A 72089-nucleotide genomic window follows, 5' to 3' on the forward strand; every position below is an offset into this window, starting at 1 on the left:
AGTTTTAAGGTTTTTCTTTTGGGGTTGATTCCTAGGAAGTCAGCAGGGAATTTCATTTGATTAACCACTAATATTATATCAAGGTGAATTCTGTGTATATGATTTTATTTTGAGAGATGACACAAAAGTCAGTTATGTATCTTTGGATAAAGCAGTGCAGGAAGAGGCAAGCTTTGTAGGAGGTGTATATCCCCTACTAAATGATACAAAAATCTCTAATTTCAGCTCATTTACAATGAAAAAACCTTTGTTTGCAACAAAGCTGAAGTGAAATAATTATTCCATTTTTTTTGCCTAAAATATTTTATTGAAAGTTTTGAAAATGATTACAAAATATAACAAGATTTGAAATGTGATATAATATATGAATAAAATAAATCATGTTTTAAAGAAAGAATTAAATTATAACAAGTTACAATATATACAGTAATCCTAAGACCAAAGTATTAATAAATAAATCAAGACAAACATAAGAAAGCATAATAACAATCTAAAATGAATAAATTGATGACGAAACTGATTCAATAAGGGCCAAAACCTTCAACTAAGGATTGTTATTTAATATGTTAGGATAAATTCTACTATCTTTTATACTGCAGTTTCTCTAATTGCTATGTCCTTTTAAAGGATAAGAAAGCCTTCAAATTTTGATTCTGAATAAATTTTCCAGTTTCTTGTGAAAGTCTATCTGGCCATGGAAAGTATTGTCCAGGTTAGATATATCATTCCATTTATGTTTTTGTGACAAACGCATTTTATTGAATTTGTGCAATTGAGGTTTGGGAACAAACCAATTTGTCCAGGGACATCTTTGGGTGAGAGTAAGGTAGGAATAATAATGGGAGTTAAGATGGTAGTGGAAGAAAGTTATTGTGTGGGGATGAAAGGGGGAAATCGAGAAAGTAGGTGGATTGGGAGGAAATGATGTAAGTGCAAGGAGGGGCATGACTGGTTTTGTGTGAATCTTACTGGGTAAAGAATCAGATTTTGGTGTGAACTTGCAGAGACAAGTATTATGTCCAAGGCAAGCTGTAGATATTTCAGAGAGCAGGTGGGCCTTGGATTATAGTGGAGCATGGAGGTGCTGGTTGAGTGATTCAATGTGTTTTTTTTTTTGCTCTCCATCTTCCACTTTCTTTTCATTGACTGAGTGGTTGCAGTTATTATTAGTTGTTTTCAACTGAATCCTGGGTATTAGGAGACTGATGTTTGAGTTATTCTTCCTTATTTGTTGGGAAGTTGGGAGGTTGCCTCATGGTCAGGCTGAGTGGGTGATTTCGCAATTGAGGTGCATGTTGTTGACTGAGTATGGTCTGAGACAACAGGCATGGTAGGAAAGGGGAGAAAAAAAGCAAAAGGAAACAATACAAGGCAGATTCTTACTTGAAGTGGCAGGCAGGGCTGGAAGTCCTGTATGTACAGTTATGTTCTGCCCATACCTCTCGATTGTACAGATTTTCATACAATGTCCAGATTATTGACTCATACTTGTGGTCTGTTTTTGATGAAGCAGTGATTTTCTGGCAGATCCTTGGCAAATCTTTGGAGACTAGTGTCAGAGGGTGGTGACAGAAATTTAAGTTTCAGAGTTTATGCCCTTAGGAGGATCCACGCTAATGCAAAGTCTGCCATTCCATTAACTTTTTAAGAGGGAGAGCAATTTTGAAAATTGTCCCCGATTTTGGTTCTTTGACCCCGATTGTTTATGGCTTTGTCCAGATGCTCATGCCCAGTCTTTACAGGGTGCAGCAATGGGAAGGGGGAGAGTAGTATTGTTCTTTCTGCCACATGGTGCAATTACCCAGTACTTGTTTAAGTGTGGAGCTTAATTGTGTAGGCTTGAGGGTGGTGGTATGTGTTTTCTTTTGCTAGTATGCTTGCCACTGAGCCACAAGTGTGAGGAACCCAAAGTAACAGCCGCTTGACATGTGTGGTGAAGTGCTTAAGCATTATGGGGATGGGGGATCAATTACAAGTGCGGATGAGTCAGTTTGCTGTGGCAGCCTGCTCTGCCTGGCCAAGGAGGATCTGATAAGGTCACGGGAAAGAAAAAAAAAATGAAACAAGAATAAATACCAAGCAAGGGAGATCCAAGCTCAGTGGTGAGTGGGTGGTGCACATTAGGTCCCTCACCATACCTCTGATTTGCACAGATCTTCACAGAATGTTCAGATTTTGACTTCATTATTGTGGTCTGTTTTTCTAAAATTGTGTTTTGGCAAATTAGTGACAAATCATTCCACACTGAAGTATTGAAGATGTAATAGAGTATTTGTTTCTGAGCTCAGAATCATGGACCTGATGGGCACTGTAGTTTAAGTATCAAAACTTAGGGAATAAGAAAAAAGGCAGATCACATAGAAGGATTTAAAAAGACTTACTAACCACAGTTGTCCCTAACTTTATTCATACTTAATGCCCTTCAAAAAATTTACACAAATGCAAAACCTGTTATTCTATCATCTAGTTGTCCTGGTACCTGTTGTAGGAGAGGGTGGTGAAGTGCAGTTAGGGCATGAGGTTAAGAGTGGAGTTGGGGTTTTGGTTACTTTTATTTAAGTTTCAGTTCTGTCCCTTTTTGTTCACAGGTTCATAGGTTCATAGGATGATACTAGGCTATTGACACGGAGCCGCTAATTAGCCTTGCCAAGAATTTCGCCCACGTTCTATCAAAGACAGCACCTGTTTCCCCTGTCCAGCAGGTGCATAGGTGGGATTCCAGGAGTATATTTTCTCTTTCCCATCCAGTCATCAAGGTTTCCTCTTAAAGAGGGCTAGAGAGGTACTCTGCGTGACATGGAGAGGGAGTCTATTCCACAGAAGGGGGGAGTCTTTGGGACACAAATCTGTTCTGCCAACAAGTTCTATTAATGTCACAGACCAGGTTAAGGCCTTGCGTATGGGTTGCATGAGTGGAATTTGTCTTACAGATATTCAGCAACTCCATCAAGGACGGGTCTAAAATTGTCTTATATGCCAGACACAGGTCACCTCTGAGCAGTTTATATGAGACTGAGTAGGGAGACGACAGGGCTTTTAGCCTATCATTATAGGGTAGGTGTTTGAGACCCTGGATTTTCCTGGTCAGGAACCTCTGTGATCTCTCCAACTGCTGCATGTGCTTGGCAAGGTACATGCTGAAGGGGGCAATGTACTCAATAATGGGTCTGACAAGGGATGAGTACAGGGATGTTATGATCTCCTTGTTCCTGGATGAAATATCCTTATTTATGAGGTGACCCATGTAGAAAGCCTTCCATACAACTGAGGCAATCTGGTGGTCAAAAGTCAAGTTGCTATCAACCTGGGTGCCCAAGTCCCTCATGACGGATTGCATGCTTGGTACATAGTTATTAAAGTGATAATTAGTGGGTGATGACATTTTCCCCAAAGGGGATAATGATGCATTTCTTGACATTCAGTTTGAGATATGCTTCTGGCACCAGTCATTAGTTTGGGTAAGGCCCTTTTGGAGGATGTTCACATCACTAGGGGAATTTAAGACAGCACCCAGCTTGCAGTCATCTGCAAACTTGGTCAGCCACAGACCACTGCTTTTAGCTTGCACATTAGAAAAGTATAACCCAAACAGTAGAGGCCCCAACACCGATCTTTGGGGTACACCACTCTTTATGGGTCTACTACTAGAAGTAGCTTCCCCTACTTTGACTGAGTGGGTTCTATCAGTGAGCCAGTTAGCTACCCATCTGGTAACATATGGGTTGATGCCTAGCTGGGGAAGTTTATCTATTATGCCCGAGTGAGGAATAGCGTCAAAGGCTTTGGCTAGGTCAAGGTAGTCTTCCCATCTTCCCCTCATCCATGGCTTTGCTGACTGTTTCAAAGAAGTCAACCAAGTTTAACGGGCATGATCTCCCTTTGACAAAACCAAACTGTATGGGGTCAAGTGTTTGGAGTTTGCCAATGTCCTTGTTTATAAGGTCCATAATAATGCATTTCATGGCCTTGCAGATCAGGCTAGATGGGCTGATGGGCCTACAATTGCCTGGGTTAGTGGAAGCTCCATCTTTGGGTAGAGGGATAACAGTGTCTGTCCTCCATTCAGCTGGGATGAAGCTGGTGCTCAGGCTTTGGTTAAATAGGGTGTCTAACAGACCTGAGAGCTCATGCCTGAGTTCATGTAGGATATAGCCAGGGATGTTATCTGGTCCCATGGAGACTGTATTTTTTGTCTTTGTGAGGTCATTAAGGACCTACTCCCTTGTGATGAGGGGATGGGGGCAGGTGCTGGGGATTTCCTGGTTTACTGATTGGGGAATGGAGGGGTGAAGTTTTCACTGAATCTGTCTGCCAGCAGGTTGACTATATCTGTGGCATTTGTGTATGTGGTGGTATTGACCAGAAATTCAGAGCAGATTTGGGTGTTGCCTTTGAGATTGTGGACATATGTAAAGAAGGCCGTGTGATTGTCCTTGGTGGATGTGGCCAATTTGGACTCAAAGTTAGCCTTAGAGGATTTCACCAGTGACCTTATTTGCTTGTTCAGACAAAGGAGAGATTGCTTCCAACTTGGCACCTGCTCCTTCTTTGCCCTGCACAGCAATTGTTTCCTTCTATTACAGAGTTTGTTTATTGCTGCTGTCCACCAGATATGTTTATTCTTCCTTGAGGAAGATGATTTGGTCCTGTCAGGTATTGCTAAATCCATACAGCTATGTAGGTGCTCATATAGTTTTTTGGTATAGGCTTGGACACTAGTGATAGTTCCAACTGAAGGGACGCTGGCTGCGAAGCTGCTTATACCTGCTCTGAGGAGATTGTAGTCAGTATTGTGAATGTTTTTTCATTTGACCCTGACAAAGGGGGGGGGGGGTTCAGGGGAGATGTCAACTTCAAAAGTGATCACTTTATGGTCGGATCTTACCAAGGAGGATGACACTGTAGGAGTGCTACAGTTGCTACTCATGTTGGTTAGGACCATGTCCAGGATATTTTCACCTCTCATAGAGGTATCAACCAGCTGATCCAATGCACTGGCATTAATAAAGTCGCAGAATCTCTGGGCATTCATGTTTGGGCTAGAATAGGTCTTTCACTCTATGGCTGGGTAGTTAAAGTCACCCAGGATCAGAGTAGAGGGTTGAAGTTTGATGGATTCAAGTAAGTCCGGATAGGTGAAGTGGGCATCCTGAATCATGGTTGGAGGTCTGTAGCTAGCTATGATTTGAATAGGTGTTTAGTCAACAGTTAACTGCACTTGGAGTGTCTCCTGTGCATCATACCATTAGGCCAGCCTGGAGGTGTGTATGTCTTTGATAAATATTGAAACTCCACCTCCTTTGGCTTTGTAGCTCTCCATTTGGGGTCTGAAAGTATGGCAGGATGAGTAACCTGGTAAGGTTGGGGTGCTCTCTACAGCTTTGAATCTGGTTTCAGTGACTGCATCCTGCAGGGCAAGGAATTCTTGCAATTAGGGCAGTTTCATGCTACCTTACAACTGTAACTGCTGTAGACAAGGGTGAGGTATATGTACTAGAACAGAGTAGATCAGTGGGTATTCTTTTATTCGGTCCAGGTTTCCCATTAATAGTACCAATATATAGCAGGTATTCCTAACAGGCTCTGCCTATTTTTTGTGGGGGGAATCTTGTGTCCCTGATTTTGTTGAGATTGGTGAAGAGCTCTGGACTATGGTGCCCTTGGCTGAGTAATGGTTAGCAATACAGTGCATTTATACAGGTCATTTGCAGTCTACAGTGGGTTGCTCTCAGGTGCAGGCCCTTACCTCGAACTGTCAAAGAAGTTAGTGTGGCATAGTTCTCAACAGTACAGGTTTTGCAGTATGTACAACTTAGGTTTTCTATTTGTGGGTTGGTGGGTGTCTGGTCCCACTTAGTTATGGGTGGTCTGTTCAACTCTCTCTCTCGCTTTTTTTTTTTTTTGTGTGTTTACCTCTTTTCAGAGGATTTACAGTTGTTTTTTTTTTTATTTTGCAGATAGTGGAAGCACAGAATTTGCATCAGCCAGTGGCCCTAAGGAAATTGAGTTGACAGGTGATGGATTATGCTGTGATGTATGTTTCAGCCACTGTAGTGGTACGCAATGTGGTCATAGTTAATGATACATTTGTTAGGTGCTTATTTAGGCATGTCAGAGTTGGTGCATTTGGGAGTAGTGTGGGAACAGGTGAGGATGAGGTATGGTCTGGGGCAAGGTGAAGCAGGTGAATAGGTTTGATTCTGAGGGGTTGGTAATGCCCACATGTGTGGCAAAGTTACAACGGCATGAGGTTGGTTTGTAGTTTGGGATCTGGCCAGTGATTGGTTATCTAAGCAGGCCCTTGGAAAAGTGGGGTCTTTTGACCCCTCACCTGCTTTTAGTTAAAGGAAAAGATCTGGAAGGGGGAGTTTGTCAATACTTTGAATTAATTGATGTGGATGGGGTTCAACATCTGATAGAATCAGAAATCACACACAGTAAAGGCTTTGGTCACTTTGGGGCAGAGGAGGATAAGTAGACTGTGACTAAAGACATGGGACAACTGACAACTGGGTGCTCGGCTTCATTTATTACATGGCAGTTTGGTGGGAGAAGGATACTGCCTTTGCGTTACCACTCTTGGTTTATTTTCCCACGATCTGTGAAGCACAGCATATGTGGTGATTTCAGGATAGTTGGGGCAGGGAGAATTTCTGGGGCAAAGAAGAGGGTTGTCCATTCATGGGCAAAGGGAAAACCAGGAGATGCATTTTCTCTTTAATATAGAGGTATTGGTTATTGGGTCCATTTGATATGCTTCTCTTTCATAGTTTTAAGTTTTTTCTGTTGGGGTTGTTTCCTAGGAAGTCAGCAGGGAATTTCATTTGATTCACCACTGATATCATCTCAAGGTGAATTCTGCAGCATGATTTTATTTTGGGAGATGACACAAAGGTCAGTTATGTATCTTTAGATGATGCAGTGCAGGTCTTTTGGGAGTATATGGACCTAGGGTTGGTGAATGTAGATATTTTTTCCATTTTTCATTTATTATTGGTTTGAGAGGAATTATGGCCACTGTAGGGCAAGGTAGTTGGGTTTAAGTGTTACTTTGACAAGGCTATGCTGATGGGATGATCGCTGGCCTGTGCTGCTTTGAGAGGTTTAGCACTGCTCTACATTGGATTTACCAGTAATGGGTGGGCTTTCATGGGGCAATACATTATCCGGATGACTTCTTAAGAGTAGGTGAAGGGTTTGACAAAGCATTGTGAAGTATGTGGGTGTGTTTTGGGAATGTGTGAGGAATTGGGTGTTTCGTTATATAGGCAGAAGTTAGAAGGCTCAAATAAGGCAGTGTTTTCTGATGATTGCTAATGGATGTAGGCTATAGTTTGTTTTGTTTACCAGATGTGAAGGTAATATGTTTGAAAGAAAAGATTCTGTGGGGAAATCCAAGAATAAGATGCGGATTAAGGATGACATGGAGCTGTCCGGGCTCCTAAAGTTTGCACGTTGGGCACCTGGGTTGTTCCTTTGTGGGTTCATGGCCTTTTTTGTTGAACAAGAGAAAAAAACAAACATTATTGGTATTAGGGTTAATAAGTTAGTGTGTGCTGATTTAGCACTGTGGTTGTCTTTTTGGAGGACTTTAATGGTATGGCTTTTTTGCAGGTGGATTAGGTTGGTTCAAGGGGATTTGCAACTGTTTATAGCTGTGGCAGGTAGTATTGGAATGGCAACATATTTTGGGGGGGGTTTGTGGCTCGTTGTCGGAAAGATGGAAGGATGATTGTGAAGGGATGCTGACTGTTTGGAGTTAGTTCCAATTTGGCTGGCATGAAAGGTCTAGTAGGAGAAATTGCAGGGGAAAAGGGTTAATTTTCATTTGAACAATATGGCAGTGGTATGAGCTGCTGGTGTTACTAGATGAGGTGTGTCAGGTTGGGTTGGAAGTATCAGATGCTTGGTACAGGAATCCCGAGCAGCTTTTAAAAGGAAGGTGTATGGTAGGGCATTACAAGATTTTATTAAATTTGTGTTGTAGCTACTTAAGGAAGAAGGAGTTTGGTGGAAAGGATTGTTGTTGAGATATTTAGTTCATGCTTGGGAACAAGGTACAGCAGTTCAGTTGGTCAAGGAGGACTTAGCTCTTAGCTGCCATTGGTATAGTTGCACAGGTGGCAGGGTTACATGACTTTACTAAATCTTGGACTGTGGTTCGTATGTTGAAGGGTTGAGGTAGGGTTGATAGTGTGAAGACTGACAGACAATGACCATTGACAAGACAGGTTTTGAAAGGTTTTCTGTTGAGATTAGTCTTGGTAAATGGAGATTTATTGGACTATAGTTTACTTCTGACATTCTTTTTATGGGTGTATTAAGGAGCTCTTAGGGTGTCAGAATTCTTTTAGTTGCTAGTTTAGCAGGATGTTTCAGTGTTTTTGCTTCTGTGTGTATTTGTTTGTCTAGATCTGAAATGGATCAGTTGGGGAAGGGCAGACAGATAGTATGGGGAAAGGTCAGGAATGATTGGTTGTGTCCGGTGGGTTAAGCTAAGAGGTTGTTGTAGTCTCATGGTGGGAGTTTTCAGGACTTTATTTTGATTGTCGGGGGGGCAAGGAGATGATGTGTAATCAGTTTGTATATATGATGAGAACAGCTTCCACGTGCTGGTTTTCTGGTAGTGAGGTTTTCCACTCATTTTTTGCACATTGGAAGGGTATTGGATTTAGTAAGGGAAGGCAGATTAAATTGCAGTCATTAAGAGGGTGGGTTGTTGGTCATCAAATGTTTGCTTGTCTTATATTTGGTAATTAGATATGGGGACTGGCTTTGTATTAAATGTAATTTTCTAGGAAAAAAATGTCATTTTGGTCATTCTTATATCCATGGGTGGCAAAAGGAGACTGCAGTTTGGCTGAATGGCACTCAATTGGGTTGGCATTGTTTCGGGAGGCATTGGGCTCATTAGAGTCCTGGTGGTACATTTGGCAGATAATAATGTGGGAATAAGTTTGAATCTACAGTTGGTAGTTAGGATAAGTGAGGATCTATTTATTTTAAGGAAGTTATATCCAGGTATGTGTATTGTGTGGTCAAAGGTAGTACCATGGTTATTTAGGCTTTGGACAGGGCTCATTGGTTTATTAATTTTAGGCTAGTTAGGCAATGGGTTGCTTTGGGCATTTATATGATAGAGCATTGGATTGTTGATGACAGGGATCCAGTTTGGTTCAGAGAACACGGAATACACCTAAATGATTTTGGTGGGACCTCTTTAATGTACACTTAGGTTTGTTTTGGAGGGTTTGCTGAAGGTTTTGGAGTGAATGAGAGGAAACAGTCTGTGTCAGGCTGGTTGGTGGAGAAGAGGGACAGGTTTGTCCCTTTTCATTTCCCTCTCTGTTGTCAGATGTTTAATTCAGTGAGTTGGGGAATGAAAGTGAATGATGGGACACTGCTTGATTAGTAAAAGTAAGTGAGTGAAGGTGAGAACGCTGCTTGATAAGTAAAAGTAAGCGAGTGGAGGTGAGGACACTGTTTGATAAGTAAAAGTAAGCCAGCAGAGGTGAGGACGCTGCTTATTTGCTTGGAGTGAGTGAGGTTACACTGCAATAGTAAATGGTTATATGGATGTTCATGCTGTGATCAATAAATTAGAAGATTGTTTAATAAAGTTATATTTATGAACATTTAATAAAGGTCATTGAATGTCATGTGGTATGGTGTGTTTATTGAAGGGGACTGGGACAACTGTATTTAGCAAAAATGTTTTGCACTGAAACTGTCCTTTTCCATACTAAAAATTAAACAAGTATACTTTTCCCAGAAATGGATAAATACAGTAACAGTCGTGCAGTACAATAACTACTGTAATGACGGAAGGGAATTCAAAACAGAACCTCAACACTTATGAAAAGAAAACTAAACTCTACCAAAATCTGCAATATTATAACAGCTAAGAGAAACAAAAGTAAAGCTCTAGCAAAGTCTGTAAGAGTATAGCAAGCAGTGAACAAGAGATCAGATGAGCCATGCAGCCCTTGCAAACAATTCTCTTTAGTATATTTTATATATCTATATCTATCTATCTATATATATATATATATATATATATATATATATATTTTTTTTTTTTTTTGTTATGATAAATCTTCTATGTATGTAAAGGCAAAAATGTATCTCACAATATTAGTGCAAAGCATCAAATGGTAACTAAATAAAATAGAAGATAATTGCCCTTCTTTTCTACTAACTTTGGTCAGCATCTTTGTATTGTTGGGACAATATATGTTACTGCAAACAATATGTCAATCCTAAAAATAAAAAGCCTTTGTCTTCAGCTAAGCTGGCTTAATTATTTCATACGTCATTTTTTAAATGGCAACATAAGTACAATTTGCAAACATAATAAACATGAATCATTTCAGTTTCAGTATGCTTTTTATTTTGGGTCACATAGCTAAATAATTATTGTACTATTCAAAAGTAGCCAAATAGTTTTGATTAACAAGCAGTACACTTAAAATAGCCTCAGACAACCTTCCACTCCCTTTTGAAAATTACTTATTACATCATTGCACTGTTTTCTATAAAACACAGAGAAATGATCACTGCCTCAGTCTGTGAGCACCACTGAAAGGTAAGACAGCTTTCTTCAGTTTCTATATAACATCTAGTGAAACTTAAAGCAATATTATATTTACATTTCTGTCTGATGTTCATATATTTGCTACTGCCCACTTAATATAAGAGAGTATATAACTAGTTTTATAATTATTATTCTATAGCAACAAAACAGTAGGAACAGCAATGCTACTTGTTATTGTTTACTTAGAAAAAATGCTTAATATTAAGTTATGTGTAAATGCTATAGCATGTCTAACATATTTTTACATTTAGATATTTAATTAAGTGCTATGCCCTGAATCTGTAGCTGCATAAATTCAAAGACTGTAATTTATGCACCAACAGAAGCAGAGGACAAAGAATGCAAAGGTTACATGATAGGATGTCCTCATGTGTCACGCCCAGCAGCATGGTTCACTAAGTAAGTGCATGCCTTAGGCGTTTTAAGAACTTTTTAAAGTCTGTGAGAAACTAGCTGTGTAAGTAGATACAGTTGGTGTTCCCAAAATTCCCAACACAAATTATTAAATAAAATGTTTGCATTCAATCAGGAGCATTTGAAAAACATAGGAAATGTTTTAAGACCAAACAGATAATCTTAGATAAACCAAAGAATAATGAAAAATGTGCAAATTGAAATATGTTTTCGGAAGGAAATCCTTGGAAGTATGGCATGCTGCACTCACAACAAATATAGTAATATTATTATACAGGATTATGATAGTTCTAACACTGGGAACTAATGAGGCAATGCTGGTCAATATCTGTTTTCTATAAGTCTGAACTAAGGGGTAATGTAGATGACAAGTGACCAAAGCAAAAATAAAATTCAAGACAGCAAGTGTTATACAGTATCAGATTATCGGACTCATGATGATACCAGTACCACAGGAGTAAAACTTCTAAGATGCCGGATGGTATGGAACTGAACTATGCTGTCCTTCCCAGTTAACATTATGCAGGTGGAAACCTGGCACTAGTAAGGAAAAATACTGTATTTGATGCATTTAGTTAATACTTAATTTATAGAGAATTTGGTGTTAGATATCTACTCTGTCTAGTTCGATACCCACACAATGAGGAGAACTGAGTGAGTGTAGCTGTTGAAACATAACATGTAGTAGTTTAATACCACATGTAGTTTATGCATCGTGTATGCTTGCAGTGAGGGCTGGTAACATATATTATCTGTTCATATGATATTCAAGTGAGTATTCAGCTATGGATTTTACAGTTTTACAGCTAAGTGGTTTGGAGATATATTTGCCTATATAATAGATCTTCATTTGTTTGCTCTAAAAAGCCTTGACTTTTGGTTTTGTTCTGAATGTTTGCTTCATATTTTAAGCAGAACTGTACCATGTTAACAAATGCAAACATTTTCAAATATTAGAGTACACTGATTTCTTTGATACGCTAAGACCACTATCAGTAAGAACATCTAGTAAATGTCTTAGCTATAGAATAAATCTATCAGATAAGAGAAAATGTACTACAAGATTTACAAGAGAAAGTAAATTAACAGCTATAAAAACATTGTAATTACTTTTTTTAAACATTTGTTTAAGAATAGTTAGAAAGTAAAAGTCATGGAGAGCATTGCATTTTTTTTTTCATTTTTATGTACATTTTGTATATGAAACAAATGCAAACATTTTGCCTGTTGTGTAAAGGTAGCATCCGTGCCTGTGAATGATACTAAAAGAAAACAATGATTGAAAATAGCCAATTAGAAGGCAGGATTTGATCTGTGTCTAGACATATAGGGTCTCTATACATGCAATGTTTCTAAATGCATTGTGTGAGTACAATTTTCCATGAGATGTTGGTCTATTATAAGTGGCTGCATTTTTAAATGTTTAACTTTATGTCAAGTATTGTAATTTTAGGTGTATCTGTTGTAATTGCTAATTACAGAACTCACATATTGTATGTTTATGAATGTTAGATTGGTACTATGTTACACTTTAGATTTTATGAAGGTGATTGTCACTGCTAAACTTCCCTTTTCAAAAATTGCAATTGACCTCATAGCTGATAAAATGAATCAGAGAAAGCAGGGGCTCAGTTCAACACAGGGGCCATGGGGCTTTAAAATGAGATTGCAACATTTGGAAAACGCCATGTTACTTCATAATTTTATAGTAGAATGAAATGTAACCTTTGGGAATGCAAATCTGTGACATAACAGCATGTGGAGATATAAAAATGATTGGGTTTCAAGACAAACCTGAACCTAGTAGAGTTGCTTACTGATTGTGAGGAAAAGAAAGATGTGTATCATAGATAAGCTTTTGGGCTTATTTTATAATATAACAAGAACTTAAAAGGCAATGCTGCAACAAATGTTTAGAAATTTCTGAGTACCCCCTAAACCCATTATGACAGTATTATGGACAAAAAGATATGACTTGCGTAAAATAGAAAAAATATTTATGGTCTTGATCTAGTACACTAGATGTGACTGTAAAAAGGGAAGTTGATTTAATGCTAATAGTATTAATGATAAGCATTCCTTATATAAAGGTATGTCATATGTAAGCACTGACAGGTGTATTGTGAAATTATTTCATTAGACAAAATAAAGCCTTTGTGGCTGACCTCATCCTAGGGAGATGGATAGCATGACTGTTAGGACATTACTGATTGTAATGCCTTGGATGACAGAAAACTCAAGATAACAATCTGAGTAAATCTTGTAGAAGAACATTACAAATGCAATGTTAAAATAAGAGTGAGGATAAACAAAAATAAAGAAGAAGAAGCATGTACTAAGTTGCAAAAGGAGAAGATCAGAAATCTAAACTGGAAACAAAGATGCAAACTTGCAAACAAGTCTTAAATAAATAACCCTGCATGAAGATAGTGAAAGTGATGTTAGCAATGAAGAGGAAATTCAAAAAGCTACAGTCAGGAATCAGTTACAGAGATGATAAAATAGACTAAAGCAAGAAAAAAAAGCAACCATAATGTTTACTGGAGGACAAAGGATTGTGTTTTCTAACTCTGAAAGTGGAATTGATAGAAAGATAGTGCACGATGCAGCACTAATTACTACCTGCAGCAAAGGTGCGGGGGATTCAAAAAAATGCTGAAACATGTCATCTTACTTGTGAGTCACATCATGCAACATTCACCTCAAATATTAGCACTGTACAAGCACAGCCTAAATGTTAATAGTGCAAAATGGCAGGACTGAAGACTGGCTGTAAACAAGCATAAAAAGAGATAGCTTTGAAATATACTAGATGCATTAGTAAACAAAGTAAAAGTGTGTGTTTGTGTGTGTGTGTGTGTGTGTGTGTGTGTGTGTGTGTGTGTGTGTGTGTGTGTGTGTGTGTGTGTGTGTGTGTGTGTGTGCATGCATGTGTGTGTTTGTGTGTACGTGCGTGCGTGCGTGAGTGTGGGTGGTTGTGTGTGTGTTTTTTTAAGGGGGAACTTGTAGGGTAAAGTAAAAATATGTAATTGTTATTGTCCCTGAAAGAATACATACAAATATGAAAATGTGAAGCTTAAGAAAGTTGTCTCATCATAGCTTAGACCTCTTCTTTGCTTTCATGATGGTATAATAAAGGATGAGGACTAGACAAAGATCAATGGTAAAACTGAGGCTCAAACCAGATACCATATAATGTCTATACTGAGAGCAAATAAAGATATTTTGATAATAGATGGATTATTTCACTTAGTAATAAACCTTGCTTAAAAAGGGATATAATGTAATAGCAACTGATTACATATTTGAAAAAAATGTAAACATAGTTATAACAATGAACAAAGAAGAAAAAATGAAAGACAGAAACAATGAAGGAAGCAAAGAAAGAAAAGATAAAAAAGAAGCAAAAGAGAATCAGTAACCACATATGTATTTTAACTTATTTTGACAACTAATTAGTGTTTAATATATTTGTATGGTTCCATGTACTTGATGGATTTTATTGTAGTAACTAATATTGGTTGCTTGTTCCAGCTGCCATACCATATATGTTTTTGATATTAATACTGAATCGAAACTGAAGTATGAAGGGTTAGTTCTGTAAGGCAGACTTACAAAAAGGAATTAAATAGGCCACATGAGCTGAACATCAAAATGTTCAAATCACAATTCCCTGGTAGTAAGTCCCTGAAACTGACAACTCTAATGCACAAACATACTGTACATACATATTTGAGCCTGTACAGTTTAGTTTATAGCCCAATGTTACATATGCTGAATCAAGGCATTCTTTGTTATGGTTAAGCCTCATTCACCTAACTCATGGGGGCTTTACTCTCCGCACCTCATTTCTTTATTATCCTTACTCTAAGGTTGTTGCACCTTGGAGAATGAGCGATGATAAACATATACTGCCATCTCTAGCAGAACTAATTTATTACATAAACCTCCTCTGGAGAACTTATTAAACTTTCCCTATAATGCTATAGTTTCCTAAATGTTTCTTATCACCTTACCCTGCTTATTGCACTTGTACTTCTATTAGTAAACATAATGCCATATCACCATTGATATTATAATTTATTTTTTTATTTATTTATGGTACTAAAATATTTAATCACAGGCATTGAACATACAAGTTGTAAGATGAATGAATGCTAGCAGCTCAGGAAAGCCAGTACCTCTGCTATTTTATGTTCCTGAGTCTGAGCCCTGATTTTTAAATTAATTTTCATGTAATGTCAACAGTTATCTCACATACTATTTACTCTTACCTAGTATTGTAACACTTTCTGCATGTATCAGCATTAGGAGAAAGGACACTGATTCTCTTAACAGTGCCCTCTATACTGTTTGCTGTGATATCCGTATTAAGCCCCACACTTGAAAAGAACCAATCTATATTATTTTTTTTTTAATTTTTATTTCTGCAACGCATGATTTACCATATAAAAAGTCATTGACTTACTATACACATTTTAAAATTACTCACTATTGCTCCCCAGTACAATTTTAATACCCCATTGACTGCTGATCCTTGTTATCAGTTTTGTTATCTTTATTGATCATTCCACCCCACCTCTGTTGTTTTTCAAATAAACTGCATTTTCCTTTAACATAATCCTTCAGCTGCGTAGGCTGAGTATGAAATTGTTCATATCATAATTATTTGAGCTTTACTACTCAAGTGATAAGCTGTTTATGTTCTGTTGCTTGCTACATATTGGAGTCAAAAATTGTTACTCCAAATGTAAAGCATATGAAGCTGATATTTTCTTACTACTTGGAAATGTGGACAAGAAATAATACAGATTTAATTTTCTGGTTTGTTTGGCTTAAGGCTGATTCAATAAGAAGTATTATATTATCGAAGAAGCAGAAGTCTGTAATGATTCAGTCACTGATGTGTCTAGCTTCCTTGTTGTTCACTGTACACTGCCCGATAAATAGGAACAATAAATTTGAAGACGTTTTGAAAGTTAAATCACTTTAACATTAGAAAACATGAAAGAATAATAACAAAGGGTCTATATTACCTTGTTGAAAAGCATTTTTATCGAATGCCTTTTCGTCGACACATAAACAGCAAACTCTCAAAACTCCGATCAGCCATTTCAGTGAATTTTTTTCCCAGGGGAAAAATGCTTGACTGTTGTCAGGAATATGCCCCTTTCTCCACTGTAGTGTGATCTCAGAGTTGGTATATTTACTTAGGGGTGTGTGGAGACTGAAGTCCCCCATTCATAGGGTCTGGAAGCTTGTTTGGTTGTTGGTTGGCCAAGTGATTTTTTCCCCCTGGGAAACAAATTGGTGAAGTGGTCATTTGGAGTTTTGGGAGTTTGCTATTTATGTGTCAATAAAAAGGCGTTCAATGAAAATGCCTTTCGACAAGGTAATATAGACCTATAACAAAAGTAAGAATGCATTGTACATAATAATATCTAATATTTTAAACAAGTTAAAGAAAAACTGACATAGATGATGGAATGCATGAAGTGTAGTAAGAGGGGACTTAAATGCAAAAATATGAATAAGAAAAAAAATGCCATATTTAATCAGAAAACGGTCATATGACTTTCTTTGCAACCTAAAAAAAAAAAGAAAGAAAATGTCAGCATAGGTAAAAATGAAATAATAAGGTTATGGCAGTGAGACTCATTAATGTGAAAGTCTGTTAGGGAACATTTTTTTAAAAAACTCTAAAAGAATTATGGCATCGTCACACATGATGAGAAATTATTTTAAGAATCCTTATTTCAGAAAAAAAGTTTTGCAGATATACTGTATGAGATGAGTCAGAAAAGGAATAACAAATCAGATTTTTTTCAAAATCAAGTTCATTTGTCTGTTTGATACTAAGTACTGTATGTTAGAACAGACAGGTAAGATGATGAATTGTTACCTGTAATAGAACAAATAACAAATGGTGCTATAACTCTTACCAAGATAATAACACAGCCTTCAAAATGTTATGGATAGACTCTTAGGAGTTTATTCCCAACATTGCTCTTCCATAATATATACTATTTATGTGTAATGCAAACTGTTAATCTAAATACAACCACTTTTCCAAAATAAATTAATAAATAATTGAATAAATAAATGAAACAATAATTATGCACAGTGTGTCTCATAGTCACTTGAAGAAAGCCGGAATACCATCTAAATCATTGTTTTATCTTTATTATCAACAGTTCCTATAAAATCCATAATCAAAACTTGATCGGGAAAATGAAATTCCTGTTTTTAGCAACATTATTTTTCTCCTACATTGTACCAGGTAAAGTATACCATACTTTAATTATTTTTAGTACAGTCATAAACAGCATAGCTTTCATCTGAAAAACATATTATCATGAATCATAGAAAGCTTTTTCATTTGGTTAAATTAATAGGTGCATAATCATAGGCAAGTACAATCTGATCTACTAATACAACTATAGTAGTAAAGGAGCAAACCAAGACTGAAAGTTCTCAAAAACATATAAATTCATTGCACACAAGTGTCGAATACAAAAGCAGTCGAAGCGGAGATAAAAAATCCAATTTATTCATGAACTGGTAAGCGCTTTCAGCCCTTCAGGCTTCCTCAGACCAATTAAACTTAAAGAAAATGATTCTACTTTATATAATGCATTGATTAAACAACTAATTAATCAAACATGTGGCAGGTCCATTCAATCCCATTAAAGCCGTATTCCCATTAAAAAATAATCTGACAGTAAAAGACTGTGATCTAACCTAACCACAATCAAATATACAAATATAAAATATATAAGCAATTTATAAAAAATTAAATAAGCAATTTATAAAAAAGTTAAATAAGCAATTTATAATAACAGACGTAGGTAAAAACAAAAACAGTTTTTACTGGGTGTTAATTGGAGCCCATCTATGCCTAACATATTTTGTTATGGTTTGCATGCTTGTTGCTATAAATCGCTTATTTAATTTTTTATAAATTGCATCTATATTTTTTATTTGTATATTTGATTGTGGTTAGGTTAGATCACAGTCTTTTACTGTCAGATTTTTTTTAATGGGAATACGGCTTTAATGGGATTGAATGGACCTGCCCATGCATTATATAAAATAGAATAATTTTCTCTAAGTTTTATTGGCCTGAAGAAGCCTGAAGGGGTAAAAGCACTTACCAGTTCATGAATAAATTGGATTTTTTATCTCCGCTTCGACTGTTTTTGTATTCAATACTTGTATGCAAGGAATTTATATGTTTTTGACAACTTTCAGCCTTGGTTTGCTCCTTTACTACTATCATTTTATTTTTAGACTTTGCTTCTGGTTTGTTGGAAAGGAGCATTTACTCCCTGGTTTCATTGTTTTGTGCTTTATTCTGCTACAGTCTGATCTACTGTTATCCTAAAGCTCATACTGCTGTTCATTGTAAATATCTCATGGCAAAAACAATTATGTTCTGTTTTTAAATAAGAGTATTGCTGTAAAGTGAACTTTGTTCTGATACTAGTACAAAAATAAGCATGGGCTGTGTCCATCTTTGTGTTATCACTGATTATTTTCCTGAAAAGAGCTTAAATTTACTGATTCCTTACTAAATGTCTAAGCTGTCAAAATAATTCCATTGCTCATGTAGTTCATATGTCTTCCAGCCCTACCAGAAAACCTAATAAGACAAACAAAATATATTTATCATGTTTAGTTATTAACCGACATAGAGTGCCCTGCTGCTGACTTGTATGAAATCCATTTACAAAGTGAGGACATAAATTTAAATTTAATATATTTTCTTAGTATAGTGCATTATTTTTACTATTACATGTAATCACACTGTGCTCTGCAGTTTATTTGAATAATATTTTCTCCTCTAAAATGTATCACATTTTCATCATGTATGCATTTGCTCAGAAACACCATAAATGTAAAATTTAGTAACACTGATTTTTTTTCCTCACGTATGCAGGCCTTTCTTATTGCTTTGGTAAGTAATACTTGCATTTTTATATTTTGTTTAGCTGTCATTTTAAAGGAATATCTATTTCAAAAAATGTTTATCTGGAATGTTTATATAAAAACCATCCCATTATTTTAATACCACGTGTGTCTGCAATGCTGGTTACATTTAACCACACACTAGCTAGTCCTTAATGCCCGACTGCATAATGATTTCAAAGCACAGCTCCACTTGGGCAATAGATTCCCATTTCTAATGATTTCTGTAATGATAAAGCTTCACAGCTGCCCATTAACATAAAGGGAAATCTAATCCACTTTCTGGCACTGCCATTTCCGTTTTGCATTTAATTTTTTTAATGCAGATGCTTTGGCAATGTTGGTAGCATATTACCACCTGAACAATAACATAATAATAAGTCTGAGCATTTAAGAATTCAGCATCTTTTACTGCACAAAAAATTAAAAATTGAAACGTTTATACTTTGCATGTATCACATACTAGTTTCCATATCAGATTAAGTTTCTCAGAGGACACCCACAGATGTATGTATGTATGTATGGAAGAATATTTGCAACTACTTACCAGCATATTTTTAATTATTGAAAATATTTATTGGTTATCTACACAAGAAACTAATGACAAGAATTAAAATTCCTAAGGATACACTTAAAGAAAATCATTCACATCTGAAATCAGCAACTAATACAATTATAATTTTTAGTAAATTGCTTCAGATTGCTACATCTAGTAAACATGTGACTATTTATAAAATTTACAAATGTTTGAATCAATATTACATTTATATAATAAGACTGAGTTCAAAATATATTAAAAATTGACTTCAATATTTTATATTCTAAAAGGGATCCCATTGACTCCTTAGTCAAATTTCTCAAAAAAATGGTTGTACTTTAGATCAAAATATAAATGTATTACTTTAGCATTTGATCTTAGTTTGATTGTTGTTGTTTATTTGTTTAATTGCTACCCTCAGAAGTTGGAGGAAGGCTTGAGTTTGAGAGGTAGATTGTTTTGAATTATTTCCACGTTCTTGTTATAATCTTTCCCGACATCGTTAATATAAGCCATAGAAGTAAAAACTAATCATTTTCAGACAATCATCTACATACTAGCATCTTGAGAAGAGGAAATGATGGAACCTGTGGACTTACTGTATAACTCAGAAATATTATGCCACACATAATCTTCCACAAACAGACATTTGCTTGATGTCTCCATCTTATGTTAGCTACCCTGGTATCTACTCACATCCTCTAGCACAGGTTTGCTCTGTTTTGATGGAAAACATGTTTTATTCAAGAAGGTGCCAAGCAAGACATTAAAGATAGCTGCCTCTATAGCCATGTTCTAGTACTGATAAGAAGAGCAGTACTCTGAAAGGGATGATGAGGTAACAGATAGCACAAAACATGGACATGACTGGATATAATAAAACAAATCAGAATGCGATATATATAATCTAATCAAGCCACTTTTAAATTATTTTTATTGACTTCAGTACATAACTAAACTAGACAAACTAGGCTCCTTTCAGTTATGTCCTAGTTACAGAGAAGGAATAGTTCAGAAAATATTATGGTACATTAATACACAACTGAATGAAAACAATAACATACAGCAATGTGCAGGTAGCAGGAATGTAAAAGTAGCAATTTTCAAACATCATACAGAGTAAATTGCGCTGAGGATTAAAAGTAGTTCTATCCATTCTTCCTCCTCTGTTATGCACTTACCGTCTTAACTATTGAGGTATTTGCTTTTAGTAATTTTTGTTTTCAGCTTTGTTCACATAATTATTTATAATTTATCATTTCTTGCTCATAGGCTGGTATGTATGGTGTATTCCATCTTTTCCATTGGAAGACTACATGTATTTCAGTTTCAAAAGTTATATTCTGTTAATAAAGAATATTGTACAAAACTATAACCACATGGTTTTAATCATTTTATCAGGTCTAAAAAGGTCATAGACTCTACATTTTAACTACTGTTTTGCATGTTTTACTGCATACACTTCTCAAGATGAAGTTTCAGTGCTCTTTTAAGATCTGGTTTAATTGTAACACTCTTAGATAACCCCAAGTCACTATTTTTATCCTAAGATGATTTGAGCTTTAGATTGTATCTATATCTTAGGCCTGATTTAAAAAAAACTTGCTCTGAGTGTAAGTGACTAATTCATGCAATAAATTTTCTTCATAAACACTTTACAAATGTTGGTTAAGACTATGCAAGTGTATTGAGTATCGGTACTAAGCAGGACTGCCTTACTCATGATACATAGCTCTGTAACTAAATATTTGTGTGAGCATGAGGGCATGCATAAATATTTTTGTACCCAGCTTTCTGAAGATAGTGTTATTTTAGCTCTTTAAGATTACAAAACACTGTGCTACACCTTGAATTCAAAAGATTTATCTTAATAGATTGTATGCTTGAAATGTTGACATGTAAAACTAATTTAGAATACTCTGTAATGAGCAACTTTTAACAAAATGTTTCTCTTTATTACTATTTCAGCTTCCAATACTAGTAAGTAAAATAAGCATTTTTTCATCTTTTTTATTTCATTTTATGGTCGAATATAAAAGGCAAAAAGTATTGTGTTACTATCTGCTAAGTACTTAACTAGTGATATGAAGCTATATATTTATAGATATAGATATATCAACTTGGAATTAATAGTTAAGTGGACTCAAGCAGTATACAGATTCTTGGTGCTGACAGAAGAATACAGCACAAGCATGGATTATTTCCAGAGGCACAAAAATGTCAGAGATTAGCACACCAGAAAAGAGTGGGCTACAATAAGTGAGTGTGAATTAGAGCTCAACATAGTGGAGTGAAAGTCTTTAGTATTAAAGTCTCAGACAATGACTAATGATTCTTTGCTGCTACAAACTATTGAGTTACTATGTATAATGAAATGTTATTTAATATAAACTGCATAATAATTATTGATGATTACAGCATCAACATTTCTGCTTCAGATTAATTCATGTAGCTGATATAGTAGACATTCCTCAGTGTATCTAGCATTGTGAAATTCACAAGGGTTTCAGCATCAGATATGATCTGTGTGTGTATGTGTGTTTCTGACATTAATATAACAGGGAATGTTTAGATACGTCATCTTCCTTTCCCAAACACTTGATAATGATGGGACACATTAGCACAGGGTGACAAGTTTGGATAAATGTCATAGTTAATGATGGGACACATTAGCACAGGGTGACAAGTTTGGATAAATGTCATAGCTTTGCCACACCTCGTCATGTATAAAATGAACAAGAAGTGAGTTCAACTCTTTGTTCTGCGCATTCACTGTTTCCTACAGTAAATCACTGCTGACACAGTTTCTAAGTGTGTGATAAAGAAAACTCCTTTTGAAATCTGAATTCTCCATTCTTTAATGTTTTTGCTATCGTGAAATTGGTATATACAGCTTCATTGGTTGTGCGAGCTTGCCCCCCAAAACAATGACTTTAAAGGTTTTTATTGGGTTGAGTCCCCAACAAGAGTTTGTTTGAGTTGAGACTTCACTGAGCTGAATGCTGTGGACTAAGTACAGCACAGTTCCCAAATACCTGACATTAAAACACAATGGGTAGCCTCAGACACATTATATTTCGCATCTAACCATCTGATGTTAATAATATAAGGAACTTAGTATATGGTATCATACAGCATATGGCATATTGTTATAAAGTATCCAACTATGCTAATAATACTATTAGTGCAACGGTTTTACTGCAAACTGTTCCAAAAGCGATCTTACTGTGCAAAAGAATAAAAAAAAAAACAGAAAAGAAGAATACCATTGGTATCTTAACAGCACTGCTCAGTTTGATGGGGGAATATTGGTCCAGGTAAGTGAGCTTGGGGATACTAGGGTGATAGCTGGACTTACAGACTATTAATAGATTAGTAACAGTGGAGGACAAATCTGAAGCAGCCTTAAGAATTGAAGTGAACTTGCAAATACAAATAACAGAGAATATGTGTTTTATTTTGCTTTCATTATGTCTCCTCTCTCACTGCACTTTTAAGGAAACTAGGTTCTATTTGTTAAAAACTAAGTTCTTACGCTGTGAATTTACATTTTGCAAGATTTTTAGTTTGAGTATCATTTACGTTTATTAGCCATGGCTGCTGCATTACTGCCTGTTTAAATTAATTTTCATTTCAGTATTTCAGCTTTGTTTCTTGTTAATTTCAGCTGTTTGCATGACAATGCAATTAGGGACTGAAAGTTTTGTTTGATGCTTCCTTTATAGACTGTTATGGTTGTTTGTATGTGTGCATGTGAATATGTGTGTAGTGAAAGTGGGATGCATGTGTCAGGCTTTTTTTTCCAGTGCAATGAAATTGTTCAAATTGTATGCATTCATTGCTTGCAAATGCATTGTTTTCTCGCTTTTATTTTGCTGGTATATAGCATTTTGTGTGGTGTTACTTTTTCAGTTCAATAACTATTACAGCTTTAGTCCAAAACAAAAGGTTTTCTGTGGGCTTTGGAGAAAGAAAAAAATCAGGAAAGCAAAATATCATACTTGACCATTTTAAATGTCCATTTAAGACACATTGTTAAAAATGCAGAGTAGTTCATAGTAAGCCATAACTTTTAAAGCTTTTTCACTTTTTAAAATGCCATTAGTCAGCAATCAGAAGTTATGTTGGCATGGTTCTGCTGAAATAACTATTGTTAGTTAAAATGTGTCTCTGGTAATGATGTGGCTCTAGACAGAACCATTCTTAAATAATTTCTGTAAGGTATTACTCAACAGGAAAAAAAGTCAAATACATCAGCACATTCAATAAAAAATGGAGTGGTGATTTACTTTCATACATGTTTTATAATCTGTATGATTTCATTACTTAATACGTGTTTACCAGGATTCAGAACAAATGCCTTTGTAGCATAGACATTCAAATAATTATTTTAAATGCATTTACATCTTATTCCAAACATGTTTTTTTTTTTTTTTTTTTTTTTACACAGCTAACCTTTCTTTCAAGATAAGGTTAAAACGTGTGTCATTTATTTTAACTTTTAGCCCTTCCAAGCTGTGTCGTCTGTGATCCTAATGCTTCATGTAAAAGAGGGAATGATTTTGCATGCGAGTGTAATGCTGGTTACGTCGGAGATGGAGTAAAATGCTACAATATATCAACGTGTGCAATCCAGAACTGCTGTGATCCTGGTTTTCAGTTTAACACTACCACCAACTGCTGTGATCCAAAATGTAAGAAAAAAATGAGTTAATTATATATGAAAAAATAATTATATGAATAATATTGCATTTTGTCAACATAGATATGAAATAGAGTCAGAGAAGCTCTATGAATGCAATTTTTGAGCTTGATGTTTGTTTAGAAATAGAAGAAGTGTCATAAGTTTATAGGTTAGCTGTCCCTGTGGACCAATTTAAGCTTAGCAAGTCATCACATATGAGAATCAAACAATGCACCTTGTATCTATAACATAAACACCATGACCATTATGCCAACCTCTCACACCTGCACTGGGGGTGGCTTGGATATTACTTGATCTTCCAGTTAACTGGATCAGCTCAGACTGGAGAGCAAAGTGAGTAGCTGAGGGCACTTGAGCAGGGGATCAGGATGCTTCTCATCTGTCAGAGAGCAGTTACAATGCAGAGAAAACAGAGCATAATAATTTTATGCATGGTATCAGGAGGGAGGAGTTAATAAAGAAAGGCAGTCCATTCATCCATTATCTGTTACCTACATTTCCTAGTTCAGAGTCACAGGTAGCCACTGCCTTTATAGGTAGACAGGTGGTATAAGGAAGGAACAATTCTGGATGGAATGACAGTCCTTTGCAGAGTACATATATACTGACAGGCACCCCCCCCACACACACACACACATACACACACACACACACACACACACACACACACACACACACACACACACCACACCCACACACACCCACAAACACATACAAATGCATACATCCATATAGTAACACATGCACACAAACACACACACACATATACACAAACATACACTCATCTGGACAATTAGGATCACTGCCTTTGGGGCTTACAAAACTGCCTCTGCAGTTATCTCTGTGGGGTAATGAATGGGAAAATGGAGAAAATATGCTTCCATGCTGATAGATGTGAGTCAGAAGAGAAAGGCTTATAAATGGGGTAAAAATAAAAACCTGCAAGACAATTGTCTTTGTAAGTCCCACCCATTATTTTTGTGGGTTCACACATGAATGAACTAGTTGAGTAAAGATTATTTGGTGTGTTAGGGCAGATGAAAACATCACAGGACAGATTTTGGTAATAAATCTCTGATCTAGAGTTAATATTAACATTACATTGTGGTATTCTCTGTGTCCTAAGTATTTGATTATACAAAGCATACAATACTAGGGTTTAAATAATATACAAAATAACAAGAATAAGGAATCTCAAAATAAATGTTTTGAAAAACATTTTTTCCAACCAAAGAGCTGCAGTCTAGACAGTCGGAGCAGAGATTACAGCTGTAGTTATTGCTGTACAGGGTTTGAAAACCTCAGCCCTTGTTTGTCTACTGTGTGACTTTGAGCCAGTCACTTAAACAGACATTGTTCATGAGTCACTCGTGAAAAGAGGCTATGAGTCTAATGGGCCTACCTGGTTAACAAATGGGATTTTTATTGTTATTAAATATTACAGAACAGGTTACATGATTACTAAAAGTCACAGGAAATAAATGCAAATTTGTCTGAAATCATACTGACTGGCTTAGTTTAAAGCAGAATTCAATATAGCCTCTGCAAGAATCTTTAGTAGCATTTATTGCATGTTTCTGTGGGAACGTTCTAAAATATTAATGGAAAAGACAAGAAAACTGTTACTGATATTCTACAGCATTTCATGTTTAGAGAGACCCAGAAACTCACCAGAATGCAGAGAGCATATCAAGACTCCACAAGCAGAAAGGAGCTATTTGTTACCACAACAGCATGGCTTATTACCCTAGTTGTGTTGTGTTGTAGTGTGCTACAGTATTGTTTCTATGGTACTTCATCATCCAAAGTATGCATAAGGGAGAGTAACAGCTTGCAAATTACTTTGTCTGATATAAATTAGAAAGGATGATAGTTTAAAAAACAGAAATGATAAAAATCACAATTACTGTGTCAGTGCTGCTGAAAGTTACAAAAACATTACTTCATACACACCTGCAGTCCTGTTATTTCCCTTTTTACAAAGATGTAGTTCATTGTCTCCAACAATAGACTAAGAATATTTACTGTTTTTGAAATGCTTATGCCATCAATTCACTCTCTTTCACACACACACACACACACACACACACACACACACACACACACACACACACACACACACACACACACACACACACACACACACACACAACACACAGATTTGTAAAACATTATTTCATTTTTTATTTTTCCAAGCAGAAATTATGGGTCTTCTTTTCAATGGCTATATTTTGAGAAATGTTGATTTTATACAGAAAAAGCAGAAACGATATAAATGGCACTGTTTTTCATAAATGCCACAAGATGTTTTGTTGGATTTATATTATATAGTTGAAGCTTTAAGTAATCAAATACCTAAAGCTCGACAACTAAACAGCGAAAGTTGTAAACATTGAACAGCCACTTCCACAATTTCTTTCATAGAGAAAAATTTTCTTGGGTGGACAAAAAAAATACTTTCAAACCCTAATCGAGTGGGGGTCATCACCCCCACTCCCCATGTAGGGTCTGTGTCCCCTACACCCCCCAACTAAATATACCAACTCCAAGATCGCTCTACAGTGGAGAAAAGGGCAGACTCCCAGTAATGGCCAAGCAAATTTTTCCCTATGAAAAAATTTGCAGAAGTGGCCATTCGCTGTTTTTAGCTTTTGCTGTTTAGGTGTTGAGCTTTAGGTACTCGATTACCTAAAGCTTTGACTATATAATATAGAGCCGTTTTGTCTGACAATAAGTAAAACATATTTTGGCTTGGTTTAAAGGATGGTACAAAGAAAGTATTTAGTCTCAGTGCAAACTAATTATTGTACTGTAAAGTTGTTTTGAAAATCCACATTTATAGTAAATCACACACAGAGATTTCATATTTTGTTCTTTTAAGAAAGAGACTGCAAAACACAGTAGTCTGATGGTTCTGTGATCATTGCCTGTAAACTCAGTTTAACAATGAAAAATAGCAAATGAAACAAGTGCTTACATGAACACTTAAATGCATCATGGCAAGCTCAGAAACTGATAATTAGGGCAATCATGTACACCTGTGTTGAGTAGATGACCAGAGAAAGGTTGCTTCCCTCAAAATATGTCTTTTTGACCATTTAATTAAAATCCACATCTTAACATTTTCTGCACCACCCCAAGGCACAATAATACAAGAAATGATTCCTTCAAGTACAACAGAACAGAGGGCACAGCTCCCTGCATAGGGATTAGAAGATTTTTGCCCTATAAGAAAAATTATTACTTTTCTATCTATTATCCATAACCCTGTAGATATGCATGTGTATATGTCTGTACATATGTAACAGAGATGACTGAAAATAATTCACAGAAAACACACATGAATGAAAACTCATATTTTTTAATAATAATTTGCCTACCATATTTTGTAGCAATTGATATTACCTTAAAATGTATTTGGCCTCATGCATCCAAATGTGGGGGAAAATGCCTCCCCAACATTTACTTAAAAATATACTAACTCCAAAATAACACAACCATGGAGAAAAGAAAAAAAATGCACACAGCAAATCAGTGCTAGTTCAAAAATGGAAACCACACTAGTACTAACCATATATGGGTAACGTCAGTCACCATGTTTATAATTACCAAGGTAAAGATGTTCATATATTTCCACATATCTGTATTTGTCTATTACGGAGCACTAATTAACTGTATCACATTCTACTAAATGTGCTTCAGTCAAATAAGTAATAATTTAATAGTGTTTTCAACCATTTAGATTCTCTCGTTTGTGATACTGACAAATGCTGCTTCACCAGTATTTGGGAACCCATACATGTACAGTGAATGTAGATATAGACACACACACACACACACACATACACACACACTTTTATTTTCTTTACCCAAACTTCTTTTTTTCAAAAAAATTCATAACCATATAAAATGTTCTGTATTTATAAATGATATAACACACTGCCCAATTCTTAGCTTTGAAAATCAAGAATATTTCAGCTCTTCATATATATATATATATATATATATATATATATATATATATATATATATATATATATAAAACATCTAATTTCATAACACTGAGACCAGAACATCTAAAACCCAAAATATCTAAAATCCATAACATCGAATTTCATAACATCTAATAGTACAAAATCACATGAAAATAACATCCGCTCCACATATAACAACATATAATGACACCAAACTACCAAACACACTTTTTACTACATTTTTGCAGGGGGGGGGGTTGATGCAGTGGGGTTAGGAAATTAACTTTTTTTCCACTGTAGCACGATCTTGAAGTTGGTATATTTAATTTACGGGGGGGTTGTAGGGGCGGAGCCTCTCACATGGCGGGTGCAGGCGGGCTTTCCCCCCCTGCAGAAACGTAGTAAAAAGTGTGTTTGATTGTTTGGTGTCATTATATGTAGAGGAGATGTTATTTTCTTGTGATTTGTAGTGTTAGATGTTATGAAATTTGATGTTATGGGTTTTAGATGTTCTGGTCTCAATATTATGAAATTAGATGTTATGGGTTTCATATATATATATATATATCCTATAGACTAATTAGTACAAAATACAGACTGTATTCACTTTATATTTATATATTAAAGTATTGTTGCATTTTTCATTGTAAATCAGATATGTATATACATTAAAAATGTATTTTAGGATCTGCACTTGAAATGCAACCATGCTTATATTAGAGTAGTAAACCAGTTCTGAGATGTGGCACATATTGTTTTATTCTGCATTGTGCTTTACTGAAATGCTAATCCCACTTCTTTATGCTCTGCATAAGTAGGCCAGTTTGAAAGGATATGTAATATTATGGATAAAATATTTTTCTAATTATCATTATCTATGTTATATACCTTTTGTTGTGCAGTGTGCTTACCAGCTTGTGCCAAGGATGAACTATGCCAGGGTTCTGGAAGAGCATCAAACTGTTACTGTAATCCTAATACATATACTGGGATTGGTAAGTCTCATAATCACCCACATAAAGTTGTAATTACCAGCTGGAATTATGGTGTTTTTAACTTTTTAAGAACACAAAAGTTACAGCACATCTTAAAATGCATGAAGATAAATGTTGAGGGTCCATGTTTGGCTACCGAAAACAATAAAAGGGGAACGGCTAAACCTCGAATGGAAATGAGCGAAACAAAAAAGCAGCAATCAAGGACATCAATGGAAATAAATTCACTGAATGGCCATAGTTGGACAACAACCAGGACGTAATGCGTACATACTGTTAGTAAAGGGAAACCTTTTAAATTTTCCCTGTTCCCCACTGTAGTGCGATCTCAGAGTTGGTATATATATTAAAGGGGTGGGGAGGTACAGCCCCTACCTTGGTTAGTTTTGTTTGCAATGTTGCCCGACTATGGCCTTTCAAAGGATTTCTTTTAGATGATGCCCTTGTTCACTGCTTTTTTATTCCAATCTTTTCCATTCAAGATTTAGCCATCCATGTTTTATTGTTTTTGGGAGCGAACATAAACCCAAATAGTGATGGTTTATCATAATAATGCAATTTAATGTCATGACCAGTGGAGTCATAATTTGTAAGATGTGGTTGAATACACAACTAACAGTCACACATTTTGCACCTGCAAACATGTTGTAAGACTTCTCTCTACTCCTGAGGTGCACCTTTCCAATAAATAGTTCTTCTTTTCAAAACCTCATGTGAAAAAGAACATTTTAGCCACAGCTAAACAAGAAGTGAATGATGAATTCAAATTGAAGGATTCACTATAACTGTTCAAACCCACCTGAGCTCACCCAAGAGCTTGTAAATGACAGCTAGAGTACATATGTAGTTATTTTTTAGGTGTCAGAGCTTATCATTTCACAAACTCATGTGATGCTAATAACATATTATTTTACCCAGTGTGTAGAGGATAAGGTGATCATCCCATTACCTTAATATATTCACAGCAACTACAAGAAGAGAGATGATTGACAGGGAATATTACTACTGTATTTCTCCTTTTCCAAGGTATAAATTTACTTTAGACCACACACACCTTGCTCTCATGTACGCACTTATGGGCTTACTCATCTGAAAAGTGTGCAATGAAATGTGCAAATGTCAACTCAAGATACCATGCATGAGCAACTGTGACTCACACTGAGGGGATCTGAGCAAGTCAATGCAGCACTAATGTAATGGGTTTATGTCAGATTATTGAGTTTTTGGGAGCTCAAAGTTCATATGGTCAAGACCATATGTTCGATTTTCCGAAAACTCAAAGCATTGGTATGAAGATCATGGTACAGTGAGGATTGTGGAATTTGCTCTTGTCTATACTGTGATGCAGTCTCAGAGTTGGTATATATAATTTACTGGAGTGTGGAGGCACAGCACCCCTCCCCCGCAAAAACAAATATTTTGGTTGTTTTTTGATTGTTTTATTTCATTAAAGTTTTCAGAAAATTAAACATATGGTCTCAACCATATGAAGTTTGAGGTTCAGAAAAATCAGAACTTGGCATAAATCCTATATAACATAAGTCTTAAAGTAAGTTCAGTAGCAAGTTCAGTGAGTAGCAACAAGCTGATCATTAGTGTTTCAGAATTTAGTAGATGAAGAAGTTGTATGTGAGCTTGTACTTACATACTTAGCTGCTATACAATGGGGTCAGAATTTTTATAAGAATGGACATTTAAGAAGATTATACATAAAGTAAAATTAAAGTTCAATCAATGCAATTTCAATTCTCACCCCCAGATGCTTTTGTGGCATTACATAATGGTGGTTTATATAATAATTTAGTGGCAAATGTTCTTGTCTTAGTCTAGGACCTTGGGATTATGGGCTCTCATGGAAGATGCAACATGCTTTTATAGTATAATCCTCACCAGTGAATATAGCACAGAGCTTTCAGAATACCTGGAGGGGTGATAGCTCCTATTGTCCCATAGTGGCAGTTTGATTATAACTAGAAAATGTATTGCTTCTTGTTAGGATATGAGACATATAGCTACAATGGAGGATAGGGCATCTGTAGAAAATATGCACTTGCTGATGGATATATGCAATGATCCCCACCCCATCATGAAGTGTTGACATGTTCACACTGCACCCCTGCCATCCTACTGAAGACAGAAATTGACACAGTTAACACCTTCATAGTTTATTCATGAAGCATAACAGTGTTAAAGAGTAAGATGATATAACACACGATACAATATAATGACAGAGACAACATAACTATTTCTGAGTAAAGACTCATGGTATAACTGTTATGAATGACCTGGTGACTAGTGTCCAGCTGAGGCCATACATTTAAAGTCAAGTCAAAGCTGAAACAGCTCAAGAAATCATTCCTCAGTTACTTAAATCACCGTAATTGTTTCATATGTTTGATTAACAAGTTTAGAACCCAGTGGCTTTCAAGAAGTCTGAATGCCTAAATACCATACTGATACTTTCTCCTTGCCATCTAGCAGTTTCAGCCATACATGAAAAGAGATTTTTATTCAGAGGTTATGAAAATAATGCTGTCCAGGAGGTAATATGTGATGTAAAAGAAACCAGAAGACTTTTTGTGTGCTCTAGATTTTACTAATGTAATTGAAGGGAATTGATGAGCAAAATACTGAAAGCCTAAAAGGAAATCAGTTTTGTTTGTTTTAGATCTATAAGGGATATGCATATAATGAAGCATGTTATAAGTAACAAATATCAAATGATGACCCTAAATCAAGTGCAACATCTGTCCCTGTCACATTCCTTCACCTTCAAGCTGTATTTTCTCCCCAAATCCAAATACTACACAGAGTGCATAAAAACAGTCAGCAGACCAAATAACTAAAGCATCTTCTCAAACTCAGAAATGAAGCATGTTAAAAGTGGAAAGTAAACCCCATCAGTGAAAATCATACTGCTTTTGTCACCCTTAGGAACCTAGCCTAGCATCCAAGAGCATTAATGCATTACAGACCTTCTCCACTGCCTTCTGTGACTTAATTACTAACTCCCCACCACAAAAACACCACTGCCTCCCCCCTAAAAGGCATTATTCAACAACTAGATCTTCTTCTAGATTTTCATCTCAATGGACTTCCACCTCACAAAACTTTTACAGCTATGTCAGCCAGACAACGTGAAGAAACTTCCTTTTATTACCTAAGGCACTATCTGGAGGCATAAAATCCTGCTCCACTGTGGAAAAGAATCACACCTCCTAAAATCACATAAGCAGTCCTGGAGAAAAGGTCATTTTCTTGCTGTTAGAATAACACTAATAGACACTGATACAGACATCTTTTACAGCAAAACTAAACTACCATGCTTAGATTTCTTTAGCCACCTTCCTGAAATGGAAATTGACAACACTGTTGCTAACTGTGAACTTCCTTCTCGCCACATTGCATCCCTCCCTCTCTTATACCTCAGACATATAAAATTAAAGGAAGTCTCAGAACTACTCAACATCTCCACTAACACTTTTCCTGGCTCTGACAATCTTCACCCATGGCTTGTATATCACTGCAAAGAACAACATAGCCTTCCCCAACTCGCATATGTCTATTCAGAAACATCAGGCCAACATCTGGAGAACAGCTCTTATTAATAACCACTGCCAAAACAATCCACAAGTCTATATAAAATTATTTAAAATGATGTGCACTCAGCTATCACAATGTAGCTATCAATGCCTTCTATCTGAGAAGTAACACGGCTTCTAGTCTAGAAGGTGCACCATATCAGCTGCATGAATCTAAGTGATGACATTTTACAAAATGCAGCCACAGATTTTATTTGTGGATCTCCACAACTTATGTGATCTTATCGATCACACTATTCTAATGATAAAATTTAACAGAAGTTGGCATCAGTAGTAATAGGTTTCCCTATTTTCAAAATTTCATCCTAGACAGACACTTCAGAATTAAAACTGAATCTGTTTATTTTTAGCTATAACACCTCCGAATAAAGGAGTTCCACAAGGGTCCATTCAACCTCCTCCCCCATTGTCTATCTTTAACTACCTTATGGCCTGTTCCATGTTCCTCTCCTCACATATACTAACAATATGGTTATCTTCAGGTCAAATCATTCTCATACCAAACTGTTGCTGCAATCAGACCTATGCATACTAAAACAATGGCTGATTTATAATAACCTAACAGTCATTCAAAAAATAAAACCATCATGTTTGGTACACCTAAGCAATTTCACATTGTCCTATTATCTTCAATGTTTCAGACCTGTTAAACGCCATTATTGAAATTACAGCATTTCACATATCTTGGAATCTGACTCAAGCAATTACTTAACTTCCATACCCACACAAGTAAAACTAGAGCTAAAATCAACTGCCTCCTTTTCCGTGTTAGCAAAATTTCACCTTTCCTCTTTTTACCTGCCAGGTCCATCTCTCTCTCAAGTTGAATATGTTATTCCCATCATTTCTTACACCTCCAAGAACGCCTTATAAATCATCTCCAAGCCAACTGCAATTTTATCACTAACTCTCCAATACAAAACACCACTGCCTCACCCCTAAAAAACAAAATAGTTCCCCATGATGCAACAACCAGGTCTTCTACTGGTTTCTCAACTCATTGGACTTCTACATCTCAAAACCTTTACATCTATGTCAACCAAACTATGAAGAAACTTTCCTTTATAACCTAAGGCACTATTCATAATCAGCTTCCACTCTCCCAACTGCTAGAACTAACCTGCACTGTACTAAGCACACCTTCTGTGAACTACCCAGGGAAGGAAAGATATTCATAGATAGGCATCAGCCTGGATGTCTTCGTGGGCTATTTTAAGCCTAGCCAATTTCCCTTAGTGACAGTCAAACCCTGTACTTCTTTTTTGTGAGGCAAGCACCTTGATCATTATGTTAACTCCCAACCCAAAATCAGACCAATGTAGGTCAACCATACAGTTCATAGGTAAATACTAGACAATCAGTTATATGTTTAGCTAATAACTAGAGATCAGAATCAAACACTGCACCTTGTATCAGTGAGATTAGCACCTTTCCCATTATGCTAAACCCTCCATCCAGATAACAAATGCACATAAAAATAAATAATAAATAAAATATATTACTAAAACATTAAGATGATTTCATGGGAGAATACAGTATATCAACATGTTGGTTGTGGTTGTGTCTTTTGGCTTTTCCCTGTTAGGGGTAGCCACAGCAGAACTCTGGTCCGCTAATGATTGGCAGTAGATTTTTTATGTGCTGAGTTGCCGACCCAGACGCACAACCTTCAATGAAGGTACGCCCATTCACGCATGTCTCCACACAGAAGACGCTCTAGCTGAGAATTGAACAGGACAACATCTTACTGTGAGACGACAACACTACTGCAGCACCACCACATTGTATAAACGTAAAGCTGCCTGTGATAATTCTTCAGTTTTCCATTTTATGGTCTGGAACAGTTTTGTTTAATCAAAGGAGGCAGAACTGAGCCAGGGTACTAGAGTCAAAGGAGTATGATTGGTGGATTTTAATTAATGCCACACATTACCCATGTTTAAATAAAATGGTTAGCTTGAAGCCAGTGTTAAAAACTATTGCACTTCAACACAGTTTTAGCTAGTTTTCTTTATTGTTTCATTGTATGTATTTTCACTACGTTATCAAATTGTTATAAAATGTTTATCTGCAAGCATTGTACAGAATCTCCTAAAATACTGAGACATGCATAAGCATTCTCTCTTTATATATAACATGCAATAGCTTTTTCATTTTGATTGCACTTTAGCACCACTTTGAGTCCATTATTTGTTTTGTTTTAATTATTCATACCTATTTAGTCCTAGTAGGTTTAATCAGTTTCTTTTTTATTAACATATAGGACTCTCAGCCCTTGTCCCAGCCCTTACCTGCCAGTCAACTTCATACACAATTGGTATTAGCAAATGCCATTTGGATGCTTTGGGCCTAAACTCATCAGCAGTATATCTAAATAACATGACGTGCAGAGGATCTCCACAAATAATTGGCTCCCAAAGCATGGTTGCCATTACAGTCAATCAGAACATTCTGCAGTGTGGAACCATTGAATCGGTATGGATATTCTGTATATTAATTAAATATACCAGTGTATGGGGCAGCTCATAGAAGACTGTGTATTTTGACATAACTTCACAGAAACTGGTTTAGTCAAAACTCATGTTTGTAAAGCAAGATAAATTTATGTTACTGCTGGGGTAAAGAGTGATCTCTATAGAGTTCCCACCTCCCCGCAGATGGCCTACTCTTTTTAAGTAATGTACTATTTTTTTAGGTCAGTGTACCTTTATGTAAATGTTATTCATGATCTGTGAATCTAGAGTTACTGTAAGGATGTTTTCCCCTAAGTAGCACTTAGCTGAAATCTGTATTTGATTAATCTGGTTATCAGAGAATTGTTTTAATAAAGATGGGCTCACAGAGAAAGACAGTTTGCATAAAGTAAAATATGTGTTGCAGTTTCTAATATCTTCATCTTAACATGTTTTTCTTCATTTCAGAGTAATAGCACACATGCAATTTTTTCCAACACGCTCTTCATTGACCCTGCTTTAGTCCAGGGATTATTTTATACATCTGCTGGCATAAACATTCCATTCCATTGTGCCTATCCAATAAACATGACAGCAAGTGTGTTATCAGCAGTAAACCCAGTTATAAGGTAAATCTTCACTTCATTGTTTTTTTTTTTGTGTCTCTCTCGCTGTTTCTCAATAAAGTTAATTCAAATGGTGAGCTGGATGGTGTATGGAGTGAGTGTGGGTGGGGTGGGGAGTATTGAAAGTTCTGGAGAGTAAGAGTAGCGATAAACATTCATTTTCTTTGCAGATGCATGCCTGATATTCAGTTCTTACTTCATCACATGATTCACTATATGTGGACTTTCAGAAGTATTCACATTTAGGTAACAACATCCAAGGACAATTTATGGAAACATCATGGTTTTGGTATATTAAGGAAAACAGGTCTTTATTTAACATGCCTTCCCTGACCCACAGGTATTATAAGACGTTTAACCCATTCTACCCAGTTTTCTGTCACTTCTAATTTGCATTCTCCTTATTATCCACATAACTGAAACGTTCAGAACAGAACATTTTTGAGCAAAACTAAGTTCATTCATGTGTTACCCCCAGATAACCTGTTACAACAAAACATAGATCTGCAGTACAAAGCAGTGTAATTATGGTAACAAAGCATGGAAGCTCAGACTTAGTGACATCTTGCAAAATACTACAGACTACATAGGTTATGCAGCTGTTTGGCTAGTATTATATACAAAAATATTTGTATAAGATATATGATTCTTCAGTCTCAGATTAATCAAGCTTAAATTACAATTTTATATCATTTCATAGATTTCTTAATAATCTCCTCACATCTTCCGAACTGAGGATACTGCTCTATGGGCCCAATGCAAAAAAACTTGCTCTCAGTGTAAATGACCACTTACTCTGAGAGCAGGTCCTTTGGAATCTGGTACAAGGATAAGCTTGTTTATAGGTAGGCCTTACACTGAAATAAGTCACTAACACTGACTGTAAACCTTTTAGAATTAGAGCAGATTTACACCAACAGTTCTTTCAGAATCTGGCCTTGTATCTTCATTTTGATGTGCTCTCATGCTTTCTGAGGATTTCCTGCACTCTTGACTTCTGTCAGGTAATGGATTCCTTTGATAATGTCATTTATCCTTCTTCTTCCTCCATTTCTTCATTTAGTTTTGCTGACTCTGTCTCCTGTCATTTTCCTTCTCTCCCTACTTGCCTTAGTTTCCTTCATTCTCAAAATTCTCCTACCTTTTCCTCACGGAAGCTTTATTTTGTTAACTCTTTCTCTACATCCCTTTCTCCCTTTTCTGTTTCTCTGCCAAATGAAATTTTTAGTAGCCACAACCCTTGAATTTTCTTCCTGCAGATACTAAACCACATGCAACTTCGAAGCACTTATTCCAATAAATTACTTCAAAACCAGACATACACTGTAGCATGAATTATGTAATAAGAAAGGAGGCTATTGCTCATATATCCAGCAGGGGAGTTGGTGTTGCCTTTGTCCTCACTGTCCTTTTTATTCAGAAACAACAGGTTGATGTGAGGAAAAAAAAGGTATCCCATAATGAAAATACGCATCTCATATTTTAGTATTTTTAACAATTTGTCTTAGAATGCATTTTTCTTTCTTTTTTTTAGAAATGCATTTTCTTTCCTCTGAAGTGTTATTTGATTAAAAAAGCAATGTCAGAGGGTTAAGGGGGTACAGCACCAGCCTTTATTATGAAATCTATTGAATGCACTGGGAAAAGTTCAATAGTGGCACACTATTATGACTTAACAGAAATAATTAGCATACAAAGTAGGGGCACCAGAAGGTGCTCATGCCACACCTTCTTTTCTATAAACACTCTAAATCCCATTTCCCTCCCTGAAAAACTCTTTTTCCTCTTTTCAACAAGAATAATATTAATATTCTGTGTGTGGGCTAGAGGGACAGGGGAGGATTGGACCGAGTGGCCAGTGCTGGATCTTTGTGTGTGGGCTAGAGGGACAGAGATGAGTAGGAGTGACTGTTCAGTGCTGGAACTCTGTATGTGGGCTGGAGGGATAGAGGAGGACAGAAATGATTGGCCAGTGCTGGATCTCTGTATGTGGGCTGGAGGGACAGAAGAGGATGGAAGTGACTGTCCAGTGCTGGGTCTCTGTATGTGGGATGGGGGACAGAGGTGGGTGGGAGTAAGTGGCCAGTGCTGGATCTCTGTATTTAGGCTGGAAGGACAGAGGAGGAATGGAATGAGTGGCCAATGCTGGATCTTGGTATGTGGGCTGGAGGGAAAGAGGAGGACAAGAGTGAGTGATCAGTGCTGGATCTCTGTATGTGGGCTAGAGGGACAGAGGTGAGTAGGAGTGACTGGCCAGTGCTGGAACTCTGTATGTGGGCTAGAGGGACAGAAGAGGATAGGAGTTAGTGGCCAGTGCTGGATCTCTGTATTTGGCCTGGAGGGACAGAGGAGGATGGGAGTGAGTGGCCAGTGCTGGATGCCTGTATGTGGCCTGGACGACAGAGGAAGAAGGGAGTGAGTGGCCAGTGCTGGATCTTTGTATGTAGGCTGGAGGGATAGAGGAGGATGGGGATGAGTGGCCAGTGCTGGATCTTGGTATGTGGGCTGGAGGGACATTGGAGGATGGGAGCAAGTGGCCAGTGCTAGATCTCTGGCCCTTTCTTTCCAAATAAGCAATATTACAGAAAATACATCAGTTAAGGATATGAGAACATTTACATACGAAAGACAGAATGAATGATTCTTTCTCTATTATAATGCAGTTTCAGAGGATTCCCACTAGACACAGTCCCTTCTGTCCACTTGGTTACACCTACATACTTTCTAAGTGGAATTCTAGCAGGCTAATAGTTTGCTTCTCTTCTGTCCTCTGTATTTCTGGTAGCTCCTACCCAACTTTACTTTATCTAATGTATTTCATTTTGTCCACATCCTTCATTAATGCCATATTGGGTCTAGAACCACTGGCTACCTGTGCTCTTCTTCCACCCTGGTTATTCAGTGTTTTGTCTATTTTTCTCTCATTATGCTTTGTCCATTCTCCTCGGGTCAATTCAGAGCTTAATCTCTCAATCAGTGGGTCATTAAGCCATTTGTCTTAAAACATTTCTAATGCTAAGAAACAAACTTTTAGACACCATTTTCTTATGATATTTCTCATTTTACAAGTGTAGGTTTCAACACTTTACCTTCATAATTAGTGACAAAGTAAACATAATTAGAGGAAAAAGGCCCGAGATCAGGGCCACATTTTAGATAATGACAGTATTAACTGAGATATTTTCAAAAGAGTCCAATTTAAGGAGGGACAGAGCAAAATACTGAGCCAAAATTAAGGGGTGTCCTGACTGACAAATTAAGGACTGTTGAGATGTACTATGTTTACAAGTTAGTAACAGTTACCATGCATTCTCATTTAAGGTTTACTTGGCAAATGATATCTGAACAAAGGACTTCCTCTACCGATGTGCCAGACATCTGTGTCACAATGGAACATCACCCATGCAACAAAGAGTACAGAAGGTTCCTCACTGTTGTGGTTAAATTTTACATATTTTACTGTAAAAGCCACAGTGTCAGTGACTGAAAAAGTCCATATTGGATCAGTGTACTTATTTGATTTATAAATTAAAAAAATTAATAGAAATGAAATCCATAATGATCAGAAATTGATCATTCAATAGGTATGTCAAGTGTATTACTATCTTAGGCATGCCTGATCTGTTAGAATGGATGAAGTGGCCATTTGGTTAAAACAACTAATGTTTGACATCATGGATTCATCCACTAAGAAATGTTTTTCATCCTACTGGCTAAAGCTTTGTCCTAAATATCCTTCCTGCCACTGCAGCTCAAATTTATATCCCCAGGATTACTACTACAGTGCCATACATAGCAATAGTAATGGACCCAAAGACTCTGAAACCACTTAGATTGGGTAGTGAAGCCAACAATTAATCTGCATGCCTTCCCCCAGTGCAAACTCTATAATTAATTAGCCATTTTCCCCTTTGTTTTGGTCCTCCTACAAGCAGTATCTACATGTTTTTTTATTACTGCGACCAGCATGTTTACTCTCCTGTCATCAAAGACACTATTTTTGGATGATGCATCTAAGCACGCAGTCAGGGGATATGATATTACTAAATCCAGACAGAGTATAGATATGAAGGAAACATTTGCATGGGCTTTGGTTGATATGGAGGGAGTAGAATTAGAGGAAATGACTGACTTTCCTTTCTTAATTTGACTTACATGGAATTTATTGTCCACAAAGTTCATTTTAGCATGGGTGGAGGCGGCTGAATATTATAACTGCATAAGAGAGTAGAAAAGAAGCCTTGTCAGCTGTATCCATGTCAGTTATGGAAGGCATTGTTCTGTGTGTGTGTGTGTGTGTGTGTGTGTGTGTGTGTGTGTGTGTGTGTGTGTGTGTGTGTGTGTGTGTGTGTGTGTGCATTTATTTTTATTACATGGATAAGTTAACTGATGCTCAGTCCCCTGTCAGCCATGACCCAGGCCAAAAACATACAGGCAAGCAAAAGGTATACTACATTTTAAAACGTACAAGTATGAAATAAAACAGAAGCAGACAGACAAAAAGGCTGCATGTATCTTGTTCAGAAAAATAAACAATGCAAAAGGTATATTTTAGAACATGTGAGTGTCAAGACATATAACGCAGACATCACTAATCATAATGTAATCCTAATGAGAAGAGGAAAGTAAATTAAGTAGAAATAAAGAAGAAAATGTAATGAGGAGTATTACATGTCTGCTTAGAAGGACAGTTCTAATATCGACAGTGTGTTTGGGGAGGTTGCAGAGTAAAAAAAATATGGAAGAGTGATACATGGCATGAGCAAAAGAACTATGGAGGAAAAGCTTGTGAAGAAAGTCCATATAAATGCAAAAGTGAAAGGCTTATGAAAGACCAGCACAGCATGCATGAATTAGTTTAGTAAATAAACAAAATAGAGGCTTTTATGTTAGGGGTTGACAGAATGAACAGAGCAAGGAAAAGGTCAATAAACAGTTAAATAAAGAGAAAACTGAAGGGAAAAGAGCCATGAAGACCCAGTCATGTGGGATGACGTATGGAGTCTTCAAAGGCAGTGTTTTTAGGAGGATCCAAGCTGTATAGCCTTTGATCACATCTAAAAAATAAATAAATAATTTGTAGGCATAGGAGACAAAAAAGAGGTAGAAAATTACCAGACAGGGCCATTCTGCGTAGATCACTAAAAGTTAATACAAGTTTAGTAAGGATAGACTACAACCCCAAAGAGATACTATATACTTTCTAGATGATATGAGTCAATGCAAGAAGCAGAGCGGCTTTACCTAGTTCCCATCTATGTCGAAGCTCCCTGAATTTACTGCAGATATCTCCAGAACCTGGTAATAGCAGCACAGTACTGTAGTATCTCTCTAGCCTACATTGTGAGAACTACTGAAGAAAACTGAGGCATGAGACAGATCAAACTACTTTCCATTTCACATTAGTAACCCTCAGACGGCATAAGCAATTCTGTCATAACTAAATTTCAAGGGACAATGTAATTCCACTAGAACTCAAAGCCAGCAAAAGTGGAGTGCAATTCCAAATATTTTAACCCCCCTAACACACACACACACACACACACACACACACACACACACACACACACACACACACACACACACACACACACACACACACACGTACACACACAGATCTCAAATAATTAAATACTTTTTAAAACCAGATTGGTCAAAAAGCTTGTGGCAATGTATGCAGTCTCAGAGCAAGTTGAGAAAGTTTAGGACGAGTGTTACTTTTAATAAGGTTACAGCTTCTGAGAGTATTATAATTAAGTAGATTAAAAAGAAAGGAAAAAATCAAGGAAAATACTCCCTTCACATGGTATATAAATGTGAATTTGTGAATTCAGCAATAGAATAATTAAATAAATAAGGAAATCTCTTTTAACATACATTGATGTCTCATTACCTCTTAGTCTTAATTTTTATCATGATCTGAGTTACATGCAAGATATTGACATAAGGTGAAAATAATCAATTTTTTTTTCATTCATATATATTTTTACCACAACAACTGAATTACTTTTGTCTTACTATTTCAGCTCTACAACACTTCAATCTCTTAATGGTTCTGGAGTCTACAGAGCTGTGATGTCTCTTTTCAACAGTTCTGCTTTCACATTTCCCTATACAAATGGTCCTATAAATGTGACTGCAGGGACAACAATGTATTTTGGAACATTTCTTCTGGATGCTTACAACACAACCCTTGCTTTAGTGACAGATTCCTGCTATTTCACTGCTACCAACAACTCTGCCGATACCACTAGATATACACTCATGCAGAATGGGTAAGTAACACTTCAGATACGACATTGTTGATGTAGGAAAGCATAACTAATAAAGACAGCCGTGCTGTACAGTCTAAAATATGAAAATAAAAATAAAATCAACTGAAATGCATGAATTCATTTATAAATTTACTAGCAACTACATGTATTTTCTTCTAGATCTTGTGAAGTACAAAAACATAAATTATGGGTACACAAGACAAAACAAGGCAAGGCAAAACAAGGCAAAACTGCTGTATGTTTAAATCTACTTTACTATTTAGTTATTAGAACAATCTGTCAGATGTTGTTGTTCTTCTTTCAGCTTTTCCCAGTTAGGGATCACCACAGCAGAACTCTGGTCCACTAATGATTGGCAGTAGATTTTTATGGTGCCAAGGTGCCAGCCCAACGCCCAACCTTCAGCCAAGGCACATCCATACACGCATATCTTTCAAACACCACTTGACCGTGGGGAGGACATGCAGACTCCACACAGAAGGCACTCCAGCTAAGAATCGAATGGGAGAACCCCTTGCTGTGAGTTAACAATGCTACCACTGCACCACTGTGGCAGTCTGTCAGATACAAGGCTTAATTATTTTGTCCAGCACTGATACTTCAGAATCTTGAATCTTCATAACTGACGCATTGTTTTTCTACTGCATGATAGTACAGCAGTGCATTGTTAGGTAGGTCCCTTGTGATAATGGGCAAAGCCTCTGGGCTGTTGGGACATGGTCACTGCATGGAGCAATGAGGAGTAGCATGAAGAACTCATAATATAAGTGCTGAAGGCACCTATTCCCTAAATATATCCCCTTTGCAAGAATTTGCATTCATGCTGTATGTTGCATAATGTTCCCATGATGGAGGAAGTAGAATGGCTGCACATTGTGACTGGCATGTTAAGGCTGTAGGTGTTGTCAGTATTTTGTGCTGTGAGTCAAATACCACATTAGCAAAGAAATCAGGTATTTAGCCATTTGATACCCCCAGATGATCCTTCAGCTTCCTGAAGGTGTCAGAGTGCAGTGTAGATTACACTTTTTCCATGATAACAGCCTAGCTAATTTGAATGTGATTCTTAATATCAGTGTTCAGTGATGATATCTGTCTGAATTATTACATCTGTGAAGAAACTTCAAACCAGGACTGATCAGACATGTTGTAATTATTGTAAAGTTAGCATGTAAGCAGAGGTTACATACTTATAACATTTGATTGTTTGTTTATTTCTATACCCAGTAATATTTTAATTTTGCATTAGCTTTATCTACTTCATGTATGTTAGTATACACGGTTTATTCTATCGTAAAAAAAAATCTAAATTGTGAAAAATTCATATGAGCATGCCAAACATTTTTTTTTTCTTTTTGGGGAGGGAAATTTAGATTTAGGTCAACAAAAGGATGTCTCTCTCCACACCTCCTAAATGATGATACAAACTCCAGAACAAATTACATTTTACTGCAACATTATTAAGTTTCCAAGTACACTGGATATTTGGTCAGCTAGTCTTCTTTAATGAACTGTCTGTGCAAATTCATTTAGAAAGACTATTCATATGGATTTGTTTAAAAAGACAGTTACTTCAGCTGAAAGAATCCACTCTGAGTACAAGCATTATTTTTTACTTTCATGGAAAGTCATTTCAAACTTGTACATCATTTCCCAATTTAAGTGTTTTTTTTTTTTTTTATATTCTGCTGTGTACCAGCATATGCCATTCTGTAAATCTGCTGAGTGTTGCCCACACGCACAGTGTTATTTAAGATTATTTTCTAATTACATGACATGATTTATACTTTTATGAGGAACTCACATTACCAGCAGGTAGCATATATACTGTGCTACAAATATGTGCATTTGAAAAGGGTATGGGTTATGGAGATTGTCAGTCATTTCATAAATGAACATCATCATCATCACTATAGGTTCAGAAATATTAAAAATGTATAAAAAGGCAAGAAATAAAAAACAAGTGAAGAATATGTTGAACAGTTTTACAAAACATATGACATTTACTGATTATTCAGCATCGTGTCACCATAATGTAAAAATCAATTCATTCTCACTTCAGATTGTGATTTTTTTTACAGTTGTTCTGTTGTTTCAAGTTCTGCTTTCCAAATAATAGAAAATGGACTGAGTACTCAAGACCGTTTCAGTGCGCAGACCATAAAATTTGCTAATTCAAAAGAAATGTACCTATTTTGCGATGTCCATATGTGTGACAAGACCCATGTTGCAAGCTGTGCACCAGTAAGTTTTCTTTTTTTTTTTAATTTCTGTTCATTGTCATGCAGTATAATGTAATTTAGTATAACTTAACAAATCTGACTGTCACACATTGTAATCTCAACTGCACATATTGAAAATCATAAGATATGTTCTATGCTTAGTGTTTAAGCATATACTGTGTGGGGTAATTTTGTAACAGTAATTAAACTCTACAGCATTGAATGACAGTCTTCAGATGTAACTAAATTCATTTATTTTTTAAAAAAATGTGAAATAAGCAGCATGTTCAAAAGAACATGAGGTCAAATAATGTCTTTAAATATTATGCAAAGTTCATACATTTTATAACTGTTTAATGGCATTTTGTTAGACTGTGCACTTATTTAATCTGTGTTTCTTTAAAGACTGCATTTCTATTTATCCACAGTCATAGTGATAGAATAAATACATAGCTGCAGAAGAAGCATTTATTGTGCAGTACCAGGATCTGCCATATCATTAAAATTTATATATTTATCATCAGGATACTTTTCATCAGCTAACAGAAAAATTTAAACCACATGAATACTAGCCACAACTGTACTGGCAACAACTTACATGTCTGAAAATGTATTAAAACCAAAATCAATGGTAAAGGTATAATCAGACATCAAGATCTACTTGCTTGTGAAAATTCATGGTTTGAGTATTCCATTGCTCCTTCTAGAGTGGTCCGCATGTAATGTCTGATAAGTTACAACATAGTTTTATATTCAGTTGCAGTCTAACTGTGCAAGGAAGCCAATAAATAACATGAAAATACAACATACTGGGCATATGGAATTTATGTTTGGAAAGTTGTTTTGCAGAATAGTCATATCCAATGAAATGAAGATAAGTAAAATAATAACTTTCTGATTACACACTTAATCCATTTCAAGATTGTAAGGAAGCCACAGGCTATCCTATCAGTCACTAGGCACAAGGCAAAGGAACTAATCCTAAACTTATATACTGTCCCTCTCACTCAGCACTCATCCCTTTGAGCAAACTGGAGGAATACCAAGTCACCTAGGGCACATTTTTAGCATGTGAGGAGACACCAGGTCACCTAATAAAAACCTATGTGGACATGTCATATTAACCACTGTAATGCTGTATCATTTTGCAACCTTCTAGGAAAAACACATATATATAGACACATATATACAAAACATCTCAATTTCACATTTTTTACATTTTAAAATTATAATGTCTTCCAAATACATACATTTGGGTTAAAATCTGTTGTTTGAAAGTTCTTTTTTTGGAACACATTAAAGAGTAACTATGAAAGCTGCTCCCACACCATTAATCTTAATTATACATAGCAAAGAAATTATCTGTGCTTAAGTTAAAAAGTAATGCTTTCTTAATGTGATTCTTGAAATACCTTTTTTAGATGTTATTGTTTTTGTTGTTTTTTTTTTTTTTTTTTTTTGCATTTGCATCCCAGCTGTAGTTAGACATTGATGAATATACATATTACATACTATAAATAAGAGCCGTTATTACTTTTATAGGCTACTGCAAAGCAACACGATTCACCTGTTCAGCAAACTGATTCAGAGCTTAGCATATTTCCTTTCCATTAAAGTAGGGAAGGCTACTGTAGCACATATGAAAAGTCTGTGTAGTGACACACTGTTTTATCTTTGTACATTATAGACATGTTCCTCTACAAGAAGTGGAAAATCCTCTGACACTGAAGGAAGCCAGACATTAGGCATCAAATTGTTGTTTGGTGATGGTAAGATAATTTCTGTACTAGAATTATTCGCAAATTGTTACACCACATTGTGAACAGAAGAGTGTACATCTTGCCTCAAACCCAGACAGATTGGCAACTTGTTTTTTAAAGAAGGAACAGCTCGTTTCATTTCCAGAGGTTGTAAGTTTTTACTAAGCCCAGAATGTATGGCATTGTAATTGTCAGCAAGAGAATACAAACTTGTCACATCAACCTGTAGAAATGTAAAGGTAAAGCTGTCTTATTGGTATAACTAAGTGTTTGCGTAATGCACGTATGGCTGCTGCACGACTCATGAAATGACACATCCAAACAAAAGTAAAAGCCAGCAGTAAAGGTGGAAACCCACAGTTTAATACAAATAATAAAAAAATCACATAACAAGGTAGAGGGAAATAAGCCCAACTACCTGCCCCAAACCGGTTTAGGCTGTAATAGCCTTCCTCAGTGAGTAAACTGTGTAAAATGTACCAAACAGATTTAAGATGTATAGTTTTAAAACTGAACACGAAAAACTAGAATGAGAATGCAAGATTTTTAAAGTGTAGGCTTATATTAGCAATTGTCATTATTTTTCATATGCTAAACACAACAGAAGTTAAAGAAAATGACTGTGGAAACTGTTTAGAATTCATTGTATTTTATAAAGAAATGAGATTGTTGTTATCATAGAGCTGATTTGTTGTATTTAATTCTCATTTCATCATTTCCCTTTCAGACACACCAAGCTCAAGTGCTTCAGCTTATCCTAAAGGTAACATCCATCATCTGAACATATTGTCACTGTTTATTGAATAATATTGAATATCATGCAGATGTCAGGGTAATTTCGTGTGTGACCCAGAATGACAAACATATGACTGATGTGATTTATAAATTGTACAGTATACGCCTCAAAGAACTTTAGTACAGTTTGTCAACAAAATGTGGTGAGAAAGCTATACAATGAAAAAAGAGTAACAATGATTACAGGAGATAAGAAATCATTACCACCAATGTTACTTGCATCATAAAGATATTTACTAAACATTCATTAAATGAAATGAATAACAAGAAAAGGAGATGTGAACAGCGAAAGATGTAAGATGAGTTCTATCAGGGGGCTAGCTGTCTATCAGAGGGGCTATCTTTGCCAACTTTACAAGGGCCCTGAGGATTCTTAAACCATTCAAATAGGAGAATGGCATGGTGGTGACCCATGCTGGAGTAAACAACATGGTGTGCAAAACCTTAAGGGATATGAGGATAGGCATGACAAAGCTCTCTATGCATGTCACAAATTCAGGAAAGACCTTAGTAGTAAGTGAAAACCTCCTATCACAAAAAATGATACAGAATTATAAAGAAAAGATGATTGGCTTTAACAACTGTTTGAATACCGGATGTCATTTTAGGGGGTGTCCAGTAAGTGTTAGCATGGGATGGGATAAGATGCTTTACAGTCATACTTGCTCCACCAGTGATGGCTTGCACCTCTCATTCCAAGCCTTGAACATGCTACTGCAAGATTTTTCTATCTACCTTTGGTCTTTTTTAGGCAGGATCCAGATGATGGACCTCCCAACCCAACTTCCAAAACAAATCAGCATTGCACCATGTCAAGGTAGTTCTACTAATTGTTAGACATCTAAACAACAAACTGATGGACCTTGAGGCCCTCCTGCATTTGGAACACATCCATGTATGTGTTGTTACAGAAACTTTAAGTGCCCAAAAAGCACTCCCTCTGTGCTTACCACACATTTATACTTGATGGAAACTGTGGTGATGCATCCTTGTTTGTTAGAGACCACATTAGTTTGAGACAGATACGTAGAGACCCTCAAGCAATATTTATAGAGATTCAAATCATGCTAAATAAGTCACCACTCTAGTGGCATAGAGGAATGAAGCATTCACTATGGACCACTTGACCCAGGTTCAAATAGTAGTCCGAGTCACTGATTGAGCAGAAGGTGAGGAAGGGGGTGGGTACTTATGTGTATGTTCCCTGTGGTGATTATTGGTGAAGGCTCAGGATGCTGCACCCTGGGGAGTAGCTTAAGGAACAGCATGGGTGGTGGGTATGTTTGCCATTGCACTCTTGCCCTTCGAGCATCATAATGCAACTGTACTGGGGGAGAGGGTAAGGAATAATAGAAAAAAAAACAGAGGAATGGTGACAGCCAAGACACCAAGGATGCCTTAGGCTCCATGACCAGCCCTAGTAAAAATTGGAGAAAGTCTGGAGGGTTCAGAAACAGTTGATAGATCTGGTGTGGACATGGGGCACTGGGTCAGTTGTTGGCTGTAGGGTGATGCAGGGATAAAAAAAATTAATAAATAAAATCATACTAATTTAGATTAGCTATTAGTTCATATCATTCTACAGAGCCTCTTCTGTGTTCCCAGAAACTCACACAATGCATCTAAATATTCATGATGAGTAGGAACACTGCCTCAATAATTTTACCTACGTAATGATAGCTGGATACACAGAAACATTTTTAGATTTTATAAACAATAACTCCCTAGACCAGACTTTTAATGAGCCCACTAGAGAACAGAATATACTTGACTTGGTCATAACAAACTTAGCATCTATATGTACCAACCCCAAGGTATCCCCTCACTGGTCAAGTCAAACCACAAACTAGTAACCTTCTCCATCAAAATCTCCAAGCCTTCAGAAAAAATATCACAGAATTCAAAGGCTTTAAATGTACAAAACTCTTGCATCTCTATGATGAAGTCTCTAAATTCAAGTGTAACGGTATTGCCCACAATGCTGATGCTGCATGAGTTATTCAGACAAGTTGTACTCTCACCCGGACAAATCTATTAGACTGACAGATCCAACTAGACACAAGTGAATGGGGAGATTTTAAAACAAACCAGCATTTTGGTCCCAAAGCATTGATAAACTATAACATAAAAGAAAGAAACTCCTAAACCTACATACACCAGAATAAAAGACACCAGAATTAAGCAGGACATCAAACAGTTAGATAAGAAACTAAAAAAGGTGTAAGAAAAATGAAGGTGTCCCATAAACTCACACTAGATATAGAAGCCAAAGGCAACTGTAAGTCCTTTGCTTATGTCATAAAAATAAGAAATAACTCCCAAAATTGCTCATAGCTTATTCATAATGGTACTATCTATTCTGAGCCAGTAGATATTGCCAACATACTAGCAAATAAATTTAGTGCCAGCTTCACCTCTAGAGATGGCTATTTTAACCCACCTATCCATGTTAGAATCAAGCCACCAACTATCATGAAACAATATGCACTGGAGGTATACTCCAAAACAGTGAATACTTCATCCATGGTATCTGACAATGTGCCCAGCTAACCAATTAATAGTGCTAAACAAGCATTGGTGGACCCACTCTTCAACCTGAACCTAGGAAATAATTTTTGCCCATGGGAATGGTGCAGAACTGTTGTGATGCCACTCCACAAGGATGGCCCTACCACTGACCCTAGGAATTATAGACATAAGAGCCTAACAAGTCTTATATACAAAGACATGGAATGTTTTATAACTGTCTTAATCAGCAATGATATCAAAAGCCTCATCAGACTTGACTGCAACAGTTTGGCTTTGTCAAGGATAGATCCTATCTAATGCATCTTATTAAGATCACTCAGAAGGTTAGTCAGGCTGTAGGCAAGCTGTCCACATAGTTTACCTTGACCAAGCCATGGCATTCAGTACCATACCATAAGCAAATATACTTTCACCAAGTCAAAGCATTCAATACCATACCACATGCAAATATTAATAAATAAAGGGAAGGTGCCACAAATTGATCTGTATGTGTTAACTGGTTAGCCAACTGGCTTAGAGACTGGTCAAATACAGTGCAACTACAGAGTACATCTATCTAGATCATGATGACAACAAGAGAATTCCTCAGGGATTTCTTCTGGGACCTCTGCTATCCAGCATCTACTTCTTAGATCTTCACTTATCAAACAAGATATTTGGTTAAGAAAGCTCACTGACAGTTGTAAGCTGGGAATCATCTTCCAATCCCCTTCTAAAATACAGGCACTCCAGCAGTAGCTTATAGTTGTTAATAGCTGCTCTACTAATAATGGGCTCAAGCTCAATGTCGAATAGTGCAATACTGTAGCAATTGATAAGCACCCCCTAACGCCAGCTTACAGCATAGAAGGCACAACACTTCAAAAAGAAAAGGTTGTGAGACACCTTGGTACTTGGTAGAAGGCTCCTTCATGCATAATCATAACATTGTAATAGCAGTTAGGAAATCATTTTACCTCGCATAGTTCATAGCAAAAGGAACTTCTTCCAGATCAAAAGAAGTCCTCACCCCCTTGTTCTCCATACTGATTAGACCCATCAATGAGTACAATTCCCCTTGGGGATTTACCTTGCTAAGCATAACAAGCAACTAGAAAGACCCTAGAAGTTTATAACTATAAATGGGAAAAAAAACATGTACTTAATAGATCTGAACTACAAAGAAAGACTACAGGCTTTCAATCTCTATAGTCAGTTTCGTATAGACTCCCAAGGGCAATCTGTGCCTTGCTCATAGGGCAGTTAGGGACTCAGAAATCCACAAATAAATCAAAGATTACAGGTAACACAAGAGCCAGAGATTAAAATCTACTCCAGAGAATAAATAAGCCAAGGATGAGGAAGAGATTTCTCATGCAATGTCTACCCCTTCTCTGGGACAAACTCCATCTCCAGGTTAAACAATGTGATGGCTTACTGTCGGCATTCTGAATTCGCTTTGGTCGACCATGCAGAATGTTGACCTGAAATGCTGAATTTGGCATATTGAAAAGTAAACCAAGGTGAAAATGAATACATCAACATCCGTAGTTCGATGTATTCAACATAGCAGGAGGTGGCATCACTCACCTCCTGCTATGCACATTAACATACTGTTACCCTACAGTAAATGGTACATTCATTCTACTGTTTTGCAGGGGGGCTAAACTCCCTGCACCCCCCATGTGGAGGGCTGTGCCCCCACCAGCCTTGCACATTAAATACATCAACTCTGAGATTGCACTGCAGTGAGGAAATGGGCTAATTCCCTTTTCCTCACTGAACCGCAATCTCCCTGCACAATGTTGAGCTCAGATACTTGAACTACAGTACTCATTCACTGTAGTATACTCAATACATTTTGGTTCGACATTCTGCAGACTTGAAAACAGCAATTCGACCACATGCCGGTCGACCGATGCTGTTTTAAGGTTTTCAATGTGACATACTATTTGTCTTTATAATGGAGCTGAACTGCTAGGTGGGTATTCAAAAGTTCACCCTTGGCATGACTGCCCTGGTTGCCCTTGAAAAGGACTACTAACAAGGCAGATATGGCCTCACAGTTAAGTTACCTTGTATGTCCCATAATCCTATGATTCTATTAAAATTGAAAAAAATATTAAAATTAAAGTTGAAAAAATATGATAGTTTACAAACAAGAAACATGATGTTACAGCAGAAAATGTGGGTTCTGTGAGACCTGCTCTTAATAATACCCTACACTGTGAATAAACCTATTGTAAATATAGTTTTGTGGCATTCATTCCCATGCCTGTGTAAATTCTGAAACAAGTTTAATCCATCTTCTCCTGTGATTGGTTGTTCAAAGTATCCTCAGACCTCTTTGTGACTTGTCTTCTTTGAAAACAGTAATTTTCTCATCAAAATGAAACTTTCATACCCTGTCCTTAGACTGTGTGTTCTTGCTCCTTATTTTAATTAGATGCTAAGCTTCTGAATTTTATTGCTTCATGTAAGGGACCTGAAAATGTCAGTGCTGTGCACCAGCACTCTGCTTCTCTTACACAACAATTAAACTCACTTTTTGGCATGTAAGATGCTTCCCAAAAGCATAATCAATATGCCCTCAAACTGTGACCTCTTTTTCATGTATTTTTTAATGTGATAGACAACTGGACTGTATGAGTTTTGTTAGCAATTTTTTTCTGTAACTATATGTTTATTTTGCAGTTTTCTGGTTTATAATATTATATTTCATTCCAAGGTAATACAATCAATAAGGAACTCTGCCACTTTAATATCTTGCTAATACTTTAAGGTTCACAGATTCTGCTGATAATTGGATGGTCCACTTCACCACACTGTAGCTATCCCAGACATGTGGCAATGATAAAAGTCATCCTTTTCATAAATTCTAGCATGCCATCTCATTACGTTGTCCGAATCCATTCAGTACCATAGATGTATCTGAGTGCCATAAATCAAAAATAAGTGCCTGACATCTTCTCACATTCCTTACATTTGTAAAGAGTGTATGCATGAACATTTACACAGCATCTTAGTTGCTCAGTCATGCAAAATCTGAGACTTTCAGAAGCTGTGACACATTACTAGAAAAGTCCATCTGTGACTCTAGCTACTAGTTAGCATTACAAGTATAAATCAGTCATTTATGATCATAATTTCCATGAGCAGCTCATCTCCTTCTAGCCATAGCATCTTTGTTATGCATACTGTAAGCAAGGACGGCAATTCCACTTTTTGTTTTAAAATTGCCAGTTATGCAGAAATCAAAAAAATATTACATCTAAATTGTTTAATGCAGATCACCTAATCTCACAGTGTCATTCTAAGACACCTAATCGAACAGTGTCATTCCATTCCTTTAGTTTTCACAGTTGCCTTAACCCATTTTAAGTCACCTTTGTTATTTCTAAGAATTCTAACAGTGAATGTGTATTTCTTTTATTGCAGGTGTCCAGTGGATTTTGGCCATCTTTTCCGCACTTGTGTTGCTGGGCTGGAACTGAATTTAAAATAAGGACAAATGACAATGGAATGAAGTATCTGGGAAACATATGAAGTTATTTTTTGCTGCTATTCTCTACGTCTCTGATTAAACTACAGACTTCTGCAATGATTGTTAGACTTTTTATTATTTATGCATCATTATACAGAAAACATTTGTATACAAAAAAATGCGCACACAAATCCAGAAAGAAGAAATGTGCATTATTTATCAATGTAGGTAAGAGACTGGTCTTAATGCTGTTCACAGATAACTGTATGTTTTAAGAATCATACAACTTAAATAAACAATCTTTCTAAGCAGTCTATTTTTACTTTTTATTTGTTTTGGCCTGTTACTAACTACATTTTGTACTATCAGTTTCAGTATTTGAATCTACATTGTAACAGAGATGATGAGCACTAAATGAAAGATACCCTGCAAATCTAACTTTGATTCCTGACATATCTATTTGCAGATAATTTGATTTTGAGAAGTGAGTTAAACCTAGCATAGAAGCTTATAACCCTTTAAAGCTGACACTAGTGCCAAGGTGATTTTTCAGAAAAGTTGTAGATAACACTAATTTGTTGCATTACCTGACTATATTGTAATTACCTTTATGTCACCATTTTAAGATCCAACAACTCTTGTAACATTAGATGTTGAACAGAATGAGTGTTCATGAAGAAAACAAAATCACCTGCAGGTTATTATTTTATGGGGCTCTGCCTATTTGTTCAAAATGTAGATATTACCAGTTTATGTAAACATAGAGGATTATCACTGGGTCACTAATCATAACCAGCTTATTATGTGTTTGAGACATAGATGCCAAGAAATTCTCCTCGAGAGTGAAGCTTAAGAGGTGAATCTTGGCATATGTGTTGAGAACACATAATTAAGGATTATGATTGGTGACCTAATCATAACTGTTGTCAGTTCATGGAGCTATACTTTCTCCATGTACTACTGATTACAGAAAAAAAATGCTAATTGTTTGGCTGGCTTTCAAAGCCATAAAGCACTAAGTGAGAACTGTCAGAAAGAGAGCGTAGCTCCGTCTATGTTTGCACTCATCTCCTATGCCTTTCAACTGTCAAGATTTCTGCAGAATTTCCAGATTTTTACCTCATATTTTGGGTCTATTCTCATAAAATCTGTGGTTTTCTGACAGATCACTGAGAACTGAAGTCAACGACCACATTACCAGCTGAGGCAACATGGACAAACAAATTGTCTCTTTTAACAAGAACAAAAACCACTAACAAACTTGTAAACAATAACTGCAACAAATGCTGAAAAACAATCACGGGTGGCAAAATATAATCCACTGAGGCAAGTTATAATCCACTGAGACAAGTTTTAATTTCTAAAAAACAAGTTGTGTAAGCGCTTTCGTCTTGCTTCTATGAGCAAGACTTCATCAAACAACCAGAACTAATGTAAAATGCAGCTATTTTAAGTGTAGCTGTTTAAAATATCACATGGTAAACATCAATTAGCTTCTAAAAGCAAAGTACAGCTATTTAAAAACATTTCAATATAAATACAAATACTAACCACGAGGAACTCCAAAACACTGAAAAACACAAAACCTCACAGAATAATCAGAAAGGAAACTTCACTACTGAAATAGCATCCACACTGTTTATTAGCCGCTTTCATCATAGAAGACTTCATCAGAATACAAACATATAATAACTCCACCATATGTAAATACTAACATTCTAATTACATTTAATTATAAAACAATTATTCAATAAAATCCTTTGTTAATGACCTTTGTTAACATACACCCTCCTATTCTTTAAAAAACATTTGATGTTCACTATGTCATTAAGTCCTGGGGGTTTATCTGCTGCCAACTTAATCTGCCAATAAGCATCTCTTTGTTCAAGAACATTTTTTAAGTCCCTACCTCTTAAATCAACCTGTCCTTGTTCAACTACCGAAAAATTTTTTATAGTTAGAAGATGTTAAAGTGATTTGATGCTCACTTATTCTTTCAACTAGTTTCTAGTAGTCATTCCAATGGTTGAAAGAATAAGGAAACATCAATATTATATTATGAAGAAAGACATGAAAAGTGCTTTGTACAAGCACACTTTAAAATGTTCTAACTAGAAAAAGTTAACAAAGGTCATTAACAAAAGATTTTATTGAATAATTCTAAATGTAATTAAGATGTTAGTATTTAAATATGGTGAAATTATTATGTGTTTGTATTCTGATAAAGTCTTCTGTGGCAAAAGTGGTAGACCACGATGCTTTGCCTGAGATGGCCTGCATCTGTCTCACCTGGGCTTCAGGATTCTGGCAAAGGCTCTTGCCTTCCCTATAGTGCCATTTTTAGGAAAAGTGATGAGGTTAAAACTACCAACATAAAAATTTCAACAAAACGCAAATTAAAGGTCATGCTGCTAAACACTAGGAGTCTAAACATGAAACTGCACTCAGTGCAAATATTCCTAACCCTGGAAAATGCTGACATTTGTGCAGTCACAAAACCCTGGTTCAAAGCTGCAGAGAGCACCCCAGTCTTACCTGGTTACTCATCCTTTCATACATTCAGACCCCAAACTGTGGGTAGCAAAGCCAAAGCAGATGGAGTTTCAATATACATTAAAGACATACACATCTCCAGGCTGGTCAAAGAGTATGACTCACAGGAAACACTCCAGGTGCAATTAACTATTAACAAGACCCCTATACAAATCATTGCTAGCTACTGGCCCCAAAATCTGCCCCAAGATGACCAATCTGCCTACCTAGACCTCTTTGAATCTATCAAGATTCAATCCTTTACCCTGATTCTGGTTGACTTTAACTACCCAAACATAGATAGGAAGAACTACTCTTGCCAGAACACAAATGTCCAGAGATTCCTCAATTTTATCAATGTAAATGCTATGGAGCAGCTAGTCAATACCCGCACAAGAGGTGATAATATCTTGGACTTGGTATTAACCAACATGAGTAACCACTGCAACATCCCTGCAGTATCATCTTCCCTATTAAGATCCGACCATAAAGTGGTCACATTTGAAGTCACCATCTCCCCAACCCCCCCCCCCCCCCTTGCAAGGGTCAATCAAAAAAACTTCAAAGCTGATTACAGCCTTCTGATAGATGGTGTAAACAACTTCACAGCCCCCTCCCCCTCTCTAGGAACTGGCACCAGTATCTAAATCTATGCCAAATTACTATACAAATATTTATATAGGAGGATGGCCTAATGGTTAAGGTGTGTGCCTTGCAAACACAAGGTGCAGAGTTTGAGTCTCACAAGGGATAATTGGCTAGGCTTAAAATGTCTCGCAAGAGCAGTTAACTTAGTACTAATCTATGAACCTATATAGATGCATGGAATCAGGAATACCTGACAGGACTAAATCATCCTCCACATGGAAGAGTAAATCTGTCTGGTGGACAGCTGCAATAAATAAACTCTATAACAAAAGAAAACAATTGCTGTCCAGGATCAAGAAGGAGCAGGTGCCCAATTGGAAGCAATTTCTCCTTAGCCTAAACAAGTAAATAAGAGCACTAGTGAAATCTTCCAAAGCAAACTTTGTGTCCAAATTGACCACATCTACTAGAGGCAATCATAAGGCCTTCTTCACATGTGTCCATAATCTCAAAGGTAGCACCCTGATCTGTTCAGAACTGGTGGTCAAGGACACCACATGCACAAATGCTGTAGAACACCACATATACAAATGCTGTAGATATAGCAAACTTGCTGGCTGACATATTCAGCAAAAAATTCACCCCCTATCTCCCCCATCAGTAAATCAGGGCATTCCCAGTACCTACCCCCTTCCCCTTATATCTAGGGATCAGGTCATCACTACTCTTTCAAAGGCAAAAATACAGCCTCCATGGGACCTGATAACATCCCAGGCTGCATCCTACATGAACTCAGGCAGGAACTTGCAGCACCATTAGGCGCCCTATTCAACCAAAGCCTGAGTACCAGTTTTGTCCCAGCTGAGTGGAGGACAGACACTGTCATCCCTTACACAAAGGTGGAACAACCACTTATCTGGGAAATTATAGAACCATCAGCCTAACTAGCCTGATCTGCAAGGCCATGGAATGGATTATCATCGACCTCATTAACAAGGACATTGGCAATCTCCAAACACTCGATCCCACACAGTTTGACTTCATCAAGGGGAGGTCATGTCTGTTAAATTTGGTCAACTTTTTTGAGACAGTCACTAAAGCCATGCATGAGGGGAAGACAGTGCATACCACCTACCTTGACCTGGCAAAAGCCTTGGACTCTATTCCCCACTTGGGCATAATAGATAAACTCTCTCAACTAGGCATCAATCCATATGTTACCAGATGGGTAGCCTGCTGGCTCACTGATAGATCCCACCTAATCAAAATAGGGGAAGCCACCTCAAGCAGTAGACCAGTATTGAGTGCTGTACCCCAGGGTTCAGTCTTGGGTCCTCTGTTATTTGCGATATACTTTTCTGAGGTACAGGCCAAAACCAGTGGGCTATCAGTGACCAAGTTTGCAGATGACTGAAAGTTGGGAGCTGTCATCAATTCCACTAGTGACATGCACATCCTCCAAGAGGGTCTCACCCAAACAAATGACTGGTGCCAGAAACATGGCCGCAAGCTGAATATAAAAAAATGCATCATCATCCCCTTTGGGGAGAGAGATGTTTCCACAGTTTATCACATTAACAACAATGTTCAAAGTACACAATCAGTCATGAGGGATTTGGACATCCAGATTAATAGCAGCCTGACTTTTGACCACCAGGTTGCTTCCATTGTATGGAAAGCTTTCTACATGGCCCCACTCATAAGTAAGGGTATCTCATCCAGGGACAAGGAAGTCATAACATCCCTGTATTCTTTCCTTATAAGGCCCATTATTGAGTACAACGCCCCATTCAGCATGTACTTCGCAAAGCACATGCAGCAGCTGTAGGGACTACAGAGGTTTTTCACCAGGAGAATCCAGGGCCTCAAAAATCTACTATACACAGATAGGCTAAAAGCCCTATCCCTCTACTCTGTTTCATGCACACTCCTCAGAGGTGGCCTCTGTCTAGCATACAAGGTGATCTCGAACCCTGCTTTGATGGGACTGCTGCATATCCGCAAGTCAAGCTCCACACGAGTAACCCACACATGTGGCCTCAACCTGGTCTGTGACATCAACAGTTTGCTGGTGGGACAGATTTGTGTCCCAGAGACTCCCTCACCTATGGAATAGACTCCCTCTCCATGACAGGTAAAGTACATATTTACCCCTTTTTAAGCACAATCTGGATAACTGGATAGAAAACAGAAAATACATCCCTGGGATAACACCTGTGTCCCTGCTGGACAGGGGCATCACGTGCTGATTTGTCTATGCATAGGCTAAACTCTTGGCTAGGCTTATAAGGGCCTCAGGGCCAATAGCCTAGTAACTTCCTATGATCCTATGATCCTAATAAACAGCGTGGACACTATTTTAGTGGTGAAGTTTCCTTGCTGGTTATTCTAAGAGATTTTGTGTTTTTCAGCAAATTGTCTCTTTTGTTTGCTGGTCAGTACTGGCATATTTGACTGCCTAGCTCAAGTCCTGACCTTAACAACTGAAGCAGAGGGTGCTTAACATTTGTTAAAATCAGGTTTGGAGCTATTGAAGCTGATTTGTCTTTTTTGGAGGGTGGGATCAGAGCATAATTACAGCACTCCATAAATTACATTTTATAGTGTTATCTTTATTTTTATTTTATTTATTTTTATTTTACATTTGTTGACCGGGCTAGTCTAGCTGGATATATGTCCATTTTCAGTAGAGGCCCGGGGAGAAAAGCTCCACACAAAACATGACAATGAAACATATTAATAATAAAAAATAAAAAAATTACAAATTACAATAAAAAAAAAAATTAGTAAATAACATCATCAAATAGGTAAGGCACACCAAATATTGTTGAAAGAAAAGTACTAGGTCAATTTCAAATTTCAAATTTCAATTATCTTGCAAAAGTTATGAACAGAACTCTCAGATGCATACATGTAAACAGCACTGGTGGTGATTATAGGTTACAGGAAATGATTTAGATAAGAGTCTGTATCCTTATGTGCTCAGTTGTGTGTGCATTGTTATATTATTTTGTTATCGTGGGAATGAGAAAAAAAAACTTAATTACTTTTCCTGTCCATCATTGTTCACAATCTCTCCTTCATGGACCTTATATAATCAATTGTATATTCATTCTTCCCCTACAGATGGCATAAGGGATGGTTATAAGCCAAATTATTTAGCACTGCTGAGATATTGGAACAGAACCAAAGACATGCATCTGGAATGTTTCTCCCCGGGCCTCCACTGAAAATAGGCTGTATCCTAGTCAGACTTTCCCAGTCAACAACTGTTAAAAAAAAAAAGAACACAGGGAAAAGGCTTCCTTTCAAAATGAAAGAGTCATAACAATCTCTGAAAAACAAAACATCTCTGATGCACACTGTTAATGATTACACACATTTTAGAACTGTGCACACTTTCGTGAAATATAGTCTGACACAATTTCAAATGTAGGCTGCTTTTGTGAGAGTCGTTTAAAAATAGAAGACATTCTGCAGAGGTGTGCCCAACGATTGTTGCTGATGGCTCACAAAAATAGTGTTTTTTGCAAGGACAAGCTTTCATGCTGTCTGAAACTAAGTCAATTAATATAATTATTTTCAATGTATTTTCTTTAAGAAATTCAGAAAAAACACCTTTTTTGAAACATGGCATTCAAACTTCTCCAGTTGAAATACTTGTGTTAACTGTATAATGTGAATATGAATGTGTGTGTGTGTGTGTGTGTGTGTGTGTGTGTGTGTGTGTGTGTGTGTGTGTGTGTGTGTGTGTGTGTGTGTGTGTGTGTGTGTGTGTGTGTGTGTGTGTGTGTGTGCGTGTGCATGTGTGTGCGTGTGTGCGCATGTGCGTGTGTGTGTGTGTGTCTGCGGACAGAAGGAGAGGAAGTGATGACCATTTTATTTCCAAAAACCCTGATAATGCAAAATGATGAACTGTTATGGTTACTTGTTTTCAAATTCATGCAAGCAGGTCAACATGCAGAAAAAAGTTCAGGTCCCTGGACTGTACACAACAAATATATGTACTACATCCATCCTGAAAAAGTCATTCACTATTTTCAGAGCTAGAAAGATTAAGTATGAGAAGAGATGATATCTAAGGATGAAATGTCTAGGAGTGCTATGGTTAAAATACAGCTCATATTGTTAAAAGAAGTACCAGCATACTCAAAAACATAAATCATATGAGGCAGTGACCTGAATCCTGAAATCAATGAAATACACACAATACTTCTCCATACTTTTTTTCTGCAAATATCATTTGTATTTTCTTGACTATATGAGCTAAGAAAAATAGGTACTGTGCTTGAAAACACATCTATTTCATAGTTGTAGCTGTTGTCAAAGTACTAGCATTCCAGGCAGACAGAGAAATCTTAGTCTCCACAGAATATTTTCCCCAAGGAATTGTATTCATTTCATTAACAATTATAAAAATATATATACATATAATCAGTTATGCAGCCAGTGAATAAAATGTTCTTAACATAACTGAATTGTCATCATGATATAAAAATATAGAAAAGATAGAAAATGAATATATACAAAAGTAAGAAAAATCATAGGGATAAAAGCACTACAAATTTTATAATGTCAGCACATTGCTGTAAATTATTATCAAATATTAAGACTTATTTTTTCAATGTAAAAAAACTATTTTAGGCCAAATAATTGCTTAATTCCACCATTTTCATACATTTTGTCTATACTTCCTTGTTATATACTACATTAAGACTACATGTAATCTCATCAAAGAAAACAAGCAAGGAATTAGTCAGGATTCTTATTATACATGTTTACTTTCTGCAAATATAGTCTATAGTGAAGATCTTTTGTTTGATTTACTGCTTGAAGGTTTTGTGGCATTAAAAGAGTAAGCAATAAGATAAATTAAAATTCTGGGTTATTACTAAACAGTATGCTCAATGATACAATCATTGCGTGCACTGAATGGAAACTATATGCAACTGACACAAGACGCTTTTGTGTAAAAGAGATTTATTCACACAGTGGAACTTATAAGCCGAAGGTTTACCAAAATTACAAGTACCGTTCATGACCTTGACTATAAATGAAGTCTTAAGTAACTTCATTAGGTTTAGTTACTGAGTGCAACTCACAAGACAAAGTCTCTGGTTCTGGTCTTCTCCAGTCAAACAGAGTCCAGGTCTTCTCTTCTGAAAATTGTCTTTGGGTAAATGTCTTCCAGACACTTCTCCAATCAGGCTAACATTCTTTTAACTTTTCCATACTTCTCTGGCTTTTTACTTTGACTTCTGGGACTTGTTCTACACATCTTCTGTTTGTACTCCTTTCCTGACATCTAATTGTTAGCTATAAACCCATTAAAGGAATATCACTCACACAAAGATGATACACAAGCAGTACCAGTACAACGTCCACATGTAAGATGTGTCTGCATACTTAATTGGTGAAAACCACCATACTATGTTACTTTAACCCTTTCCCAGCTGGAAACCATCACTTCCAGGTCCATAGGATGGTCTGTGCATCTTTGACAGACCATCTGCATAGTGATGGTTGGAACCAGGCTTGTATTACTTATTAGTTATTTATTTTGCATTTTTAACCAAGATTGCCAGACTGGGTTAAAAAAAAACAACACTTTTCTGTGGATGCCCAGGGAAAACATTTCCAACATATTGCAAACATTTTAACAGACATTCAGTAATTGCTTCAGGAAGTATTAAGAAACATGCATTAACAATTGCACATACTTTTGCTAATTAGATTAAATTCATATGAAACAAAGTGTTGCAGTATACAAGATACTAATGGATTTGGTAGACATTGAACATTGAGCATTTGATGAGCATTTAAAGAGATGTATTAATGGGTTTGTAAAATAAACAATAGATCTTGTGATTAGTAATTAGAAATTCAAAGAAACGGAGACAATTATGTATGGCAAAAAAGTTTATATTTGAAGTAGAGAGGTGGGGTGTTGAGCAGTGTCCCAAAACTAGGTATATGGTTGGGAGATGCTTGTCAAACTATTCAAGTATTGGTGAAGCCTTCCTGTAGAACATAGGATTCTGTGTTTAGAGAAATGGTTTAACAATATGACAAAATGAAGATTACTGTGACAGTCATCCTGGAGATATTTAGTAGCAGATCCATTGTTTAATAGATGAAGTATTAGTTGTGTTTTAAATTACTCTGCACTCTGAATGGATCTCAGTGGTTGTCGAATGTGATTCCATAGTTTAGCTATCTTATTTGAATATGAGTCACCTGCAGTGTTGGATGATTTGGTTATAGCGATTAGTGACTTTTCTTTATAGTGTAAAATTCTGTTGGGAGATAGTATTAAATTAAGTTTTTAAGGTTGGGAATTGTTTGGCTTATTGGGATGTCTGTGTATGTGCAACTTATCTGTAACAGAATGAACACACTAACAAGGTAGTTAGCACTGATAAGCCCAGGTCTCTCAGATGTGTGTATGACTGTTATGTGTTTGTCAATGTGTATATGACAGTATGCCACACTCTGTATTGTTCATAAACAACCACTGCATTCCCCCATTACCATAATGTACAGGGCCTGGTGATTTTCTTCACTTAATATGTAACCTGGAACACACCTCATCCTAAAAGCTGTGTGGTATGTGCAATTAAGGCCACACACATCAGTAGCACTACATACATACATACAGTGATACTGGGGTTGGCATATATAGCTGGGTGTGGATCCTGTGCACACAGCCACTATCATTGCAGTTACTGTTGAGTGTATTCCCCCACTTAGTTGGCTGTAATACTGTACAGTTCACTTTAACAGGTTAAGTAGTTGTTAATCACACTATCTGCGGTTCTACACCACCTCACACCTTCCAAAGGGTAGGGCTGTGCCCCCCGCACCTGCACACCTATGTTTACCATGTTGAGGATTGCACTACATTGGGGAAGGGGATCTATACCCTGCCAGTACCATCATCAGTGATATTAAACTAGCAGACTGCTTATTTCCCAAAGTGGTGTTGTGCCTATTCTGTCTTGGTTGAATTACATAGGCTAAAATGGGTTCCTTGTAAAAGTACATACATCCATGTGTACAGTATTCTCTGTGTATTGCATCATCACCAAAGTCTCTGTGTGTGTTATACACAGACATGTGGTGAGTACCACCCAGTACACTTACCATTGTCCACTGTAGAAGGGCTGCTGACATCAGTCACCATGCACTCACCTGTATACACTCCCAGACCTATCAGGCATGTGGCACATGCAGTAACTGTTACACAGACCTGTGACATGTGTTCAGCTGTAACCAGAATATGGCATAGTCAAGGTGTCACCACAGTGCCATACCCCTTGTAGGAAACAACAGCAGACCAACATCCTGCTGACACATGGACACCAACAACAGATGGAATACATTATGGAGACCACAATCACTCAGTGTTAATAACAGCTATAAAGCATCATGGCTGGACAGCTACACATCCTGACATGTAAGCATTAAACTTTAGTGCTGAAAACATGTCATACAGCATTACATTGGTACACTGTAGTGCAGTCATCCTGTTCATCAGAGCCATATTAGCCTGTCCCTGCTTCGATGTTATGAATGATAGGGATGTGACAGAGGTATCATCATATGTAGAGGGTGTGTTGTTGGTTTGGCAGAGACCTAGGCTGAGCCATATGTTTGACATCATGTGTGTGTTAGGGGGTTTCATTATTAATTGGGCTGTTGCAATGTGGTGTGTGCAGGTATGGGGTTGCCCGAGCTGTTTTGGTGATGTGTGTGTACATGCATGCACACAGTTCTGTCATGCGGCTGCCCTATACAGGGGCTTGTTGAACAGCTGCAGACCGTACCTGGCAGGGTGTGCAGTTCACTGTGTCTGGCCATGGACACAAGAACTGTGCCTGCCAGGGATTCCACGGGCACCACCAGGTGCAAGCCACAATATGGTACTCTCCCCTAATGATGACATATGTCTGCTGGATCCAGGTCCCTCTTGGACTGGCCAGGGCCACATGCATGTGGCCTGCTGTGTTGTGGTGTAGACAGCATCCCCCCTGCAATGCTGGGGTTGGTACTGCCACTACGGAAGTGGCTCTGACTTCTTGCATGCCCACGTCAACCTCCAGCTGTTGGTGTTGCTGGCCTACATCCATGTGGCCATCGCACTACTCACACCATAGGCTCAAGCACAGACATTCCACATTCGAGGATTCCCACCATCTCACCCAACTGTCTATCCATCATCTCTGCAAAATAATGGTGGGCACCTGAAATATCACTGATGTTGTCAATAACAATGGAATGAGTAGCCCTCTGCAGCCTCAAACCCTGTCTGGTATGCCATTCCATATGTGCCTGCTCCTCCTTGATGGCCTGAAACATGCGTCTGGTGACACCAGATGTGGCACTTCAGCCAGGGGCATGATGACCAGCAGCCCTCCTATGAGCACTCCTGTACATCTGCCTGTGTGGTACCCTGCTGGGCATCCAGCTATGGCTACTGTGTCCAGACACACATGCCATAGGCACCACACTGTTCTGCCCCATGCCACCACCCACCAACTGTTCCTCATCTATGGCCACTGGTGATGGGGTATGTATAGGCAATGTGACTGTGTGCGGGGATAGGGTAGATAACAGTGGGATGTCAAATAATGGCACAGCTTCAGCTCCTGGCAACTCTGCCTGTGCCTCAACACACCTATCATCATTGTCAGTGTATGGACACTAACATCAGTTTGTCTACAGGAGGGACCTTGACCCACCTCGCCACCTGTGAGGGGAAAACAAGAAATGCACTTTAAGACCTGTATGTCATTGCTTAACAGTACACGCACACACACGCACACACACACACACACACACACACACACACACAGGTGAGGTTGCACAAGGATATTACACACAGACCTCTCATTACCCATCTGTCAACATGCATGACATATGGCACTCAACAGCATGCAGTGCGGCTATAGTCAATCCCTGTTACCAGCGTTATACATCTCTGTGATGAATGGGTTGTGTTAGTAGGTGTTGCCCCTTCCCCTGGAACACACTACACCCATGTACATAGTATTGCACCTGTTCAGCACCCTGGCATGTACTGTGCACCATACCTCACAGATGTACATACCATTGCTGAATGTGTAATATGTGTGCCAGTTATGTTTGCTCTGCTGCTCATAGCCCCTATGTGTTTGTCCAACACATACCTGGGATGATATGTGGACAGATGTCATTAGTGAATGCCTGATGTCTGATTTACAGATCTCATCATCAATGGTGCATGCATGGCCAATAAAATACAATTACACTGACAACCTTCAAACCTTACTGTGGCTATGAGGAGTGTACACACCCTTATTGACATGGCACCCTCTTCCCTGATATGCCATGGGGCCATATTACTGCATATGTTAACATTACACAAACCTGATATGTGACATATGACCTGTGCAATCAAATGCATTATCAAACAAATGTGTTAGTTGTGTAGATGCTGCTTGAGATGCATACAATTTGTGGGTGCATATGTGCACAACCTTAACATGATGGTTTGTTGCACCAACTGTTAAGTGTACTACAGCAGTCACTATTCCTGGAAGGGGTATACTAGCATGGGCCATCTCCATTTGCCAGTATTTGGTCACTCTGCCCTACAAATGTCCCCCAACTCTGCATGGTTGCAACGTCAACTCACGTGCACAGCTCTTGGAGGTCACACAATGTCATCACTATTGATGTGGAGTCAGGGTTATGTCTGCCACAATTCATGACCTTGACTGTGTGCATATGCAGCCATTCTTAGTGAGCTATGGATGTCTGCTTCAGTTCACTGTTGTGTTTCAGGATGACACCCCCTCCTCATCTTCAGCCTTTTTGCAGATGCTTGACGACTATGAGCTACACGTCTGTCATTTTTCAGTGTCCCAAATTCAGAACACCATGTGTACCAGCCTAGAACCTGCTAATGAATTGCAAACATACAGATGTACACTGGCACCAGCAAGGTACAGATGGGGATGGTGGGTCTGAGGTGGGGTAAGATGTTGCCTGTACAACATGTGTATCTTAATTGATACTGTCTGTAGGTTTCCAACGTGGTCTTCGTACACCATTACACATTGCAACACATGCCTTTGAGGGACTTTTGATGTTATGCATATGGTACCTGTAGAGAGCCCTGGCTGATGTTTCCTGTGTAACAACTGTCCCATCTGATTACCCTAACCCATGGGCCACACTTATGCAGACTCCAGACAATTGTCGACCCAGGTACTGCACAGCCAGTACTTGCTAGACATTCCTGCAACTCCCTTAGTGTTGCGGCATGTTACTAGGCAGCCTGAATGACCAGTTTGCAACGTGTCATCATCTGTCTTGGATGGCCATCTGTTTATTTTCTACATTAATCTTGTCCCATACATCCTCACCACATACATGACTGTCTGCACTGTTTGCCATGGTATATGCAATGGTGAGGTAAGGCTACATGTCCCACTTCGGCGTGCTACCTGTTGGGTATGGGATCCATTCCATGGCTTGTAAGATGTGTGCAAGCCACAGCTGTCTCTGTTGCAGGTAAGTGGACACAATTGATGGATAAATGTCTTGGACAGCAGACCATTTCTTGGTGTGACATTGAGGACCTGTAGTTGCTGGAAGATCCATACTCATGAAGAGTGAATGCTGTCAGTACCTCAAAAGCTCCTCACAATATGTTATTTTGGAGTGTATGCACACATATACTTCCAGTGTTTGTTAAAGTATGTATTCCCTGTATTTTCTGTCCTAACATAGGATTCCATATTACACATTCATTGCTTATGTTAGGACCACATTACAGGTTGTAAGGGCTGTGGAATGCGGTATTGTGATATGCCATTGTGTAGATCTGTAACAGTTGCCATTGTAATAGTGGTATATATACTATTATAGTACTGTATAAGGGTGATGTTTCAGACATGCTCCTACTGTAGGCCATTTGCCCACCATTATGTTCATCTCTGTGCACATATCTTGCAATGATAGGTTTTTAGTTATATTGCAGGACTCTTACATACCCTTCAGATATGTCACCATGGTGACCACTGTGATGCAGTGCAGGTAACAGCAACAATAAGTGAACATGTGCAGCATGCATTATGGATAGATATGTTAAATGTGTGCGTGGTAAATACCATGGCCATAACATGGCCGGTGTATTGGCAAACCTGAAAAAAACAACACCATGCTCATCAGCTACAAGCTGCTGCCCCAGAGGTATACCAGAGGGACCTACATAGTTGTGTGAGAGATGTGATGTCAATAGCCACGCCTGTGGCATTGGTACAGGGTAGGAGCAGCATTACAGTACATCAACAGTACAAACCCACAATACTACAGATTATGCACATCTGTGTATTACTACAATGAAGCAACAGAGCATATATATTTTATCTGTTATATGCATGATTAAACTACAGATGCAGATGGATAAGCAACAGTGGTCTGCTGATGTGTACTATGGCCTTACCTGCATGCTCCTTGTCCATTGTGTGGGTAGCACCCAACTCCACAATGCTCCCTGCAGGGTCTTATGTTTGCGAGTGAGCAGGTGCCCTGAGGCTGGTAAGAAGCTCTTCAGCATGTGAAGGGGAGGCTGGATGTCATAACCCCCCCCCCCCGTGGCTAGCTGGTCCATCCTAACTGCAGCAGGATGCTGACGGGCATGGTGGAGTAGGTCAGTGCATTGATGTCGGACCTGCTCATAACTGCGATTATGCAGGACAACACCATTTACCCTGTGGATGAGCTCGTTCCACAGGGCAGTCCTCTCCTGAAGATCTTGGGCTGTATGGCCAAACAGGGTGTGGTAGTGCTGCACCAGGTGGTGTATAATAACCTCATTCTCCTGGGGGGAATAGACCGGCAAGTGCTCCCATGACATGGTGTCTGAAAGACATAAAGAGGAATAAAGGTCTGAAGACCTCATACTGTAAGGATATAATAGTTGTTAATACACATCTCTGTCTCCCCCCATCATATCTGCAACAATAATCTGAACACACAACTCAATGGGTATGTTTGCAGCAAACCTACTGTTGAGACATATATCATATTGTACAACAATTTGTGCAATGTGTTTCTAGTCATGTTCCATGTTGAAACACTATCACTGGTGGCCTGTTGCAAACCATGTTACCTGCATGCCATTGTAAGGGCCACTATGGTTCCATATATGCATGTGTTCTGTTTGCTATGTGACTGCTCCAAATCTGGTGTTTTGTGTTAATGGGGATATCTATGCATGCTGCTAGACATAATCTTGGAATATGTGGAGAATTACTACCCACATATGTTCTATAACTGTGACACAATAGCATGTTTGGGAAGATAGTTCCCACCAGAACCACCTCACCCACCTCATCTGGCCATGTTACCAGGCCACAGCACATCTGGGACCTACCCCGGGACCTCATCATCTGCTGGTCCTGCGCTACCTTTAGATGGAACCATCTCACGGGATGGTGTTCGTCCCCCCCCCACCACCGGGAGCACATACAGACAGGATCCTGTCACTTGAAGTCATGTCCAGGGTCTGGTGCATAGGGAGCTCCACAGAGACTTGGGGGATGTGCTATACCACCTTGAGGCCCTCGGTACACAATCATAGGATCTGCATGCTCCTCCTGCTCAGCCCCCAGCCCAGGCACCTTCAGGGCCGTGAAGGTACAGTTATGACTGCCCTTGGGTGGGGATCTTGGTTCCATTGTTTCCATATGGGGGCTCATGGACTTCCACATTCCAAACACCGCTCTTCATCCAAGGTGTTTACCCACCACATATGTCATATACCGCCCCTGTATGCTGTCTTGCCTGTCTTCCAACCCAACCTACTTCCCTAAATATACCTACAATCCTTCCCCAACATACCAATCGCACCTTCACAAACAAGGGCAATGTGTTCTCAACATGGATTTCACACCAGACATAACTGATCATTTTGCACCCGCTTACTACTATATATATATATATATATATATATATATATATATATATATATATATATATATATAGATAGATATATGTGTGTGTGTGTGTGTGTGTATAAATATGTGTGATGTTCTCTCACACATATCATGCAGCACTTTCATTCAACAGTAGGGGAAATGTGTATAAATACACACACACACACACACACACACATATATATATGTATATATATATATATATATATATATATATATATATATATATCAAGAACTGGAAAGATGGTGAGTTCAAGGAAAACTGCTCGTACAACAGGACAGTAATCACAATGATTTATTGAACAAGACAATAAACTTCTGGTTAAGCGCTTTCGACTGTTGACCAGTCTTCATCAGAACAAAAAACATATATCATCCCAAAGTTTATATACATCTCCTATACCACCTTAATTGATAAAGAACTTAATTGATAAAAAAACGCCAAAAAGTTTAAAGACACATTGCAAATTTCTATAAAAGCAATATTGTGTATATATATATACACACATACATATATATATATATATATATATATATATATATATATATATATGTGTGTGTGTGTGTTTTTGTATATATGTAGACATACATGTGTGTATATATATATATATATATGTGTGTGTGTGTGTGTGTGTGTGTGTGTGTGTGTGTGTGTGCGTGTGTGTGTGTGTGTGTGTGTGTGTGTGTGTGTGTGTGTGTGTACTGCCTTGCTACAAAACAGACAGGAGTCACATGTGGACACAGCCTTACATTAGGGGGGTATATATAGGGAAAGATTGTAGGTAAGCCTATTACACATCTGTGGCATTTATGCATGCTACATTTCACATTAACATGACTGTCCTGCAGGTGGTGGGGTCTGAAACTCATGTGTCTATCATAATGGCATTACTTCCACCGCCAGCTATTTGCCACACTAATATACATGTCTTGAGGTACAGAAGACACACTATGATGGCTTACATCTTATCATTCAGTGCTGATCTGCACAGTTGACAGGTATGGCCCACAGCCCATAAGGCCAGATGCTATGTCCATAGCAGTTGTTCAGCAGGACATCATTACAACAACTCCTAATGGCACATATAAATCTTTTCACATAATCTATCCCATTATTATAGACCAAGTACTTCATTCAGTTACATGCGTATATGTTTCACATACCTGTTGTAGTATTGTCCTCTTTTCATAGGTTCATAGGTTCATAGGTTCATACTAGGCTATCTGCCCAAGGGCATTTATAAGCCTAGCCCATAGTTATGTGGCTTTCGCCACCCCTTTAGTTTGAATAAAACTATGCCTATTATTTTGCTGTGCCTCTGTCAAGCAGTGACACTGAAGTAATCCCTAGGGTATATCTGCGATCTCCCATCCATTGGTCAAGATTCCTCTTGAACAAGGCCAGCGAGGTGCTCTGCCTCACATGTACTGGGATTTTGTTCCACAGCATAGGGAGTCTCTGGGTGATGAATCAGTCCCTCCAGCACGTTCTATTAATAACCGTGTCAAGGTTTAAGTCTCCCGCCCTTGTGGTTCTGAGGGATCTAGATTTTTTGAGGTGAAGCATATTTATCAAATCTAGGTTTGACATGGCCTTATATGTCAGGCACAGGTCACCTCTGAGCAAGTGGTATGAGACTGAATAGAGCTGGAGTTCTTTCAGTCGGGAAGCATAAGACATATTTTTGAGACCCTTTATCCTTTTGGTGAGGAACTTTTGGGGCCTTTCCAGCTGCTGCAGGTGTCGGGTCAGATACATTCCGAATGGGGCATTGTACTCAATCATAGGTCTAATGAGTGATGGGTACAGGGGGACGATGACCTCCCTTGATCTAGATGTGAATCCCTTCATGATCAGGTGGGCAATGTAGAAGGTTTTCCTAACTACTTTAGCAACATGAGTGTCAAACGAAAGGCTACTGTCAACCTGGGTCCCCAGATCCCTGATGACTTCTTCTGTGCTCAGTGGATTGCCACCTATATGGTAGCTAGGGGTAACCTTGTTTTTCCCGAAGGGTATGACTATGCATTTCTTGGCGTTTAACTTTAGGCCATGGCTCTGGCACCAGTTATCCGTTTCTGTGAGGCCCTTCTGAAGGATATCTGTGTCAGATGTGTTTTCGACTATGGTCCCCAGTTTGCAGTCATCTGCAAACTTTGTCAGCCATAACCCTCCTGTGTTTGCTTGTACTTCAGAAAAGTAGATGCCGAACAAGAGTGGACCCAGGACTGAGCCCTGTGGGACACCACTTGTGACAGGCTTTGAGTCTGACATGGCTCCAGCAACTCTGACCCTGTGGGTTCTGTCACTTAGCCAGTTTGCAACCCATCTTGTGATGTATGGGTTTACATTCAAGCTGATGAGTTTTTCGATGATACCTGAGTGGGGTATTGTGTCAAGGCCTTTGCCAGGTCGAGGTAGGCTGTATGGACTGCATTTCCCTCATCAATGGCCTTGGTGACTGTCTCAAAAATGTCAACCAAGTTTAAAAGGCATGATCTGCCTTTGACAAAGCCAAACTGGGTTGGATCCAAAGTCTGCAAGTTCCCTATGTCTTTATTTATGAGTTCCATTATGATCCTCTCCATGGCTTTGCAGATAAGGCTTGTCAAGCTAATGGGACGGTAATTTCCAGGGTCGGTGGAGGCACCGCCTTGTGAAGTGGGACCACAGTCGCGTGCGCCACTCCTTGAGTGCGTATCCTGAGGTGAGGCTAAGATTAAACAGCTGTCCTAACTGCGGGTTTAATTCCTCATTGAGTTCATGGAGCACACAGCGGGGACACCATCCGTCCCATGGATGCTGTGTTTTTGCCTTGGAGAGCAGTTCTCACCTGGGCATTGGAGATGTTTGGGGGCTACAATCCTCTGGTATAGATATCTCTCCTTTGGGGAGGGGGAGAAGTTTGCACTGAACCTGTCAGCCAGTATGTTGGCAATGTGTGTAGGTTCAGTAATCTTCACATCATTTTGAACTAATTCTGAGCATATCTGGGAGTTTCCTCCTAGGTTTCTAACATAGCTAAAGAAGGCCTTATGATTGTCTTTTGAGTCCTTGGCGATTTTTCTC

The 72089-nt window shown here is 37.7% G+C and overlaps 1 protein-coding gene across 1 annotated transcript; it reads left to right on the top strand.

Moving 5' to 3' along the window:
- Positions 1 to 10921: 10921 nt before the first annotated feature.
- LOC122812084 (uromodulin-like) lies at positions 10922 to 53224 on the top strand. The gene is made up of 13 exons (XM_044084353.1): positions 10922 to 10993; positions 17203 to 17288; positions 18948 to 18965; positions 21483 to 21494; positions 24020 to 24208; positions 29096 to 29188; positions 35054 to 35265; positions 35712 to 35872; positions 41896 to 42144; positions 44226 to 44388; positions 46054 to 46135; positions 46854 to 46889; positions 52868 to 53224. The coding sequence occupies exons 1-13, from the start codon at positions 10947 to 10949 to the stop codon at positions 52921 to 52923; spliced, it is 1404 nt and encodes a 467-aa protein (XP_043940288.1). The 5' UTR covers positions 10922 to 10946; the 3' UTR covers positions 52924 to 53224.
- The last annotated feature ends 18865 nt before the right edge of the window (positions 53225 to 72089 follow it).

Source organism: Protopterus annectens, chromosome 9.part0 (genome assembly GCF_019279795.1).
Source record: "Protopterus annectens isolate FY-2018-M chromosome 9.part0, PAN1.0, whole genome shotgun sequence".
NCBI lineage: Eukaryota > Metazoa > Chordata > Ceratodontiformes > Protopteridae > Protopterus > Protopterus annectens.

Bases quoted from the DNA above. Each gene is read 5' to 3' on its own strand.
- LOC122812084 (XM_044084353.1), top strand. From the start codon at position 10,947: ATGATAGGATGTCCTCATGTGTCACGCCCAGCAGCATGGTTCACTAA. The intron at 29,189-35,053 runs GTAAGTCTCATA...ATTAACATATAG, and splicing joins TAATACATATACTGGGATTG to GACTCTCAGCCCTTGTCCCA. The intron at 46,890-52,867 runs GTAACATCCATC...CTTTTATTGCAG, and splicing joins TGCTTCAGCTTATCCTAAAG to GTGTCCAGTGGATTTTGGCC.